The sequence below is a fragment of the Hippichthys cyanospilos genome, chromosome 13, assembly GCF_059441005.1.
Source record: "Hippichthys cyanospilos isolate Australia breed blue-spotted pipefish chromosome 13, RoL_Hcya_1.0, whole genome shotgun sequence".
NCBI lineage: Eukaryota > Metazoa > Chordata > Actinopteri > Syngnathiformes > Syngnathidae > Hippichthys > Hippichthys cyanospilos.
This window is the reverse complement of record NC_142381.1, coordinates 3943624-4009059: the sequence shown is the minus strand read 5'-3', so window position 1 is coordinate 4009059 and position 65436 is coordinate 3943624. Positions and strand designations below refer to the sequence as shown.

Below are 65436 nucleotides of genomic sequence, written 5' to 3'. Positions count from 1 at the left end.
CATTGACCTTTCGCCATTTTGAAAACGATGAAGAGGAAAACAAGAAAACCACTGGTATCCTAAGTAACAGGCATTTAACGAGCAGACCATGGAAGTCAACAGCAAGTTTTGGAGGTCTTATGGAAGTCCAAATTTGCTCACCTGCATTTTGAATTAGATGTACACCTGAGGGGAAAAAACAAAGTGTTGCTCTCTTGTCTCACATTAATGTTTTGATTAATATTAATAATAGTCTACTAATAAGTCTTTATCCAGAGAAATCCAAAGCAATCCCAACTCAGAAATTAAAGTTGTAGATAGACTCTAGATAACTATACTCGGAAACTATGAACAATGAAGACAGCTAACATAGCTTTAAAAGGTTGAAATTGACTGTCGGAAACACTGATTCATCAGCGCATGTGTCAAACCAATAGAGGGAAACCCCATGTCGTTGCGTGTATGCTACGAGAAAAATCGTATGACCCATACAGCCGCTGTATCACAGAATCAATAGCTGGAACTTAGGCTCTGAACTTTATGAGGAAATTCATCTTTCTCTGGGTTGTGTTCTGCTTAAAGGGACAGTGCTTAAGATTTAGACCGTTTTTTATTAAAAGGAATACATGAAATGATTGTAAATTTAAAAAACTTGCAAATAAATGTGTTCGTAATGACCAACAGTTTGTTTTAAATACTATTGTAGGTCATAGTTATCATTAAATTATATTACATGGGGGGTGGCACTTCTCCGGCGTCGGCCATGTTTGTTATAGCTATGGACAATGGTAAATGCAGCACCTGCAGCACCTCCTGCTGTCCGTAAAGAAAAATGGTCCAAATCTTACACACTACCCCTTTAATGAATTACAAATCCTTTCAGTTCTTCCCTTCAAGTCAGTGTGAAAGGGAGCCCAAATAAAGTAGAAAGGATTCCAACTAATCTGCAAACAAAACACTTGTTTTCCTCATTGGCAAAGACGTTTTGCTTGGTTAGTTTCACTTCTTTGTGCCTTCAGAAGTGTGCATGTGGCTCCTCGCAGATACAGCAAATCTTAGCTGACTTTTTGTAACACGATGAATAATTAATAATTCTATAAAACAGAAAAGAAATCACAATTATAAATTGCATGCAAAACATAAAGTCGTTTATGAATTTAAACCAATTTTGGCTGTAACACAGTAATTAATTCCATGCCATCTCTACTTCTGTGTCAATAAGGTCATATATTAAAACACTATTTTGATTGAATCGGGTCATTGTGAGGTCAGGAAGATTCCCTCCTTTTCGGCATAAAGAAGATTACGAAGGACATGATAAAATTGTGTCGTTGAAACGATAAAATATAAAGCGCCGTTTCGACACACGCCATGCGACATTTTCTTCCAAATATCCAGTGGGTGACAGCAGGAAGATGGCGCGTCAAGCAGCAACTCCGTGTATGGACCTGGCAAAGCGACGGGAATTCAACTAGCTTTGCTGGTTCTTTAGCAATAATGAGGAAGGAAAAGCCATTCCCTGAAGAGGTGTGTACCAAAACATTCATTATTGATGTAGTCAAGGAACCTTTAAGAGATCAAATTAATCACAGAATAAAAAGGCAGCAAGAACTCATCATCAAGATGGTAAACAAAGTGGAGGAAGCACGATTAAGGAACATGAAAGCAGCGGCATACTTTGCCCTGGCTCTGGAGGAGTCAACAGATGTAAGTCATTTATCTCAATTCAGTGCGATTGCAAGGTATGTTGCCTGCGAAACACCGCATCAGTAAAGGTTTTCTGTTTTCTGAAGAAGAGAGGATTTATTCACTGAAGCAGTCTCAAAGAGGGGTCCGTGAAATAATCTGGGAATTTCACACTCACATGTACTTGCAACAAGAGATTTCTTGTTGATTATGCATTGGGATCTTCACTTAGTTGCATTCAAATGAAATGGAATAAATGCACCTCTTTCATTCAGAAAGCACTTCATTAATCATCTGATGTTCACTGTGTCCACTGAAGCGACACACTCCGCTCCATCCAGGCAATCCAGGCATCCATTGCAATGATTTCTAAGTCCACAAAATGTCACTAATTATCGAGACACCAACACGCGCCGACACAACTGGGGAATGTGCCGCACGCTTCACGAGGCATCCTTTACCCATCGCTAGTTCTGACAGTGTGTCACAGCGTACTCAGAGCTTAGATACAGTCAGACATCCGACCCATATGGCACAATAAATTAAACTAAAGTACCAACGCAACGACATAGAAACACATACATCAAGGACTAAAGCAGGCATGAACAGTAAATACAGAAATCTCTATGACAATGGTGATAAACAGATTAAAATGACAAAAGGACAAATGAATGACAATTATATCAAAAGCTTCCAATTTCAAACACAACACCATAACACCCAACCATTCCCCACACAACAAATATTATATTTATTGTCATATGCATAGAAATACCACACAATTAAATTCTTATTCTGTTCGCTTCCCCGAGCAGACTACAATCCATAATCGAGCAAATAATAAGGTAGGCAATAAAACAGAAACCAATGAAAATAATAATCTTGTGAATAAAATTCTTACATTTTTCCAATGGGGGTAGTGACCTTAAAACACACACACACACACAAGTGTGTACAATAATCAAGTTGAGGGGTCAAATCTCTGATTTTCATGGGTTTGCCTGGCCGCACCTGCTGCAGAAAAAGGCCAATTTTTCCCAATTTTTTTGTAAGCCATATGTATGCTTCAGCTGACCTTAACTTTTCTTGAATTTCAGGGCTATACAAATAAACTTGACTTGACTTACTGTACTGCCAGGAATCATTTTCCTCTCTTTTGATAGGAAGCCTACCGTATCATATACCAAAATCATAATTTGGGTCAGTAACATTTGAGGGTTTCTATTTTGTTTTGTCCCCTTTTTTTTGTCCTTTTTTTAAGATAAACATACTGTTCTTCATACACATACATTTTTACAAGATATGGAGGCTATATTGTTTTAAATATACAATTAAATGTCACTCGGAGAGCACACCGATTTACGATTTACAACATATTTATTTAAAAATTTGCACATTTTGGTGCTCATGTGCATTTTCTCTGTGTACCATGGCTTCTTCTTGCTTAAAAAAAAAAAAAACATGGAATGACATTCCTCACATGTTCTAGTTTTTATTACAGCTCGAGGACAAAATGTCACATATTTTTTTTTAAACAACTGCAATAACTTGACCGTGTCTTGTATTATAAAATGAATCACCCCAGTAAAGTGATTTGGATTAATGGGCCAGAATTCACAGAGTAAAGATCCCTTTGAGTGTCCTATAAGACAAAACAGAATCTTTGAAACTAAGTCGTTCACATTTAATTTACTTAATATTGTGTTGTGTCAAAGTACATTAACTGGCACATCTGTCCTTTTTCCCCTCAGTTGACATCATCCAACATCATTAACTTTTTTAAATATAAGCATCAACTACAGTTGATTGCGCAGCACTATAGCATATCAAATGAGTCTTACCTGCTTTTTCATTACTTCACAAATTTCTGCAGGTCAAAGCACAGATCGATAGTAAATTAATTCTAAGGGAAATTAGGACTGAGTTGAAGTGGGAGTTTTACACTCAGTTGAACTTAACCAGTCCAGTCAGTGGAAAATGTGCTGTTCTTTATGAAATATAATATTAAAAATTGATTATTAATATTTTGATTGCAGAGTGAGATTTGTTAATTATATTGACTTTATTTTCCAAGATTCAGCAACTTCATCAAACCTCATCCAGTGTTTTTACTTTAATAGCACTATAGCCTTGTCATTTTATTAAATCCGTTAATACACATGATGTTCTTGAGGAAAGAAAATGGTACCTATAAGAATAATGTGCTGCAACCAACTATGTACTCTAGGTGAAGTTATTACATCCTGGAGAGAAAGATATTATATTCAGAAAGGAAAGGTTGCTCATTCTTGCATGATCATGTTCTCCCAGGTCTCGAGGCGCATCTGAATGATTGATTATCCCTATGCAAATTGGTCTGCGCTGATGGATAACTCGCTGTAAATAAAATGCATAAAATTATGTAAAATGAGTCCAGAAATAAAAATTTATTGTAACATTTAGGCTGGTGCAACAACATAACTTTACTGCACCCATTAAGTGGAATAAAAGAGAAATTACCATTTATATATGTTAAAAAAAACACACACACACATAAATAAATCCGCATGCTTTTAAAATGCCCTTCTTCGCACTACTCCAAATGTCCTGAAGTGACCACTCGTTGACCGGGCTGGTAAACAGTTTAAGGATCGGTGTACCCTGGTGAGAATAAACTGTTCAAACTGTCAAACGAATGGAAAGATTACAACTTCTACTCCGCACGATTTGATGAAACAGCGGCCCCTGCTGCCTCAAAATGTACCAACAAGGGTCATGCTGTTTACACCTGAACAGCCTCTAATTATCTCTCAGTGTTCAGAAACGGGAAGATTAAAGTTTATAATTGGTTAGATGTGAGCGATTTACCCTACTTGAATTTCACACTTGTATCAGATAAGCGATAAGTGGATGGTACATTTGGAGTTTTTAACAACTTCATCGTTGGCTGGAATCTGATATATGGGTGTTGAAAACGAGGGGAAAAAAACTCTAAATATGATATATATTGCTCGGCTCTTCGTGAGTAAAGGTTTGAGCTAAGTCTTTCTGAAAAGAAATACCTTGCGCACAAAGAAATGGGTTAATGCGTCAGACAATTTGCATCTTGCTCAGAGATGTGGGAGTAAGTAAGGAAATGTTCATTTGTTGAGGCGTTCATCCATTCATTATCTTACATGCATACAACCGCCTTGACCGTAACACGTGACTTCCATTATCCAATAATTGTGAGTTTAGATCAAACTCACCAAGCTAGTTTACACATTAAAGTAGCAACTTTAGTGCCTTAATTACTGAATTGCACTGCAGTGTTACGCTAATAGTTGCCGGCTAGACTGGTGTGTACGGTCGTCTAAAGCTTCAGCTTCTCATTGGGCTTTTCATCAATTGCTGAGTACATTAAGTGGTGCATACAAATGGAGGTAGAAGTCACTGTGGAAAAGACGGAAAGATAATATATGTAAATGCGCGTATGTGTGGGTGGAAGATACTCTGCGTCAAGTCCGGACTTTGCTGCAGGAAAAATCCCTCGACGGTTATTACGGGCCAAGCTGATCTCTTTTGACTTGTCCCCTCATGCAGACACGTTCAACAGGAAGGGCTGTTGCTCCTGGTCGACAAACTCCTACAAACCTTCACCTTTGGCTTCACATTAAGTCCACACAAGAAAAAGCCAATAAAAATGTAGGTTGCATAGTAAATTCCATTTATTGCTGAATGCCTTGCTCAATTAGCACACGAACATAAACGGAACATCACAAACATATGTCAATATTTAATTCTAAACAAACATTTTACATTGTGACAACCGTAAATATTTCTTGTGGCATTTAACCCCTTTCAAAAAGAATGACAGAAATGTTAGTTATGGCAGCCAATGCCGTTATTCCCCTTCCCAGTCGCAGGATCTCCTCCAAGCATGACATGGTAACATATTCCCCGTTCTCGTCGCTTCCATTCTATAGGATGAATGAGTTGCTCTGGACAATAATTCCACCTGACACTCGGCTCATCTGAATTTCAAGCAGATGGGAAGCAAAAGGGACATGACTTTCTCTGGCTGGAGGCAGGTAGAGGAGAGATGGTGAAACAAAGGGTCGGAAACTTGATTTTATATCATTTGGCGGTCAAAGACAAGGTAAAGCAGATGCATGGATACTAAACATGTCATCAAATTGTCCCTTTTTCCTGTTAGCTTCTACGGTTATGGATGATTAGATGACCTGAGGCTGTGGGGGATCCCAGGGGAGCCACCGGGCCAGTTGATGGATTCACACTTCAGAAACTTGATAAGAGCAGACTGGAGCAGTGAGAGTCCAGGATGAACACAGCACTCATTTTGATTAGATGTGAATGCTGAAACTCTTGCCTCCTCCATCACATGTGAGTTGAATGGGAACCTGTGGAGCATTAGCATGAACGGAAAAAGCAGAGTTGGGGGAACAACTTGCTTCTTTATCCATGAAGTCTTTTATTTTTTTTAATGAGGCAGTAAATGAACACATTTTAACCGTGGACTGTTATGACATTTGTCAGGATTCAGAGGACTTATTAACATTCTGATTACCTCCAGCTCAAAGTTAGTAAGCTCATGCTTCAATTTTGAATAAAGGTCTGAATGAGTAGACTGCAAAGTATCAAATGGAGAGCATTATGTTCTCATTATAAACAGATAAAAGTAGTGTAAAAAGGAGCAGAAGTCGAGGTGAGATAAGTGCTTTTTGGTATCGTAATGAAAGAGGAGTGCAAACTGTCCCAGGAAGCTCTCTCTCCACTAGAGTTTATCTTTCTACTTCCACACTGCATCGAACTGCTGCTCACAGGTCCCAAAGGCCAGCTTCTGTGCTTACAGAATTTCATCATGTACCATTGCCCATGGAAAGATCCCAACACACAATACAGACAGATTTACAGATAGAGTGTCACATCCAATTGCGGCTGAACTTTTAAATCCGAAGCGGTTGGCTCAAAGTCAAAGAAGCAGTCCCACACCTGAGCTCAGGGAAGAGAAAAATAGAATTTCAGTTATAAGAAGAAAACTTTTCCATTGACTTGAATTTGAGACAATTACAACAGGAAAGCTTCTCTGGTTGTTCTAATAACAGAAGCGCTCAACCATGTAGCCAGACATTTTGGAGTTGCGCAACACTTTATTGTGAGGTGGCCTCCCTCATTTTCAAAGCCCATAATGGGGCGGGTTGACTTATACTCACATAACTCAAAACCAAACCAATTTTCTCCACATATCTGTTTTTGAATAGCAGTAATTCAAATGTGAAATAATATCATGTCATTTACACGTTTTTACAGAAGAAAATACCTTCAGCCAGAATCCAGAGTCCAGACCCTCATTGGAAGACTGTAAATATTGATGTCATTTTTATGTGGGGGTGCCCGGATGTATGCATTTTATGCATTTAACATATTGACCCTTGTTATCAAGATACAATTTTCTGCATTTTTTTGAGATTGGTTCCAAGCAAAGATCCAAGAACATGTTATTATCTTTGAAAGGTGACATTATCCTCATAAAATCTAAATAACAGGAGCAATGACTCACTCAAACTCAGCAATCTTTAATCGCACTGGCAACAATTTTATTAAAATGAGTGGCACTGAAGATTCATGTTTCTTTACAAGCCATATTTCTGACAAAAGTGACTTTCAGTAGATCAGGTATAACTAAAGGGGCGCCTGAGCTAAATAACTGGATTGAGCATTTATGTGGTTAGCCAGGGTGATTTGGGGACACAAAAATTGGAGCACCAGCTATTTAACAAACTTTATAATTTGCTCCCTTAATTGGGATCTTCGGAGGTACTCTTTAATGCTGTGATTCATCTATTATTTTCTCCAAAATGTAGTGACGATTGATAAAGTTTGATTATTGCTAAATATTTTGGTAAGGTTGCTGTCACCACTTTGTAGGATATCTTTGCGAAACATTGGTATAAGATTTTCATCACAACGTTAAAGGGGAAATGTTTATATGATTACACTAATGCAAGTGAGCAGATTTAGAGTGGACACATGCTGGAGGGGAGGAGATGAGATCAGAAGTCCAGGAGGAGCTTTGTTCTCAGGGTTAAGAGGAGCTGTGGGGTGTACCGAGATTAAGTACGGTGTGAGGATGAGAGTGAGAGCGGTCGATCGGGTTAAAAGACACACACTTATTTTGTTCTTAAGCTTCATGCTCATTTCAAAGTGGAGGTGAGCATTGCAGGAGTGAGAGGGATGCAGTGGGAAAGAAAGAGGGAGGGGAAATGAGAGAGGAGGGGTTCTAAACCACAGCTCTGTTGGGAGATGACGAGAGCAGTGCAGAGATGCAGGGAGATGCACATACAGTCAAACAAGCAACATTACCAGCACAATAGGACCAAATTTGTGCTTCATTGATGGATTAACACTTGGATGTAACCATAACTAAGAGATTGAGAAGACTAATCTCGTTTACTGGCCAAAAACTGGAAGAGGAAACAAAGAAACGAGGGCTAAAGAAGAACAGGTGGACAAAGAAATCCAGAAGATTTGTTGGTGCTCTATGGAAACAGGTAAAAAAAAAAAGACAAAGGGAAAACAATCGTTAGAAAAATAACGAAAAACCTTTGTTTTAGTGCAAAAAAATTCAAAAGAGAAAGGAAATAACAATAATTAAAACCTCTTGCTCTAGTCAAAAAAATGTCATATAAAATGAATATACTCCATTGGCTGTTAAATGCATTTGGATAAGTATAAAAAAAAACATCTAATCCAACATAAATAAAGACAAAGATAGAAAGATCAACAAAAGAAATAAAAAACAGTAAATATGGAGGAAAATATGGGGATGAGTGCAGTGAAACAAATTCCATCTAAACTCTCATCACAGCCATTAGTAAGGGAAATCATTGTTGAGATAAACAGTTTTAGAACGGCACCACTGCGTGAATAATACATGCAGTCGATGGAACAGCTTTGGCTTCTCTAACAAATTAGTGCATCAAGGCCATGTATTGAAAAATTGCAGAAAACAAGAAAAAGATGCAGATGTTATTATGAGTTAGAGCGAGTTAAGTTAATTATTGACAGGAAGAAGATTTGGGGGACCCGGATACGAGGGCGTAACATAATGGCGCATCCTTGATGGGTTAGCTATAGAATGAGTTATCGGACTACCTTTGTGAATAAACCATGAGTCCCCAGCCCCATAAATCAGCAGGTGACACCTTCCATGTCACTTGAAACTTGCATACAGGAAAACCTGCTTTATGTGCTAATCAGATATACGAGGACTTGTTATGGAGCAGGGGGTGATCGATAAAAGTTCCCCACGTGTTACAAAGACGGAGCAAAAATGCAGAGTTGTCACATCAAATGATTACATTGGCTGATGCATAACATCACTTTCAAAAATCCATTTCAAATCCAATACACGTGTCACTTTTTTTAGGGCTCTGGTATTATTGACATTTTACAGATAATCCTAACTTTCCTGAAAATGGGGATTGTAGAAAATTCCCTCTTAATCATCCATCCATCCATTATCTATATGAATATATGACAAAAAAATGTTCATTTGATCTTTTTAAGGCTATCAGTGACACCACTGCTACACTCCAGAGGTGCTGCCTGCTTAATTTATCTATCAATCGGCACCTGTGCCAGAAACCAGTGTACAGGTATGGCATACTATTCTAAGTTAATATGCATAATCATTTATGGACAATAAGCATCACTTCACATTTTTTTCTGCTTAGCTGCTGATCCAAAATGTTTGTCCAGCTGCCTGCGCCTCTCATCATGTGCCTGACTTTCACGCTTGGGTGAGAAACCTCAGCTCCACAATTTGTGCCATGGAGAGTGCTGAAATTGATTTTTCTGTCTGTGGTCCCAAGCGGTTGCATGTTCCCCGGCCACCACTTTGGGGACTGGAATGACTCCCAGCTTTTGCCCACCATCCAGAAGCTGATGAAAGGATACAACCGCTACCTAAGACCTAATTTCAATGGTAAAACCAGACTCGATCACAAAGTGGTATCAACGCGTTGTTTGCCAAAGCTTCTTGTGTCTCTGTGACAGAAGGTCCTGTGGAAATTGGGATGAGTCTTGACATTGCAAGCATCGATGCCATCTCTGAAATCAATATGGTACAATTATCTTTGAGTGGGAAATAACGTGTGATTGAGGCAATAAAGAAGCAGTTGCTGATTTAATACATCAAGACGTCTCTTTTCAGGACTACACTGCAACAATCTTCCTGCGCCAGCGGTGGCGCGATTCCAGGCTGGTTTTCCCTGGGAACGAGAGTGTCAGTGTAGATGGACGCCTGGTGTCTCTTCTTTGGATCCCCGACACTTTCATTCCCGACTCAAAGCGTTCCTTCCTGCATGATGTGACGGTGGAAAACCGCCTCATACGCATCTTCAGCAACGGGACAGTTCTCTACGCGCTTCGGTACATTGCTCTAATTTGCTTTACACCCCAAACACAAATGGAGCTCTTGTACAACATTTGACAAATCACGTTGAAGAACTCAGGATAAGATCTGACGTCTGAGGTTTCATTGGAATCACTGTTGTCATGAAACTGCAATGGCCTGCTACACCTGTGCCACCTAAACTAAAAAATGATCATCAACCGCCACACTTTTGTCTGTTAGTGCTTAGATCAAGGGTCACCAACTCTAGTTCTCGAGTCTATCCGGCGTGTTTTAAATTCCAACCTCCAACGCACCTGATTTCTATGATTAGGAAGCTCTGCAGAAGTCTAGAAATGATTCTAATTGTTTGAATCATGTGCATCGGAGTAGAATTCCACCACCAAGGTGCACGCAAGGGCCAGAGTTTATGTACCCTATCTTAGAACCTCCCCCTATCAATTGGAGTATCCTGAAAGAAAATCCACCGAGAGTTGCGGCCTTTGTTGTGGCGACTTTGTTGTATATTGGACACTCTAAATTGCCCTTAACCCTTTACTGGACACAGTGTCCAATCCAGGGGTAAGGAACTTCCGTTCCTCGAGAGCCATGTCCTGCCTGTTTTTGATGTCTCACAATCAACACGCCTGATTGAAATGATCAGGATCAGGATTCCATTGTGCTTGCTGATGAGCTGATTATTTGAACCAGGTGTGAAAGGCGAGGGAGACATCAAAATTAGGCAGGAACTCTCGAGGAACCGGAGTTCCCAACCCCTGGAACTCTAGTCTTTCAGCCGCTGTGCCCAGTAGAGGGTTAAGTGCGTTTGTGTACTTTTGACCAAAACCAGGCTTATGTCGCGGAGGTTAGTTTTGAGTGAATACGAATTTCTACGAAAACAACCTCTTCAAAGTTTCGACTTTCATTTCCACGCAGGCAAAAGACTGAAATTGTAATCAAAGTGTATGAAAATTAATGATTGTCGGTGCACATCGAAAGACAAAGCATACATACATTTTTTAGCTCCCTTCACTTGTTGCATATGATTTTAAAGGAAATCAAGCGTAGAATGAGACTATATCAATATTTGTGTCCATTCTCTGAGATATAAAACTGATTTTACGAAAAAGCATCCCATATACAGTTTATAAATAATACATATGTGTGTGTATAAAATCGTTGTGTGTGCGTGAGTGCTTGTTTGGGGAAACAAAAAGAACAAGCTCATAAATCGAAATATGTTGTCTTAACAGAATCACAGCTACCATCGCCTGCAACATGGACCTGACCAAATACCCCATGGACAGACAGGTGTGCACCCTGCAGCTAGAAAGCTGTGAGTAACTGAACTCCAACTCACTCACACCCACCATACCCTACTGAGTAGAAGGCCACTATCATCACCATCTTCCTCAATATCATCATCATCATTTTAATCATCATTCTACTAAGTAAGTATGATACTGACTACCAAGGCTTGGATTTGGCTAAGGGTACAGAACCTCAATAAAGACAAGAGTGCTGTGCTTTGTGTGTAACTAGGGGGCTACAACCTGCAGGATGTAGTGTTCTACTGGACCAGAGGGAATGATTCAGTGAGGGGTCTGGACACGCTGCGGCTGGCTCAGTATAGCGTGGAGAGCTACTACACATCTGTGTCAGAGGCTGTGTACGAAACGGGTATGCCTGCCACAAACACTTGGGAATTGTCGATTTTAAAAAGGCTAATGGGAGCGTGTTTTTGTGTCTTTCTTCACAGGGCAGTACCCTAAGTTGGTGCTGCATTTTGCTCTGCGCAGAAACGTGTTGTTCTTTATCTTGGAAACATATGTTCCCTCCACTCTCTTGGTGGTTCTCTCCTGGGTCTCATTCTGGATTAGCCAGTCCTCTGTTCCAGCCAGGACCTGCATTGGTTAGTAAAAGATTAATCACAGTCACATAGAGGGTTTTTTTTTTTGTTTGTTTTTTTACAAACCGGTTCTCAGTTATTTGATTCCTGGGAGTTGTTAGCTTGCAAGCCCGATGATTCTGCTTGTCAATACTTTTAAGTTGCAAATGAATCATGGCGACCCACACAAGTAATATGATTTTGACTCTGAACTTTTCAGAGATGTTGTTAGTATCATAGTGCAATATAAAGACGTCAACAGTATGATAAATCCTCTTTTGTTTATACTGTTAAATTGATCTGTGCGATTTTGTATTGTCTCTGTAGCAACGTTATTACAGGAAGCAAGACGAGTTGCGTTTTTCTTACTGCACCCTTGTGCATCACTCTTCAGGCATGACCAATAAACCCACACTTAATACAACCGTTACATTAGTGTAGCAGTTGGATTTACCGCAAATCAATTACTGAAGCCTGGAGAGTGGGAGGCGGGGGATGCTAGCTTGAGCTGTATAAAAGTGCATTAGCATGTTAAACCGGCATATTACATGCACTCCAAAATCGTTTACGCGGCAGTTTGTGACATTTGATGCACACACCTCAGTTGCTACGTTATGCAATGAAAGCAAATTAATATAATTTGAACAATGTGACTACCTTACCCACAAATATGTGATATATACAGTGTACATACATACATACAGGTTCCAGCTCCTCCGCAACCCTAACAAGGGCGAGTATTTTAAGAAATGGACAGATGGAGTTGGGAAAGTCTGAAACAAAGGCTGTGGTCTTCTCCTAGGAGTTACTACAGTGCTGACAATGACTACTCTGATGATGGGCGCTCGCACCTCACTACCAAATGCCAACTGCTTCATTAAGGCCATCGACGTCTACCTGGGCATTTGCTTTACCTTCATCTTTGGTGCTTTGTTGGAGTACGCATGTGCTCATTTCTATACCATGCAACACCAGACCATAGAGGACTTGCACAGGGTGGGCCAAGCACTCAAATTTCCTCAACATATCAGTGATGATAGTCACATACTGAGAACGACCATCTTTTTTTTTCTAGGATCTAGCAAGAGAGTTTAACGAGTCCAGTGGAAACGGCTCCATCCCCATCGCCAGCTCCACCCAACAAAAGAACTTTGTCAAAGTGAGCTCCCCCACTGAGGAATCTCCAGAACAGTCGGCCAATAGTGACACAAAGGCCACCAGTGAACCCAAGGAAGAAAAACCAGATCAAGGCTGCAGCCTATCATCAGTAAAGGATGCTTCTAGAAGGGTGGCGTCCATCTTCATTGTGGAAAATCCACACAACATTGATCGCCATGCCCGCACTGTTTTCCCTACGGCATTCTTCTTCGTCAATATTCTCTACTGGCTTTATTATCTCTTTCTCTGAGAGCTGCTGGCAAGCTGCCACTGAGTTAATTTCACCACCCTGCATCTGCTCTGCATTCCCAATGGAGATGCCAGGCCAGTCGCTTGGATCCTAAGGCGTCATACATGCTTTTGGTTGAGAAGTGATATGTAAAAAAAACAACTTTCAACCATATGATGAGGCTGCGAATGAATAAAAAGCAGCTGCCACTCCTAAAAAAAACAAACAAACAAAAACATCTTCACATCACACATGATCATCACGTGATTTTAACAATCCTGTAATTTGTCCATTGACTGGTAAACCAAACAAGAATGAGTCAGCAAGCAGTAAAATAGAAATGTCTGTTTCAGCTGGATCACGCTTGAAAGTGTTCCATCTGACTGCTATTTCTTTGTTGTTTTTAAGACAATGTTTGCACAAGACCATGTTCTGTAATTACTTTCACAGCATGTATCATTAGAATAATAAAACAATGATGTGGGGCAAGCCAGTGTGCTGTTTTATTTCGGATAATTGAAGCTATTGTAATTTCAGGATGAGCAAATGCGAGCTGCAAAACAACATCTCTCCTACTGCTGCATTCAAGGCAAAAGCGGGCAGGACTATACAGTGGGAAAGATGGAAAAAGAACACTACTTTAACGAAGAAAAATTGCTTTTAATAATCAAATAACTTTGTAAGTGGGGTCACAACATTGCTATGTTATTTGAAATATATGTTATGGCTATAAATAGCACAAACGGATTTAATGACTTTAAGGGTCTGTTGTTACCCAGGTCAGAGAATCTTAAAGTGCAAAGGTCAACCACATGATTTGCAGGTAAATGGCAAAGTAAAAAATATTGCCACTGACAGATTGAGATGGATCCACTTCGACGTAAAATGTGTTAAGAACCTAAACTAATGGCACATCGATTCCAAACTGTCCTTTTGAAAAGTAGAATCATACTATCAGAAGATTTCAGGAGAACAATCTTAAAAAGAAAAAAAAAACAACAACAGTAATTGAGCTCACATTCTGACTTTATCTATTTTCACTCTTCACAACATCACATTTATAAGACTGTCTTCTCCCATCCAAAACCCATAACCACTTGCCAGTACATATTTTACATTTACATACGTTCACACTGCACAACCCTTTGCACCATAACATTACCTACGTACATACTGTTTATCGTGTGCTTACGACGTTGAGTTCTGCATTATTTAATGCTGAAATCTTTAATGACAGTCATTTGGATTTTGAAACGTCGTCCTCTGAGGCACTTAAAAAAATACAAGCGCATTAAAGAAGATGTACCTCCACCTAGTGGCATTTTTGTTTATTACAACATTGATTTGTTGGACGTTTCCGCTTCTGAATACTGGTGAGAATTCATCCTCGGCTGGCAGGTCCCAAATGTTGCTTCATGTAATCACTTCCATTTACTTTAAGTACAAGTGAAAATTCTGCATTTACGTTGTTTTCTTTGACTCCCATTCCTGCAAATTTGAAGGAAAATTGTATATATTGCATCATTTGCTCACAGTATGCAAGTACACAGGAAGTAAAATAAAGCGTAACCTTTGCTTTCTGCATGACAGTTCCTGAAGATGAAGCATAAACAGAGGGAGGTCTCCTACGCATCTCAGAAGCACAGTTTACTGGTAAGCTGTCACTGTAGATATTATGAGTCTTCTTTCTGGACCCCTATAGAGAAGGAACAAATTGTATGTGAAGGCAAGGGCGGGTAAAAATAAGCAATTCTCCATGAAAAATACCTTGACAGGAGGAACAGATTCCACGGGTGCACCCAGGGCTCCACCTGCCAAGCTTTTCTTGAGGTTTTCTTTAACTTGGGACAGTCGCAGCTCCAGGTCGACTCGTGCCGCTTCCCTGGATCGACAAGCGTCCTCCAGCTGGGACACACGCTGGTTCAAAAGGACACATCTTTTCTCTGTGCACACACATACGCTTGACTTGAGTGTCAGAAGATTGCATGACCACTTTTTTTCTAGCCTATTGCAGCAGTAGATATTTCAAACACATTTTTTCCGACAGAGTAGACCCATTTGACATACAAGCTTTTGCAGGATTTCAAGATACAATTTACCAAAATCAAAACTTTAGTTTTTTTTCTTTTAATCTTTACCAGAAGCTGTTTGCAGCTGTTCCTTCACTTCTCGCTTCTCTCTTCGGAGGTCCGAGAGTGTATTCCGAATCCCTTCCTTCTCTTTTTCCAGCTCTTCTTTTTCTTTCATGTAGCGCTTAGCATCCTCCTCCGCTCGCGTTTTTCCATACCTTCCATACTGGTTTGAGTCTGAAAAAAGATATCAGGTGAGCGGTAAAACAACATTTATTTATCTTTTTTTTTTTTGCTGAATCATGAAAAAAATACTCTAATGTGTTCTATTTCGCCTCAATGATGAGATGACAACATAATGCGACACACGCTGGTGCAGAAGTTAACGTCATGAGGCGAGACGGCAAACCTAATGTGTCTAATAAATCTCATGTTACATCCCAAAGCTGACAGCCTCAAAGCGTGCTCACGTCTTCTTTGATGTAAGCGCAAAAGCGAGAAATGAAGAAAGGACAACGCCAATATCATGTTGCTAAAGCCAGAATGTCCATCTTCTCTATTTATGGGAGAGCAGCCAAGAGACACAATGGCGCACATGGGAGCGTCAAGTGGGATTCTGGATGGAGAACGAGGCAGGAGAAGGAAAGTTTGAAGCAGATAGCAGATTTTATTACAAAGAGAGGATTGCTAAACTCCAGAGTAGCATCTGGTATTTTTGGGTCACGTATGATTAAGCTGTAGCATCTGTAAAACATCTTTAAGGCCTGCAAGACTTGTCAAAATGATGAAGTGAGGAACTTTACTGTACATGTTCATGCTAACTGATAAAAAAAAAAGCTTCACATGAAAAAGTCAGAGTCAAGTTGCAAATTCGCCTTGGGGGAGGGGGTGGGGTGGTTGCAACTGCAAATTGCACACCTCCTTATAAAAAACTTTGTGAATTTCCCCTAAAAAGGTAGCTGCCAATTATTCAGTCAAAAACATAATAAATAAAATGAAATAAAATGAACATAAATATATATTTTTGATTGATAACCCAATGTTCTGTCCTTCCAAGACGTTGCAATGACTTTTCTCTAGGTAGTCAATGCACTATCAATACCGGCCAGAGATGGCGCTAAAATACAAAGATTAACCCAAACTAGGCACAAATCTGTAACTGTCAAAACTAAATCAAAACTAAACTGTCAAACTAAATCAGTTCCAAAACACCCAAATTAGTTTATTTGGAAATCACTTACTTGAACCTGTTCGTTTCAGGGCGTTTAACGGTTTGGTTTTGTCAGAATCGCTGCTGGAGAAACTCGAGCGCCGCTTGCCTTGATTCCCACGCTGCTGGCGGCAGCTCTCCATCAACTGGAGTGTAAGAGCACAGGGAGGGGAGGGCTGCAAACAAAAATTTCAAATACTAAGCCGTGCAGTGAAAGCACTTTTGGATTTATTGACTTGTGACAACAGAGGTGTGTGAGTGGTGTGTGTGTTTAAATGCATGTCAGTGGACTGGTTTAAGAGGTTTACAATCTGTTAAACTACTGTGACCTCGTGCCTGCTTGTTACCACCGTAATGGCTGTTGTTTCTCATTCCCATACACTTGCTTCTCAAACACATTTTGGAAAGACAAAACCTTTCTGCACCCCCCATTTGCCGCACCAACTATAAATAAGCTCGTTATACATAACCATTCTACAAGTACACCCAAAACTGTACAGTATATACACACACACACACACGCACGTATTCATGGAACCAACCTTCAAATCGTCATTCGGAACATCATCATACGTTCTGGAGTCCGTGTTACTTGAGGACGACGTGACCCAACTACATAAGTATCAGAGCGTGGAGTAGAAATGATGCCTCCGTTAGATCAAAGGATCTCAAATTTGAGCAGCTGAAATTCTCAACTCAGCAACGGTCTCACTCACAGAAAAGAATGGCGAGCAGCATTGCGGATATTCGCAATGGTCTCCACGTCTACAGAGTCGTAATGCAGAGACTCTGGGTCTGCTGCGGAGCCAGTTTCTGCCAAGAGAACGCCGAGCCATCTGCCAAGATCCTCGGAGTTGGCTGCCTGAAAATAAGGAGGCCATACTAAATCAGTTCTTTTAAACGTAAAGCGCTTTGTGGAGGTCGAGCCACCAAAGTAACCAAGCAGCAGTCAGACAAAAAATTTCCCACCTCCAGAGCAGCCACGGCAGAGCTTGCTCGTAAGATTCTGAAGGCGATGGGATGTTTGGGTCCCAGGCCCGGCACCACTTCACAGCCGTGCAGCGGAAGGGAAGGCAAGGAGGTCTGATGGTCACCTCTGTCATGGTAGAAGTGCAGGAAGCCTCTGCACACACAGCACCAGTGCTCCTGCCATTCTTGGTTGACGAGCACCGACAGATAACCTGAAGGTACAGAAATACAGACGTGAACTCTGAGGCAAACCCAACAGGAGCGGGCAAGCGGCCGGAGACCTTGTCGAGGGTCGTTGTAGGCTGTTCGAGAAGTCTTCTTCTTCGAGAAGCTGATGATGCGCGTGATCTTTCGACCAGCAGCAAAGGCTCCGCGCTTCACTTTACCTGCCATGAAAATCCAATTATTAAAGATGTTTGTGCCGCCTTATTGGAAACTTTTGAAGAATAGAACACCGATTCAACATTAACTCATTAAATCCCGATGTAAATAGTTATGACATGCTAATACGTCTTTCGAATCCTGACGTTCAAACCCAGGTACTTATTTACAGTATTGCAAGGTACTGTGAGGTGTATGTGATAACCACTGCGCCACCGAGCCGCTCAATATTTAGACTTAGAATTTATCTACAAATTGCATGCCGAAGCGCTGAATGAAACTTGGAATGATTTTAAACGATATGGAAGGATATTGAAGAAAATGTCATTTATGCAACGATGTGATGTGATAATGTAAAAAATGTTTTTTAAAATGTGTCATTAGGAATAAATACGTTTTTTTTGTGTGTGGAACTGCGTGGAACTTTTAGCATGTTGAAAATAATTTCCGAAACGAATTAAATGAGCTGAACAATTTGTAGTGGGAATGACGTAAGTCTGTTTTGCAGAAAGTGCCTTTGGGAATGAATACGGCTTTTTTCGTGGGAACTATGTTTGGGAAAATGTTTTTTGTAAATCAGAGTAGTTCTAACAGAACTATTTTCACAATTGGCTAACAATTTTGTTTGTTCACAGAAAAATTGAACCACCGAGAAAAAAAAAAAAACATTTAACTGCGCTTTGAAGTTCTGATGATGTTTGATATGATCAAATGGGAAATTACTTTATTGCTATTTGGACAGAAATAGCTCCATTCATGCCCCATTCTCACCATTTTCCCGGATGTTCTCCGCTGTTGTTACGCCAATACCATCTGAATCTGAATTGTTCTTCTCTGCAGATAACCTCTGAGGAAGAGAGTACATGCATACAGATGAATGGATGTACTGTATATATATATATATATATATATATATATATATATATATATATATATATATATATATATATCTCCGTTGTTTTTTAGGATTGCGAGTCCCGGGGACCCAACACTTTTCAGAGGTAAAATGAGCACTGAATAGAGCGTTTTGGTAACAGCAAAGTCCAATACCTGCAACACTTGTCCTGTCTTCACACATCTACTGTATGTCTGGAATCCCTCACTTTCATTCTTTGGTTTACTCACATGCAGTGAACAGCACAAACACATAGTATTAGAAGATAAACATACCTATTTTCTTTATCGTTTCCTCCCTTCCTTGACTTTAAATTATACTTGTATCGGTAAACTTTGAAGAGTTAATACCTCAGTCCAATAATAGGGCTTGAGGTGAGGCAAGCGTTGACGTCTTAACAATCACTTAGATAACACATCTTGCCTTTGTTCTCTCAATCAAACACAGATGTCGGCTGTGGTTTGACATACAGTACAATTGATTCGGAAAATTGATGGTGTCAACACAAATGCTGTTTGCTGCTGACTTTTTACTCATCCCCAACTATGAAAAAAAATGATAATATACATGGAAATGAATGATAATATAATAGCTGATAATAGCTCAAAGCACAGTGTTTTCACCTTTTGACTTACCTTGTCAAGTTCAATTTTCCTTAGAATTACAGGGGACGCCGACACCTCCGGCCCACATTGACCCTTCACCTCTCTGATAACCTGTAAGGATTATTCAATCAAGTCAAGCCATCTCTGCTTGCTTTTCCAGGAGCTATCAATAAGTTTAATAGCCATATTTCTGCAAAAATTGTGCATCTATATTCTTAATGACCGAGTATTAGGTAAACCCATTTAATACAGTCCAACAGATGCAGTGAAAAAAAATCTGCCTTTACAAAGAATAATTAACAATCCTTCATTCTTTTATTCTGGGAATATATTCTGCGTTTTAATATTTGAATCACACGAGGTTAGCATGAAATCCTTTTTTGTGCAACACAACATTAACCACAAAAAGCTAATATCATGACCAAAATGAGCCAATGACCCCAATGAGCTAATCAGCTCATGGATGGATGGCTGGATTTTTTATAACGCTTAATAAAGTATATATTGTTCCTACAATAGGGCGAATAGCAATAGAACGGACGATCAAAGTCACCCTGAGCCATTTCTCTGCTTGCTCTTTACTCTGCACAGCCAGCACCAGAGCATCCCCATTGGGTAAGGTGAACCGAAGTTCATGGTGCTTCCGTTTGCTGTCCTTAGGGGCGTAGACCACAGTGCATTGTGGCAGCAGCAAGTCCACATTGGGGCATGTATCCTTGGAACTTTTATAACACTGCACAATGACACATAGCAACAGATAACGAAAATTAATGTAAACGTCGGAACCTCACCAATCACATGATAAGGTGCAGACGTAATAAGGTTTACCGCGAGGTAATAATTCTACAGTATTGTCATTATAATGGTAGTTGTACACCAATGTAGATTACAATCACAATTATTAATATTGTTAATACAGCCACAAAAAAAAGAAAACAATTCAAAACTGCCACAAGATTGAAAATAACTGTGCTAGTAGTCACAGTGTTTCATCTAATAACTTTTATGCACATTCGTTTTCCATTTACTCACCTGTAAGCGATTCTCTCTTATAACCGTGAGCTGCTTGGACCACTGGCCAAAGCGTTTCTTGCGTAGCAGGAAGGCACAGATGCGACAGTCCCTGGTAGGGGGCATGGAACTCTCATCTGAGGGCCACTGATGTGTTAGTCGCACCCCGGGGCTCCTTTCCTCCTCGTCTTCCTCATATGACTCATAGGAGCTACTCAGAGCGTCAGAATCATTATCTGAGACATCAAGACACAGGCTATGTCAAAGGATTTCATTTGAATAGGATTTGGATCGTTATTAGGGATTATTAACGTACAGGAGTTTTTACGATGAGAGTTGACGCGAGACGTTGGGTAGTTGTTATCTGCATCTTCATATCCATCTTCTATGGAGGTGGCGGGGCTAGGTTTAACTGTAAAATAAATAATATACAGCACAGTGGCAGGATTTATAGAATATGAAATACGTATTTGATTTTCTTCACATTTGTCACATTTTTTGGAATCTGGAGCTGTTGTTCCACACGGACGGACTTTTGGATGATGTTTACCTCTTGTGATGATGTATTCGGGCATCTTGCCCGGACTGAGTGGCACTGCCTCCTCATAATATTCCTCAGGGGGCGGTGTTGTAGGCAGAGGTGGAGGAGAGTCTGCTGAATGCACAACCGAGGGGTCGCCACAGTTCTGAGAGGTGAGATAGAAATATACATTGTGTCTCAAATGACCGATTTACACATTCGCAGCCCAAGGGGCTATTTCATCAAAGAGTTGCAGAGAATAAATGATTCCTTAGGTGGAGCCCTAAATCTTCATTTACAGTGTGATGAGCATGTGGGAAACCCTGCAACACGGAATACATAGTCTATGATTCCCAGAGGCCTCTTCAATCTTTTACACATTGCAATCTTTGCTCGCAAAGTTAGTTTTGGAAAAGAAAAGCCGAAAAGCCTAGCATGGATTTGAAATGATGCGGAGATTCTCATATCACACCCTACATGAAGAAAACAAAGCCAGTTCCAATTTGAAACTCACATTTGGCTGCCGGTAAAGAAATTAGGCCACTGACCTGTTTTGAAGTCTCGCTTTGTGCGTCTTTTTCTTGCTTCAACTCATCGTTAACATCTTTTAGATCTCCAAGCTCACAGTCTGGAAATGAAAACAAGCAATGTTTACAGACAAAAGTAGCCCCTATAACTATAAATATAATGAACTCTAACGCACCAAATGTCTCGAAGAGAGACTCTACAAAGCTGGTGCCGTTTCTGTACACTGCAGAGTTGACATAGATGTAGTCGTTTCCTAAAACCGGATTGAAGAATGCTCAGCAAAATGCGTACTGGTATGCGTTTTTATCAATAACTCTCTTACAGACCTGATGGCTGTATCTGCTGCAGAAGGTTACAAACGGAGGTCTTCTTCTCCTGGGTGGAAGAGCTCAGCGTCTCCTGATCAAGCAACTTTAGGAGTGCACTCAGCTCGTTCACCAACTGCTCCATTGCTGCATCGGGATGAAATGTCAGCGAGTGTATTAGCAGAGAGCAAAGATCAGGAAAAGATTCGTAAACACGCATCACATTCATGTAAGCTGTTACTTTTTACTTTGTGGTATATTTTGCTTTTTCAACACCTTTAACTTTCAGTCGGTGAACATCACTCGCCTCCTCTGATAAGAGTCCAGACTAAACAACAAGAATCAAGTAGCAATAGGACAGATGTAAGCAATTTCTCATTAAAACAGAGAAAACTACAACTGAATAGAGTAAAACAAGCAGTTTTTTTTTTCATCCAAACCTAAAAGGAGCCAGATTATCATTAAGCAGCATCATGGAAACATGGCTGGCTCAGACAAAGCCAAACCCTCAAATTTGTATCAAATGCTGATGACGCAAAATTAAAAGCTTTGGCAGTATCTTTAGATTTTAGATTGTGGCAAGAATAACAGATTACAGAGCATGTTTATGATACAACGGCCAAACCTTTCATTGTAGAAGAGATGAAGACCAAGAACAAGGGTGGGTCACTGGCTGACCATGGGACACTCCCCCCTAGCCCCCCTTAGGAAAGAGAAACATTTTTGTGCATCCCCCGACACGCTGACTATAAATAAGATTATTATCTATAAAAATGGTATAAGTATACCTAAACCTGGATTCTTTTTAACCTTAACGAAACAGCCTTTATACGGGTTACACCTTAGTCTAAAAAAGAAAAAAAACAATTGCATCAAAGCGCCTGAAACAAAAAAAATGTGTTCCCTGGGGTCATCCGCCCCCTCATCACCTTATTTGAGAAGCACTGAGCTATGATGCTCTGCTCCCTGCTTTCGGAAAACAGAGGCACATTTGAACCTACCTCTATATTGAATCATCCAAATTCCATTGTACTTGTGTCTCCTGAGTGTGGCTGGTTGTCATAGTGACAACGCAACACATAAAACGTTCAGTCCAGTGAATAAAATCTAATAAAAAGAATACAGATGTTGTTTGCACAAGATTTTGGGTGGTAATGATACAGGTGAAGATTCCTCCCCACTTATCAAGTCTCCACATCATTCCAATCTGATATAGCAACAATGCCTTAGATCACTCAAAACCTCAAGCAGACATAAATAAACCTTTCAGCTTTATTTAATGCTATGCTTATACAGATGCTAAATACTCAAACAGAGACCTCAGTTCAGGCTAAACTGTTAACAAAAGTTTTTTGAAAAATTTAATAAATCAGACGGAATTTAAAAAAATTCCACAGGTGCGTCTAATGTTGTGGCCATACCAACTGCACAACCTGCAGCGACAGCCATTTTGTTTGAATTCCTGCGTTATCTGAGTTGATGCTAGACACAAGCAAGAGCAACCAAAGCCAAAGCTGCCATTCACCCAAACCACACAGCCGTCCACAAGGCTGGGTGTGAAGTGTGCAAATTTATCTCCACATCTTCTAAACAATTGTTTGAATCACTGCCATCGCTCCAACATTCCCCCCAACTCAACTACCCTCTACATGCTTCATTTTTACAGTCCAGACACATTAGAGCTGCTGAACCTTACACCTAGTTGGGGTCAGCCATCAGACAGTCGCTCAGCCGGAAAAACTCTTTGTTTGGAACACAAACATATGTCAATTGTTCAAACATCCACGTTACTCTTCCATGAGTAGTTATCTTCGGATGCCTTCAATTTGTTTGAAATTGAGGTCTTCATAGATGATTTGCTGATCATCTTTCTTGGGATGTTCTTTACCCAAGTGACAACTCTTGTGAGATTAAAGCGTGAAAGCTTGCCCTTCGCTGTTTATCTTCCCCAACATGTCAACATCCATGTAATCTTGTTCAAGCACTCATCTAAAGGCTGAAGGAGACAAGTCAAGCCGTTTTTTCCTTTTCATATTGCATCAAAGTCAGCCGACAAAATTATCCTTGCAGCCTAGCAGTTGACAACAAAGAGGCAATTAGGTGATGCTTGACGAAAGTGCATTTTTTGCAATGTTCTGTGCAAACGCTCTAAAATGAATGCATCTATATATTAAGCCTTGTAAAGGACATAAGACTTATTTCGCATTTGAATCAATGTTATTCAAACACAAACATGTGGAAAAAATTGGTTGGTTTTGAGTTATGCGGTTATAAGTCGACCCCCCCTAATAAGGGGGGTGAAAATGAGGGGAAAAAAAACGACTTGTACTCTGAGGAATACGGTACTTTCCTGAGGTAGGTCTTCCTATGGGCGGAACAATGGTCAGTCAATGTTCCAGTCCTCAGTAAATGCAAATAGAACTGAAGCTCGTAGTGTGAGTTTTACTGCTCCTTTCAAAGTATTTCCTTCTATTGTACAAAAGCTACACTTGCACTCCCTGTAAAATTGGCATGAAGAAGTGATTCATGCATGCATCAGCCACTTTGACCCTGTTCGTTATGACGTGATTCACTGCGCAAGGGGGATTGGGAGGCTCATGAGTCGGATCACTTGGCTTGAGCGAAAGCTGTCTCTTTGCCAAATGTTCCAGCTGCTTAGATTGTCACTCTGGATTGAAACTGTGCTTCCCCTAACCTTGGAAAAAAAATCTATACGCAGTGCGATTCATTCACAGCACATTTAGACCACTCAGCACAAAATCCACCGTAGTAAACTGATCAAGGTGGTACCTTAACGCAAAACTCAAATACCAAATCACAAAGACTAGAGCTCTATTAAGCAGATTATCTGATTTGACGTGTTGACCTATGCTACCTGTGCCAAAATGAGAAATTAAAAGCTCTCTTGCCACGTGATGCCCACAAAAATATGACCGAATCCAAATACATGTCTCCATAATCACGACAGCTCAGTCCAAATCGAAAACGTCCCATTTATTAAACGTTGAAACCTCTAAGAGGCGTTGTGTATTTGTCTTTCAAAGCACCTCAGTGAAACCTGAGTAAGCGGTAAATCACATTTTAATGAAAGGTAGACAACGTTTCATCTTCTTTTACCACCCTGAAACTGTTGACACTTCAAATATTTACAGGATATTTTATACCTAAAATTTGGAGCGCGGCAGAGCGGGGTGGGGGGCAGTGCTTCCTTTGCTTTCCCAGCAGGAATGATGGAAGCTATTCAAAAGCTTCGGCCTCTGTCAAACATTGACTTCCTCTCACTTGTATGACAATTGCTTGTAAACACCACACGCATTCCTCACCTTTTTAACAGTGCAAGCCCCTACAAAATGCAGCTTCTGAATAGAGATGCATGCGTGGACTTTTTGTTGAAAGTAACTCTACAAGGATGAGGGGAGGAGCAGTCGGGGAGGACGAGGGTGCTGATTTGGGAACTGAATCCTGTCAGCAAACAGCGCACCTGTGCTAACATAGCCAACAAACCCTGATATGAAAAAAAAACCTGACCTCAGCTGAGTGTGTTTTCCCCTTGATAAGATTTGCTGAGTGTGCCGCACTTATACACATGTACACAAAGACACACACATAAATGACTCTTGTCCGAGGTGACAGTTCAGTCATTCAGCAACCGCTCAGTTTCACAATATTCTTGCACATATTCCAGCTAATTACAGAGGAATCTGGTGACACCCAGACTCTCCCGAGTTTCTCAATTAGCGGAGCTGAGGCGCCAAACAGTCGCTTTCACAATAGTGAAGCGTTACCAAAGCTCAAGTTACACTAAGCAGTACAATTTCGTTCATTTGCATAAAGCACTTGTGTGAAGCTCCGGCCTTGTGTTTTCCAAGTTCCTCTCCACAGAACACCCGATTCAAATGATTAGCTCATCAGCAAGCTCTGCAGGAGCTTGAAAATTATCTTAATCGTTTGAGCCGGGTGTGTTTGGGAGAGACGCATCGAAAACGTGCAGGCTACTCTGAGCATCTTCTCAAGATTTGCTGAAGACAAGCAACCCCACAGCATGATGCTGTCACCACCATGTTTCATAGTGTGGATATTGTGTTTAGAGTGATGAGCAGTTTGTACACATTGCACTTTGTATATTCATCCCAACTAGCCATTCGCAGGGCAGCGAAATTTGCACAGTGTATTCTGGCCCAAAAAAAAATCCACTTTAGACTCGTCTGAACAAACCAGTTTGTAAAGGCTCAAAATATTCGATGATGTCGATATCTTCTGTTGGAATTTACTTTCCAGTTGTCATCAGAAGTCAATAGCTATTTAATAAAGTATTTGATGATGTGAAACTCTGAAAGATATACGTGCCGGAACTTTGTGTGTCGCTAACCAAACAGTGATATGAATAAGCATTGATGCGAAAAAGGAGCTAATAATTTATGATATTGGTGGTGAGCTGTATCAACCACCCATCAAAGGTTATTCGGTTATCAAAGGCCACAAGGTCACGGGTCCCATTGATTTTCCTTTTGTTTTTATGCCTCACTTCTAGTTAGTAAAACTAAGGTTTTGTGACTGGACAAATTTGTTTAGACTTTGTTACATCCGTCCAAAAAAAAAAATTGTGGCTTGTCAACTCACATTTAGGAAACTTACAATGTTGTCGGTTTCAAGTTATTTCATTGACCATTGTGGGCTAGAGCTACTTAAAACATACTTAAAACAACTAGCACAATCTTGCCGACATAACCTGTGGTTTAAAAAAAGACAGATGATGGTACTATAGCAAATAAGACTAAATTGTGTTGAAACATAAAAAGTTTCGGCATTACGACAAGAAACACAAAGCTCATAGCGCTTATCAAATCTGCAAAATTATGTAAGGAGCACAAGGCAAAGCTTACCCTCTACAGCAGTGGCTGAGAGTCCGACCATGGTCCTAGAATACAGAAAGTTTCATTCATGCAACAGGCTGATCGAGTGAGAAATATTCCAGAGTCAAGGCCTGGCGGGGGTGTGCTCCAGCCTGCCTGCTGCTGAAATCACAGTCCCTCCTCTCCCTTCCTCCTCTGATCTGTTATCTCTACACTCCCTCCCTCCATCTGCCCACTTCTCTTTTCTTTTGGGGGGCAGGAGCTTTGTGCTGTTGTTGTTGCTGCTGTGTGTGCGTGTGTGTCCTTATTAGATTCCTGTCTGGTCTAATCCAAAAGGATTGGGCAGCACCTGGGAAAGACTCTCACTCCCAACACACCCCACTGAGGAACTTTTACTTGTTATATTATTATTTGCAATATTTCCGCAGTCAGTATTGTTAAATAAAAGTATAGTCGCTTGATAGAATCTGCTCTTTTACGGAAGAACTGATGTACATTGGATTTTGGAGATAAAATTCTGTTTCAAGCGTTGATTTTGAATTGAGTTGTTTTCAATTGTAAAAGTGAGGTAAAGAAAAGGAGAAAAGGAGTCATCTTGAGGGGCAGGCAAGTTGGAACTTTTTGAAGTTACTTCTTGCCTTCAGGCGGACGCACAAGCTCTGGCATGATGAAACACGCCTTCCCAAACATCGGCACTAACCCGACAGTCATAAACCTTCCAGCGAAAAAACAAAATACTGCACTGCCAAACTTCAACGACCCCATTTTACCAGCTTTTTTTTTTGTCATTTCTGATCAAAACAATAAACCCAACATTTATTCAAAGGTGGTTCATAGTAAAAACAGTTTTTAAATCATGTGCAAAATCCTCAAACAATAATGTATACTGATCATCAACACTTCCTACGTGATGACACATGCTGCTTATAACTTTTCATACAACCCTCGTGTGTGTGTATGAATAAATAAATTAATAAATTCGACCAATCACACCAAAGGACGATTTGGAGTGTCCAATTCACCCACCATGCATGTTTTTTGCAGCGGCTCTTTTGAGTTTCAGTGTTCGTTCAAGGCCATCAGAAGTCACCACAAAGTCACGACCTTGTGATGACCTCTTGCAACCTTGAACAAACCCTGGAGGAGATCAAAAGAGCAGCTACCTTCGGGGATACTCGCCAGCGTTCGCCCCTCAGTGGGATACCAACTTTACTGACCTGTCAAATCTTTTCTATTGGGCAGTAAATTTCTGGAATTATTTTAGTCTGAGAATATTATGTTTGGTCCCAGTCGAAACAGAGTAAAGTTTACAGTTGGATTCACGCTGGTTATTTTACTCTGTTCCAAGTGTGGATTCTACTTTGAAATTTTAATTTGACTTACTTGCCAAATAGTCTTGTTAGAGTAAAATGTTGCCTACAGTTGGAGATTTACGATGAGGAAAAGACTACTGATGAAATAAAGAGATACTGTCAATGTATTCTATTCTATACTGGATCTAATGTACTTTTGACTCATTGTTTCTACAGTGTAGGAGCGGTTTCAGCCTCAGAAGACCTTCAGTGACCTTTGGTCTTGTTTTGGCAGACTGAGAGAGGTAGGCAGCCAGATTTCACAAAGAATTAAAAAGTGGAAAAATACAATAACAACTTAGTGCGGAGGGGAATTTCTCATGTATGCAGTATAAAGTTTCTACCTGTTTACAACTTTTTTTCTCCAAATCACCCTAAATTGTTCTGACCGTGACAAATACCAGACACGCCCTGTTAAGCTGGGTTATGGTATTTCAAAACCCCTCCGCACTGTGACTAAACGTGACCTCTGAACCCCCAAGTAAATCTGTGAACTCAGAAGATGACGGATGCCAGAGGAGGGGCAGCAAAAGCAAACTAGACTATAAACCACATTTTACCTTGAAGGGCCACTGGGGCACGACGCGGGTTGTCATGTTTTTGAGTCAAACTCGGCAATCCAGGACTTTAGCCCACAATACCAAAAGCAGGTCTGACAGTCCAGAGGAATCTCCCTGGGAGAGCTGTTTCTTATGAAAACTGCAGGGCTTTTCTTGGAAGTTCCCGCTTGTCCTTATTGTCTTTGGACATACTGGATAAACAAACATTCTCAAACCTGATCAGACATGAAAGAGTGTTCAAAACTTTGCTGCTGGGGTCTGCAGGAACAACCACCTAGAATCGCTTTCATGAAAGGCTCCATGCGGTCAGATATCATGTGAATCAGAGCAGGAGTGAAGTTTTTATCTTGATGAACAATCCAAGCTGGAGAAAGGAAAGTGTCCCAAATAACCCATCTTATATATAATGCATCTTTAAGGTGTGTGGCCCACATGCCAGCAATGGTATGGGGGGGGGGGCAGACGACCAGATGTTCTTGAGGTATTTAAAACAGCTGTGTGAGCTGTGCCAACAATGCTTTGTCTCACCAGCTTGTGCCATCAGTCCACTCCCACTCTGCTCTTCAGATTCCAGGCATTTCCCAACAGTGACAGCTCTCATCTCCTGGCTAGACGACATGTCTGGGCATTCTTGGACTGCTGATACAGTATGTCTTTTGAAATTTTTCATTCTCTCTGCCACTACAGCGCAAGTCAGGGCTCACCAACCGGTCGTGCATAAGAACCGCATGAGGCACTTACCGACCTGCTCCAAAAATAGCTCAGTGATGGGACATTATGTTTTCCTGCGACTGAAAAGTTCATCAGAAAATGTAATATGACGCAGTTGTCCGTTTCCCTGCACTGACTGAAAGAGGCTGCTGCGCTGATGTGTTTTTACATGCTTGTTTTAAACGCTGATGTGGCAGAGATGCTTTTTCTGCCGAAGACAAATATCCCTTCGACAATAAGGTTCATCTTATCTTTAGAACTGTACTTTAATCATAACTGATTGACACTTGTGTCTCACTTCCCTTATGAAACCTGAAATGAACCGCTGGCTTTTTACATTCCACAGTAGATTACTGGTGCTCTGTTATTATAGTTGTTATTTTGCAAGAAGAAGAATTAGTGGGTTGGGTTTACTTTGTATGCTAATGCAGTATTTGGAGATGCAATTGCTTGGTTGTGAGTATATGCATAAATACATGATATAAAAAGTCATTTTCCCTGTCCAATTTAAAGAAAAAAAATATTCCCTGTCACCTTTCTAGGATGATGTCGCCAGATGTCAGCTTGGCTAAGCTCTAGCATTTCACAGCTTTAGAATGCATAAATCGGTATTTAAAATTCCAGGTTGTCCCTAACCCTATGTAATCATTTGAAAATATCGTCCTAATCTAATAATAATTCAATTGAATACCGTATTTCCTCAAGTAAAAATCTTAACGGCACTTTCAGAAACACATCAATTTAAATCTTCATGCTGGCAACAATATGCGAAACAATTGGATGCACCTGATGGTAGTTGAAGGGCCCCTGTGTTCTTCCTCCCTCTGTTGATGACATCACATATCACCTCCGGCCTTCTGTTTCCTCTTCCGGTCAGCTGACGTGCATCCACTTTTACTGCGCTGTCCCTAGTGACCCTCGATCATTTTCGACATCGGACTGAATGCGCACTTCTACTGCCGTAATTCAATAAAGTGACAAAACAATAGAATAAGCCATCAATGCAAAGACTTTTTTTTTTCCCTGAAAATAAATTCTCATCCATGAGTAAACTACGGTATCTCTCAAGACATTTTCCTGTGTGCTAGCTTTATGAATAAGCGGTAAACTGTAACTCTTACAACTTTTTCAACCCATTGCCTTCCAAGCAGAAGGTTAGCAGCTTGAGATGTGAACATGTGTAACATGTTTGGAGAAGGATGTACAAATTAATGAGGGAAGGGGAAAAGCATGTTCTTCCCACTGTTTTTATCAAACGCAGGAAGATGCTTCGGGTTATCATAAAAGTACAGGAATGATCTCACGCTGATTTGAGTTGGAGCAAGAGAATATTTGGAGCTATTTAGAATGTTTTCATCCGAAATGATTGACAAGCGCGCCTCGTTGTTTCATCTTAAGAGCGCAAATGAGCCTCTGGCATTAACATTCCACAGTATATTACAACCAGCCTGCTATCAAAGTTTTTAGAACAGTTGAATGGGATTAGTTTCAGCAGGTATTTGATGTAAAATTTTCGTAAGGTTGAGATGCTAACCACCTACCACCAATATTTCATATATTTTGCATATTTTATATACTGTATACAAAGTATTATTAAATGTGAGCAAGTTGTCAAGTTTGGTTGAATAAAAGAGTAGATGGACGACGATGAATATTTTGATGTCAAAAAAATGATGCATCCGAGGGATGCACATTGATTTGAAAGTATGAGTCAAACTTCAAAACACTTCAAAAACTCTGCGTCTCCCGCTTCTACCCTGTCTATCTGCCTCTGTAATCTATTACTTACACCATGTCCTGCCAAACGCATAATGTTAATAGATAACTTACATTAAACATTACGTACACTCGGAATGAACTTGACGGGGAAATTCCAGACTATACCAAATGCTTTTTGGATGCACCAGCCACTGAAATATTGAAATTAGACAAAAAGGCTTTGGCTTGTCAAGGGATGGTTGAAGGTCAAAGGTCACTGACTTGGATGGGATGTGTCTGTAAAAGCTACTCTCCCAATCTCATTGTTCAAATCTTTCTATGTGATTAATTCATGCCCAAGATGACACTGAGGGCCTGACTAAGCCTGCTGCCACACAAAGACCCTACAGTGCACAGCTATGAGATCACCACAACGCTATGTCTGCCTCACACTAAAGGATTCACTGAGAAAAATGCAACTGGATTCACTATATTGCCAAAGTTTAACTGATGTTGCAAACGGACACACTGGACAAAGTTAGAAAAAGAGAGACTCATGGGAAAGGAATAACCACGCTTTGCACCAACAGTTCAAACAGTAAAAGTAAGAAAATTAAAACTGACTTTAGCTACGTCTAACATTGTACATATTCACATAAAAACACATACTTCGGCTTTTTGGGAAAAAAAACCCAAAAACATTGAACAAATGCTTGTTAACTACCGTGCTGTCACATTTGACTGCACGTTAGCAAGAGGGCTGAACAACATAACACAAGAAGTGTTTTTTATGACCTTATGTGAACTCACTTGCACAAAATTATACCAAAATAAATATCATTGCTCCTGTGGAATTGTAAGTGATCCCTAGATCACTGGAAATGTCATATCAAAATCGACCTGCTCGGCACGCACCATTGGTACACTAGTGTCATCTAGAGGCAAGTAAATGAACTGCATTCATATTATGAACTGCTGCAATCCACATCGACAATTTGACAGTTTTGAGAATGCACACATAAACATTACATCACCCTTAACGTAAGATAATCAAGCTACACTTGAGTTTCAGATTATTTGAATTCAATTGTTTTTTGTTTTTTTTAGCATTTTGGACACTGTATTTTTGTTTTACATTGAAAATTTGAGTATTGACAACATGACGGCAACTTCCGGTTTCGAAGGCCTCCGGAGGACTACTATTTTGGTGGTGACTTTTTTTTCTTGCACGAAAGCCAAATAGTCATCCATCTCATCCTGATTTCGTTCCTCCCATCTTTGTCTAGATTTCATCCATTTTCATCTTCATGGACGGGGACGATGTGAGAGCACAGAATAAGCAAATATTGCTTTGAAATGCATAGACGAAGGAAAATAACACGTGTTGGTACTTTTGGGGTTAGTATCAACATTGGAACATGGTTCCAAACTCCAAAAAATCGAGTTTTCATGTGGAGGCCCCATTTAACCAAATTGAGCTTTGCAGTGAGTAACTGTGACCGTTTGATGGCAGCATTGCTCCTGCTGGTTAGAAAGATGTGACCAGCCGAACAAGGGTAGTTAACGGAGAACCATGCGGGTTTTACACACATGCTTGCGCACATACTTTCCTCTTCTTGGTGGTTTTTCTTGGTTAAGATCGCCAAAATCAATTTTGAATAACTTATTTGAATGAATATGTAATGGCACGATGCATGCATAAAAATACTATTGCATTGACCACAAGTATATAGATATACAGTATAGAGAGAGAGAGGGGGAGAATGGGTGGAAGCAGCGCCAGCAGAAAAAGATTTCATTCAAGGTAAATTGGGAGACTTTATTAAAGTTGTCGTGTCATTTCCGCACTTTCCGATCACGTCTTGGTTTGAAGAGCAGGGTAACCAATCAGGTGTTGGGACCCGCCCATCAAGATTTGACGGGAGAGTTTGACAGATAAAATAAACGTTACTCCGGAAAACATACCGTTAAATATACATACACAATATTGTTGATTCAATATTGACTTTTAATAAAACATTTGATTCATGAAACAATTAAGTAATACAATGATTGTAACATGTAATGGTACAGTACTTTCATTTATATTTGGCACTTCCCGTCTTCCATAGTGTGGGGATGAGCAACTAATAAAAGCGTCACGTGACCCTGAGTCATGGCTCCACTCTTCTGCTCCGCCTGTTTTGGCATCTTTGCCACTTTTTTTTTTATCCGTTCGCATTATACGTTATTCGCTATAAGTTTTGGAAACAATATCACATGAGTATTTAATACGTAAAAATAAACTGCGCCTGACTGACGTATAAAGTAGCTCAGAAGGATGAAAAGCTTTGTCCCAATGTTTGAGCAAAGGAAAGCTCATAAAGACTCATAAATACATAAAACAGCTAATCGTCATCGTAGGTTGACGTATTGAGTTAATAAAGTAGTTGGTTTAGAAATTCTGACTGGATTTCCGACGGTTTTATTCTGGCCACGACGAGCTGTGCCATGTTTGCTCACTCCCCGTCCCACCAACACTGGTAACTTTCCACTGTTAAAATTCCTGTTCATTTTAATGCTTCTATTAATGACGTTTGTTCCAGTAATCCGACTAAAAATAGAAAGCAATTTCCCACTGTAATCATTACAGTAAAACCGACTACTGTATTTGTCTCAAACTAGTGTTGAACTTGTATATTTGTGCGGCAAAAATTTGTTTGCGAGGCCGCCTTGATAATGCCGAATAATTTATGACAGATCGTGCAAAAATTTGGCACATTCAACCTTTGATGAGCTGGCTGTTAAGATATTTTTGTTTCGATGACAAAGGCGTATCACTGCAGTAAAGGAGAAGTAGATCCGACCACATTCTGGATTCATCCAGCTTTGGAGTCTAGAAACTTCAAATATATTACTCCGCGCGACCGTTGGCCGTGACGTCAGCTGTTGTGGTTCAATATAGGTTTTAAAGGCCGGAGTCACCCTCTTCACAAAATACGAGTTCCTAAAACATTAAATTTAGACGCAATTAAATTAAATGCACACGCTTGTCAACATGTTGGGGCAAAATGAGGGTTCCGTTAAAGAACTACTTTTGTGTCGGATGAGTACGTCGCCCTACCCGTGACCGAATCACTCAAAACCTATAAAAAGACGCCATTTTCTTGCTGCGTCACATTGCTTCGAATCTCCATCAGCTCACTCATGATTCTCAGGTGAAACCGTTCTTTTCTGTCGTTAGCTATTTCGACAAACGTTTTTAGTATGCGGGAAGTACTTTGAATTATGCCGATTGTTGTTTGGACTCTGATTTGTCTTGTTCAGCCGGGAAATGATAGTTAGCGGTCTTGAACGGTTCTTTTGTTAAGATTTTTTTTTGTTCGGCTTTGTTTGCTGGCCGTTCCATCACACTTTAGGGCAACTTATTTCAGTTTTTGTACCTATTTCATAGTATGTTTTTTTCTACCTAAGAAAGCTTATATTGGTTTACACAGACCTTTTGTGTAAAGTTCCGCTCGTTTTACTATTGTAACCTTGGCTACCCCAACACTTGATATTTACTAAAATTGTACAATTTCTCGTTAAATTCGTAACTATGGTCATTTTTTGCTTGGCAAATGTAGCGTCACATTTTTGTAACCTCTTTTACGCAAAATGGCCGCCGTGACGCAAGTCCCTCGATCACTTGTCATTTGTTGATTCGAACTACGCCACCGTCCAGTTACGTCACAATATCTAAAGGCGGGCACAGATTTTTCCCCCTTCAGAATTATCTGAGGATAATTGATCGGAAATTTTAAACGATACTTTATGGTGTGGTCAATCACAGGGATTTTAATGCAGTAAAACTAGTTTCTGCTATTGTTAGCAACTATATGTCAAATGTTGTGGTAGCCATTTTAAAAGCAAATGCCATAGCAGCCATTTAAAGGCAAAATGCCCCAACAGCCATTTTAAAAGCAAATACCATAGCAGCCATTTCAAAAGGAAAAACGCTTCAGCAGCCATTTCAAAAGGCAAAACGCTTTAGCAGCCATTTCAAAAGGCAAAACGCTTTAGCAGCCATTTTCTAAAGGCAAAACGCTTTAGCAGCCATTTTCTAAAGGCAATACGCCCTAGCAGCCATTTTCTAAAGGCAATACGCCCTAGCAGCCATTTTCTTAAAGCAAAACGCCCTAGCAGCCATTTTCTTAAAGCAAAACGCCCTAGCAGCCGTTTTCTAAAGGCAAAACGCCCTAGCAGCCGTTTTCTAAAGGCAAAACGCCCTAGCAGCCGTTTTCTAAAGGCAAAACGCCCTAGCAGCCATTTTCTTAAAGCAAAACGCCCTAGCAGCCGTTTTCTAAAGGCAAAACGCCCTAGCAGCCGTTTTCTAAAGGCAAAACGCCCTAGCAGCCGTTTTCTAAAGGCAAAACGCCCTAGCAGCCGTTTTCTAAAGGCAAAACGCCCTAGCAGCCGTTTTCTAAAGGCAAAACGCCCTAGCAGCCGTTTTCTAAAGGCAAAACGCCCTAGCAGCCGTTTTCTAAAGGCAAAACGCCCTAGCAGCCGTTTTCTAAAGGCAAAACGCCCTAGCAGCCGTTTTCTAAAGGCAAAACGCCCTAGCAGCCGTTTTCTAAAGGCAAAACGCCCTAGCAGCCGTTTTCTAAAGGCAAAACGCCCTAGCAGCCGTTTTCTAAAGGCAAAACGCCCTAGCAGCCGTTTTCTAAAGGCAAAACGCCCCGGCGGCCGTTTTCTGAGGGCAACAAGCCCCGGCGGCCGTTTTCTGAGGGCAACAAGCCCCGGCGGCCGTTTTCTGAGGGCAACCACGCCCCGGCGGCCGTTTTCTGAGGGCAACCACGCCCCGGCGGCCGTTTTCTGAGGGCAACCACGCCCCGGCGGCCGTTTTCTGAGGGCAACCACGCCCCGGCGGCCGTTTTCTGAGGGCAACCACGCCCCGGCGGCCGTTTTCTGAGGGCAACCACGCCCCGGCGGCCGTTTTCTGAGGGCAACCACGCCCCGGCGGCCGTTTTCTGAGGGCAACCACGCCCCGGCGGCCGTTTTCTGAGGGCAACCACGCCCCGGCGGCCGTTTTCTGAGGGCAACCACGCCCCGGCGGCCGTTTTCTGAGGGCAACCACGCCCCGGCGGCCGTTTTCTGAGGGCAACCACGCCCCGGCGGCCGTTTTCTGAGGGCAACCACGCCCCGGCGGCCGTTTTCTGAGGGCAACCACGCCCCGGCGGCCGTTTTCTGAGGGCAAAGACGCCCCGGCGGCCGTTTTCTGAGGGCAAAGACGCCCCGGCGGCCGTTTTCTAAAGGCAAAGACGCCCCGGCGGCCATTTTCTAAAGGCAAAGACGCCCCAGCGGCCATTTTCTAAAGGCTAAACTTAAAAAAAAAAAAAAAAAAAAAAAAACTGTCATTAGCAACTAGAAGTCTAACTCATGGTTACTTTTTTGTCATTTTCACTCAACTGCAAAGCTTTTTTAATCCCGAAAAGGCATTTTTGTTTTTGACTTATTGCTACAGAAGTTGAATTGTCGACTAAAGTGGTCTATCAAGGAAGATTTTTTTTTTTACTACAAATATTCAATTGCAAACGTCAATCATTTTTTACTACAGAAATGAAGTTGGAAGTTGCTTGTCAGTTCGCTTTTTTTTTTTTTCCACAACAGAAGTTACGTGTTAAGTGCAGTCGTTCAATATATAAATATATATTTTTTTTTGTACTTTTCAATTTTTACTTTTTTTTTTTCAATTGCCCTATGGGCTATGGACTGAGTTTACCGGGAGAAAGAATGGACTTAGTTGTTGAAAGGAAGCGTGGACTTAGTTCTTAGAAGATCGCGGGATCAGTGACGTGAAGCCGACGCGGGGATGACGGAAACGCGGTGGGACCAGAGGGTGAACCAGGCAGGACGAGACCAGAGGGTGAACCAGGCAGGACGAGACCAAAGGGTGAACCAGGCAGGACGAGACCAGAGGCGCGACCAGGCAGGAAGAGACCAGAGGCGAGACCAGGCAGGACAGGACCAGAGCATGGTGCGACCAGAGGGTTCCAGGGGCGATCAGAGGGGGTCCAAAAGCGCAGACGGCAGCGGCCACCAGATGGCGCGGAGAGCGATCAGGCGGGTCCAAAAGAGCAGACACCAGAAGGCGCCAGAGGCAGGCAAAGCGCGGCTAACGCCCATCGTTGAAGCGGCTCAGCCGATCCAGAGCAAGCCAGCCAAGAGGGTCGAACAGGGCGCGAGTGTCATCATGCTTCAAGTTACCGCAAAGGCGCTGGTTTGTATAACGGTAGAGGTATCCGTAACAGGCCCTATTTATTAAAACTTAATACCAAAATTTATTTGTAGGACCATATTCTCGCACAGATTTCTCTTCCCTCTTCCAGGGTATCTATAAAGCGTTTCGTACCTTGATCACCATTCCTGTTGGGTTCTGACTCGCGTGGCGGTGTCCACTGGGACCAAGTCCTTGGTAGTGTGGCGGCGACAGCGACGCCTTAGCGGAATTCTCTCCCCCCTCCCTGCGATCACAAGTAGCTCCCAGCCGGCAGGAGAGGCCATCATTTGTTCGCTAGTCCCACTTGAAGAAGTTTGTCTACGGTTGGGTTTCATATAACATCTTGGGGGGAAATGGGGGTGGGGGGGGGGGTCTTAACCAGTCTCTTCCTAGACTCCACAGCTCAAGTTTCCCTTGGCTTGAATAGGAATCATCTCAGCGTCCCAAACGTCAAGTCAAGTGGACAATTTTCCTCGCAGCTTCTAAAGTAGTCAAGCTGGTGTAGCCAGAGCACATGTGGAAAGTGGTAAAGTCTTTTTATTAAAGTCTATTTTGTACAGGCATGTTGCTGTGGGTTGGGGATGGGGGCGATGTCTTTGTTACTCTTGCAGATTTTTAAGTCATAGCAGCCCTTCAGTAAGCTACGTCCAAGCCTACATCTCCGCATCAATGCATAAGGTGGAAATCCTTCGCGTTCATACCTGCGGTATTCGATTCCTGTTGGAAAATCACTCGGTAGCATGTAAGACTATGGTTTGCTCTGCTGTATATTGGGTGGGGTCCTACGGGGGGAGAGGCTTTTTCCTTTGCATTTTTTCAGTGTGCCCTGCGTGTCCTGTGCGCTTTTCCAATTCCCGAGACGGCCTGGAAGTCTCCCTAACTCATTGTATGTACACGGTCCTTGCGCTTCCGAGCATCACGTAAGCTCATTAAATGTATTCATTATTTTTAACACTCATTGTTTGGTTAAAAATCCTTCCATTGCAATTCCTTTGCAATTAGTTAGCATCCCTTGTATTGCTAATACAATGAGTCAACTACTTGTAAAGGATTTTTTTTCCTGCATAATAAATGCATAGCTTGTTGTGATGAAATACAGTACTGGTATGCATTTGTTCTTTGGGGTGGGCGGAGCTCTTCTTGTGCTTTTCAGGTATTTAAGCTTGGAGCTTGTGATGTGACCAGGGCTTGAATGCTCCCCCTTTCAAAGTGGAAATTGAAGGCAGATAAGTGGAATCCATCAAATCTCGATAGTCGGACAAGCAGCTAAATATGTTTTGGAAACCCCCCGATTTGATGGGTTGTAACGTTGACCGGGGCTCAGCTGCCCACATCTCAAAAGCAACTTGCTATACGCGTGACGTGATGCATAGCATTGCTTTGTCCTCTTGTGCTGAGATGCAGACGCATTTGATGGGCCGCGATTGTCATATCTGCAGTAAAGCATTCGGGTAAGGATAACTAGTCAGTTCTATATTTTACCGGGGGGGGGGGGGGGGGGGTGGGACTGTTGATCTGTCTGATTTTACAGAGCAGTCTACAAAGGAGGATTGTGTTACCCGTCGAGAATCGACTGTCTCAATGTCAGGTTAAGCTAGCAGCATTTGTAGTCCCCAGCTACGTGGCCCTCGCGCAACTGTGCGAGTGGCAGCCTTTAAAGTGTATGTCCACAATCACGCAACTGTGTGAAGTTCTTAAATTGGTAGCTGGGGAAAGCTGCGCATTGTGCAGCTTAGTCAGATTTGAACCGCAACGCAAATGCGCTGCGTTCAAGTAGCGCCCTAGATATGGTTTGTTGGTGTTCCCTGCACTTCTCTTTACAGAGCTCAGGATTGACGTCATCTAACGAAACTAGTAAGACTTCTGTATCTCAAGTTGTAGACAGACATTTCGCCAACTGGCTTTAACCTCAAAATCAAGTAAGATTTCATTTGTCAAGTTGTAGATAATTTTTTTTGGAACTGGCTGTGTTAACCTCAAATCAGCAACAATGCTTTACTTGAATTCCTCTTTGTCCAACGGGCGCCCTTGCTTGGCATCTTAAAACTTAAGATGAGTAGAAATTTTGAGTTGTGTGTGCTGGGTGTTGTGTAGATCACTCTGTTTCAGATTGTTTCCGTCTGTCCACTCCGACCTCGCCCGCCTCTTGAATGCAAAAGCCGTCTGTGGAAGCTGCCGACGAATTTCATGTGTCGCGCTCCCCGAATGACGTATCGACCCAACCCCCGTCTTTGTGCGCTTGAGCTTAAAGCCGACGTCCTTGGCAGAAGCCCCGCCTCTTTCTTTCTCTCTCCGTGTGTTGTGCTTTTCCATTTGGTTTCCCAGGTCAAATTTTCCCCAAATTTTCTGGATGGGCTAACCTGTGACGGAACGGCGAATCCAGTCACTTAGATCAACAGCTGCAAGTTTGTTTGCTCCCTAACGCATCACTTTGTGGGTTGGAAGTTAAGTAATTTCAGTTCCCTTGATCACGCCATGGCTTTAAAAGTGTAACTCCTTTTTGCTGCATGTACATCAGCTGTGCATAACCTGTTTGTACTTTTGTGCAATGCCAAGCTTTTTGGGGACTTTGTGGGGGTGGGGGCGCAACAATCTTTGTCTTTTCAGAATTTTTCAGCCTAAATCACTCATCACTTAACATCAGCGCCAGGTCGTTGGATGCTGTGATTCTGCGCACCTAAGTTAAATTTCTTCACTCAGGAAGAGTAGCTGCTGATTTAATACGGTTTCATCTGTTGGCGGTAAAACTGCAATCAGTTAACAATGGATAAGAATTGGTTTATTTTGGGGTTCGCGGGAGGGGGTGGGGGGAGGGGCCTTAAATTGTCTTTGTTTTTCCTCCCTTTAACAGCTTGACAGTTGACCCGGGTTTCCAGTTCGGTATCATCAGTGAGAGGGGGAAAATGGATTTGCGTACAACTCTGAATGCTGGTATCAATGACGAGGATACTTTGGAGATCGTCCGACAAAATATTTTGTAGTTGCGGGGAATGTGGGGGTCCGGGGGCAAACAAGTTTTGTCTTCTAGTTTCAGCCTCGTGTCCAGACTTAAACCGTGCGGTGACCCCACCACATAGCGGCCGGCAAGGGTTTTCTTTTCCTGGGGGAACAAGCCTTCTGGCTTTGTTCCTCCAGGTTTTGCTTTTTGCCCGCAGTAACAGTACAAACAAAAAAGCAAAAGACTCCGGTGGTGGCACTCCTGACTTGGTCGGGACGGGGTTCAATTCCCTGCGGTGTCTTGCTTTCATTGCTGTGCTGTTGGCTGGTTTCAGCTTTTAATTAAAACAGTTTAAAATTACCGTGTAAAGTGCTTTACATACATTGGTCGTAAGTTAACTGAAATGTTTATTTTTCAAAAAGTGATTCATGCAAAGTTGTTCAGTTTACATTGTTTGCACATTTTTACAAGTTTTAAATAAAGATGTCAAGTTTTATTTTTCAAAAAATGATTCATGCAAAGTTGTCAGTTGACATTGTTTGCACATTTTTACAGAGTATAATTGTCTTCTTTGCCATGGATGTGTTTTGAGGAGTTGCACCTAAGTGGAGAAAAGCAAGTGATGATTCTACGAAGCCGCTCATTTAATCAGCCTAAGTGACATTTTGACGTTTGTACTTCATTCCCGGATTTGTATGCAGACTTTGGGGTGTTTTGCAGTCATAATAGCCTTATAGTTTTCGTTTTGAGTAGTCATGTAAATATGGTATCAATGTATTTTCTATTTTACGGTTGTATAAACCTTTATTGGTTTACTACTAATTTTGTTGCAGTTAACGTGGCAAAGAATAACATTTGTCAAAGAAATGAGACGTTTGCCGGAAGTCCGCCCTCTACCGGAACAAGACGAGAGACGACGGAAGCAGCAAGACGTATCCCGGAATTCCCCCTCCTCGGGAACAACATTTCAAGACGAGTCCACAAGAGTGGACCCTACGGTTCTCTTGTCGATCGATCTCTTATTAAAATAATAGTTTCAAGTGACAACATAACTGAAGCACAGGGAAGTTGGAGGAATCGTCCATTGCCTCGGTAAGCAAATAGCGACACGAGTTAATTGCTAAACTATGCTAGCTAATAAAACAACGCTAATGTCTGAAAATTATATGACGAGTGAAATTGCTCTTAAAAAGACCTATGCGTGTTTATATATTACCTGTTACGTCTAATGATTATTACTCAACCAATTGTTGCACTATGTTGACGGACCCCCCCCCCCCCCCCCCCCCCCCCACACACACACACACACACACACTTATACTGTAGCGATTTTAATTTGATGGTTAGCTAGCTTAAAGTTTGAGATGTACTTTGAGATTTTTCCACATATAAAGCCCCTTTCTAGACTGGTGAGTCAGGGCTATACAAATAAACTTGACTTAATGTATTTTAGATTTCAAAATGTAACCAGCGTTAGTGCTTAGACGTGAATAACATACAATGTAGGGTGAAAATATAAAGTTTATAAGCTCACACAAAAAACAATGTACACATTCACAATTACCCATCAATTTCAATAAAACGTAAAAACTTTAAACTTAAGAAATTTAAATGTGTGCGCCCCTGCACCGCCATTTACATGCAGGAATGAGCCCAACCGTTTATGTCCAGCGGCTGTGTTGTAAAGTTTATAAGGACAAAAAAGTTGAAGGATTATCCTAAAAAAAAAAAAAAAAAATTGTCAATCGTCACTGTGCGTCCTCTTCATCTTGAGCATCACTGCCATCTTCATCTTCACTCTCGCTGTACTGGTAAGTACAACGATTGGTATTAACAAACAAATCGTCCTCGTCGTCTGATTGGCTGGTGCTGGCTTCCACTTGGGCTTTCTCTGTGTTGTCATCTTTCTGTTGATTGGTCTTGTTTTCACTCATAAACCCTTCAGGCCTGGATGGAGACAATTGAGACAATTTCACTAAGCCAAATATAGCTGCAAAAAAAAAAAAAAAAAAAAAAAACATGCCACCCACCACAGATTTTGTTCTTGCAGGTACACAATGTGATCTTTATAGAGAATGGAGCTAATTTCCGCCTTCACCTTCTCCCCCTCCTCGATCGGATCCACGATCACAAAATCACCTGGATGTAAAGAAACAAAACGACTCCTCTTAATTTACCATTTGGAAGGGGGTCCCACATGGGTGGACCACAAACCGCAAATCCTGCTACTCACCTCTCTTGATCCAAATGTTCTTGCGGAACTTTGTGGGCATGCTCACCAGGAACATATCGCCCTGTGCTGTGACAGTTTCATGGAGGTTGTTACCACGGCTACCAGTTACCTACATGAGACAAAAGCGGGACATTTGAGGAAGAAAATGACTTTCTGATGCTAGCCACATCATGCAAACCTTCACAATCTGCTGGTTCTCCGTTGGAACGACGAAGTCTCCAAGAACCTCCTTAACCACGTGTTTGCGTTTAGTGGCCTGTGACATTATCAGTAATGATCTTCTCAGCCAGCTGATGAAAAAATGAACAGCGGTATTTACTGTAAAGGTATGTAAAGAAATGCAGATGAAGCGGTGGACATTTTCTTTCTTTTTATTGACATTATAAAAATGTCACATTAACCCTTGTGGCATATTACAAATTATGAAAATTCTTAAGATTTTTTTTTGTAATTATAAAAACCAATGGGGGAAAAACACTAGGGAACATTCAATTCCATTTGCAACATTCCGTCAAAATGTCAGCAAAATGAAAATTCTTTGTTGACTTGTTACACCTCAGGACAGTAGGTGGAAGTAAAGACCAGTTAATGGCTGCAAACACCATAAACCACTTATTTTTAGTGGGTATAAATAAATTAATCCTACATATGTATGCATGGAACTGATGCTACTGAACAATTTGAGTGGCTGAAGGAAAAAATGTTGATAAATAACTAATTACAACGACTTTAAAAGAATTTACAAAATTAAGGGGAAATGCAGTATGTATAGTTTACAAAGTGTGTCAACAAGGGTTAAGATAAGTAAATATATAGAGCTGTCCTAATTAAAATCGGACTGAAAAAGCGATCTCGATCGATAAACAATTAGAATTATATGCTCAGTAATCTTCATGTTTGTCAGATCGCAGTTTAGCTAACGTTAGCCGTCTCAATCAGCACGACAAAGTACGACAAAGACCGAGTACGCGATGAAGTTATGAAAATACCTTGAAATAAAGAGAGTCTTTCCCGTTGCAAATATGTCTCTAAATATCTCCAAAAATCCCAAATGTAACTAAAATAAAAGTCTACAAGCTGTAGTTAAATGGAACCACATGCGATACTTCCGGATCAGCGTGCGACACATTCTTCTTCGTCAGCGTGGTATTCTTCTTCGATCCATTTTTACGTTTGGTAACTGCCGTCAAGACAGATGACCGCCCTCCATCCTGTTGGGGTTTTTAATGCAGTTACGTTTTGACTACTTTTTACTCCCTACGCTTGTACAGCAAGTGTGTACTCTCTTCAGAAATAATCTCATTATCTTTTTCTTAACCTTCACAGATGATAATGCCAATTAAACAAACTGGTTTAGTTGATTAAGAGGTAAATCGATATTAGCATATTTTTTAAAGTCCGGACATTCAATCGCATGTAGAGTGCAGTATTTTATTTTTCAAAATATTACTATTTTTCAAGAGTCCACATGGCTGCAGACCTCCTGCTGTCCGTAATGAAAAACGGCCTAAATCTTACACACTATCCCTTTAAAGTAAAATTAAATACTTCATTGCCTAAAGTAATTGATATGTATTACTCAGTTACTTTAGTACCAGCATTACTTTAGCCAAACCGTTTTTTTAAATGTCTTTGGGAGTGAAGGAGTTAAAAAAAACGGTTCATTCCTTTTTCATTCGTTTTATTTTCACTTTCATTTATTTCTTATGTTCCCAACAAATAAAGCAAACAACTTTGTTCAAAACTATTGTTCACTCAACCAATAACAACAAAACAGGGTGAAATTCACATCACAAATGATTTAACTAACAATTGCCTCAAAGAGAAATTTGTCTGACAAAATGACTTAAAATCAATGCTTGACATATAAGAAATTAAAAATGCATATAAAATCTACCCCCAAAAAATTCAAATTTCAATCGATTATTCTGAAGTTAGTCACAGCTCTGTCATGCATCTAAAGGAACACTAATCTGGTTTAACAATAAGAGGAGGATGTGAATGTGGGAACTAGGAATGCTGTGCAGTCTTGATCAAATGTGTGCCATCACATTATGACAATCTGTATGCAAGGTAGACCAAAAAAAAAACGTAGTAGTTCTTTTCAGTTAGTTGACAACAGCAGATGAAGCCATTCTGTTGATCCCACACGCATTGGAGCCTCGGTATAAGTAATAGTAACCCTTTGAGAGAGAAAAGCATTATCGATATAAGAGATCAAGTTGTCATTTTGGCATCTATAAAGTAAAAAAAAAAAAAAACGTCTTGGGTTTGTTTTACCTGCTCCCCATAATCTTCCCCCCAACTGTTTTTGATGGCCCAGAATGGAATTCCCTTGCCTGAAAAGATTTGGGATTAAATCATTTTATTGTTACCATATGATTTGATCCATAAAATTTCAAATAAAAAGTGATAAAAAAATATAACTTACGGTCACCATATCCCACCAGAAGCACTGCATGGTCAATCATCCAGGGGTTACAGAAGATCTTAAAAGGGTGGGACACACCCTTCCTGTAAAACTGCACAAGAACGTAAGTCAAATTCGACTTCCCCATCACTCCTCATAAAAAAATAATATAAAAAACATTGATAGTTTACTTTACCTGCATGGCAAATGCATTCAGAGCAACAGAGACGGGGCCATTCTCAGCCAACCAAGCTGCGATTTCTGAGAGAAAATAAAATAAAAAAAGCCTTAGAAGTGTTTTAAGGCTTGGAACGAATTAGGCTAATTCCATGCAAAAACCGCCTCTACTTTAGTTAATTTCGTAAGTCGAGGTACCACTTTATATTATTCTAAAGAAAAAATAATGAATGGACTTTAAGACTTTTTTGTCATTGTTTATGCACTTTTCTGATGTGACCTCACCATTCTCATCTTTGGACAACTCCACAGAGCTGTTGATGTAGGCGGCCACCTTCCTGCCGATGAAGTCGCATTTCTGCTTGTGGCCAGTATAGGAATAATCGCTCTCCAGTTCCAGACCGCCTTCGCAAGATGACCACAGTCAGATACACTGGGAACATGATGCATTATACCAGCACAAAGGTCACGGCTTTAATTTACCAAGATTCTCAATTGCTTCGTAAGCATTTGATGGCAACCCGCCTCTGCACGCCTCGTCCAGACCATCGCAGTCAACCAGCTCTAAAACCCAGGAAAGTCATAGAAAAAAAAAAAAAAGAAATCAACCCATGCTCATATTTTAGATAATGTAACAATCTTTAAGTGGTGCAACATTACCTTGTTCAGACAATGACTGCAAAGTTCCATTTTTTAGAAACCACTGCCCTTCAATGTTACCTGTGACAGAAAATGCCCAGCAAGATCCACACATACCCTTAAAAAAAAACAAAAAAAAAACAATTATAGTGTAATATTACAGTAACAAAATATTATAGTAAGTCTTACTAATATATAGTATATAATGTGGTGGTACCTGGTTCTTAACAGGACTAACGGCGCCGTGATCCCTCCAATCCCAGCTGGCGGGGGCGGGACTTTGGGCAGAGGAGGCCAATTTCATTGGTCGCTGTAGAGTCCACTGGCTCAGCAACGGGTTCAGGTAAGTGGAGCGAAACTCCTCCTCTGCGAGCAACGAGAAGGAAAGCAGTTCACCGATGACTTGATTTGAAATACAGTAACTTCCGTTGACAGCGGTATGAATCGAAATCTATTTTAACTGGGCTGGCAATCAAAAACTAGATTAACAACCAAAACCCCAAATTATTTTGCGTCTGAAAGCAATGTGTTAGTGCCTACTGACAAAACGTTTGTATACGCACCAGTTAGGTCACTGAATTTAGTGATGCCGTACTCTGCAGATCCCTGATCCAAAGACTGGATCCTTGCTGCCGTCTTTACGTTCTCGTGGAAGATCTGCAAGCGGCGGTCAGCCTCTACACAGAGCAATAAATAATTCAAAAATGTTGAATACATAGTGTATATTTTCAGAAATTGGAATTTTTTTACTAATCTGCCTTTATTATCACCCAACTTGGGCTTAGTACCCAACTAAAACGTTTGGTACAAAATGAATCAAGTATGAAAGTAATGGATTGCTTCAGATAAAAAAGTACTCAAGTATTTATTATTTTTTTTAAGTCCAAAATTATTGAAGGTACAAAAGTAGGAACATAATTTCACTCTTTAGGCATAAGAATGTACAATATATACAGTACATACCCTCCTGGGTGCTGTAGACTTTGTTGTATTTAACCATGAAGTCTTTGAAAAGGCCCAGCAGCTCCATAGACTCCTGCTAAGTAAAGAAAAAATATGTAAACACGCAATCTCAACAAGGCAAATCTTATCTTTAGGTTCAACTTGACTGGGACTATTTGCTTATCAACCACGCAGTACAACTGTCTACTGATATAAGCATGACTTTTTTTTTTTTTCACCGTCAGAGGCTGGTCAGGGGAAGCATCCTCAACTTTGTTCGTATCTTCTGGTAAAGCTGATGAGAAAAAAGTTTGAGTAAGTAATTGTGAATTTGTTTTCTAGACAGCCGATTCCTTTGTGTCCACTGAAGTGGACATTGGACTTTGGTCTGTATCAGGAGTGTCAAACTCATTTTATCGTAACTTCTGTATTTTAGCCAGAAACTTGAAGTCAAATCAGTATTTCGCGGGCCACATAAAACGACGTGGCGGGCCGGATCTGGCCCCCGGGCCTTGAGTTTGACACCCGTGATTTAACGCTTTACATCAATACAAAATGGAAGCTGCAGCAAAACACAAATGCCGAGAAAACGCGACCATATTTTCCCCAATATAAGGCACCTAAAAGCCTTCAATTTCCTGAAGTGCACTTTATAATCTTTATAATTCTTCAGCAGCGCATAAACCGCAAGCATTTTTGGGGTACGAATAAGTATAATAACTTAATCGCCATGTATATTCTTCAATTTTTGGAGCAAATTGAATTTATTTTATGAAATCGCACTTTCTTTGACAAAAACTCAGTTTTTGAGCCTTGCCCCATATAAATTGCTACAAAATTGGAGCATATATTAGCAGGTTTATTGCAATGAACGCAACGTAGAAACATTATTGCACTTATTAAGAATTAAGAATTAAGAATTAATAATTAAGAATTACAGTGGAACACCAAATTACACCATAAAATAATCTTTGTGAAAAAAGCTGTGTATTTGTATTGAAAAGAAACAACATGCTAAAGATTAGACTCACCCTTTGGTTGGCATTTCTGTTTGAGCAAATTCGATGTCGCCTGCCAGGGGATGTCCCAGATTTCAAACACACAAACCTCGGTCTAGGAAAAAAAAAAAAAAAAATCAGTGTAATGTCAACATTTACATGTGGCAACTTTCTCCTTATGGAGAAGCGAAAACAATGAGACCGAAAATAAACTAGCTGAGTGAGCGTGTCTGTGGTGAATATAAACAACTCGACTTTTTTTTTTTTTAACTAAAATAAGACAGTCTACCTTCAGTTGTTGCAACTCGGGATAGAAGTCACAAGTCCGGAGCATGGTAGATTTTTTACACTGAGTGTTACTCATTTCCACTGTGATCGTGTAGCGGATACCCCTAACCAGCTGGAAAACAAACACAAATGTTATTTTTGATAGAACAAAGAATATCAAACACTGAATTATTTATACAGATATTGTTCAGACACATGCCTACATACAAAAGAATTTTAGGGTCACGCAGTTGAGCCGAGTAAGAACGGATCTTTAACGTCTACAGTCGTCATTGGCACTGAATGAGTTGACTCTTGCGTTATTATGAGTATAAAATAAATATTTTCCCCCAGAATGTTGTAAAAGATTAATTGTAGAATAAATTACATTGTTTTCCTAAAAAGTACAACTCCATTGTATAACTTTGCCTGATCAAGATACTTTATTAGAAGATATACTTTTTTCATCTCATTTGTATTTGATTTGACCTATTTCAAAAAATGTATTTTAATTAATTCCGACTTTAATGAAATATACAACTGTATTCTAGTAAAACCTGTGGCTTTTATTTCGAAAATATGCGATTTTTATTTTAACCTCCTGGTGTACATTTTTCTATATTTCGGATTGGCCCTACTTCCCTTTGAATTTTTGTGTTGGAATGCTGTAGCTCGAGGCCTTTTTCTTTGATTTGTTGTTGAACTTGTTCCACTGCATGTGATCGCGGCATGACAGATGCAATCGTCCAGAAACTGTTAAGTTGTATAATGTTAGTTGAGTTAATTTCCGGTTCCGCAAAACAAGAAATACCAAATCGGTAACGCTTCCGATTTTATGAATCCGATCGAGTACATTTATTTTGAATGTTTTTTTCGTTTGTTTGTTTTTTTAAGTTCAGACGGTGATCGATGTGTTCAAAACAATCTATTTGCGTCGTGTTTTTACTAAGTGCATCCGTCGTATTTTTCATCGCTACCTGCTTTGTGGCGGAGATAAGTCTGCTGACTTTGCGGAGGTGCATCGCGTTGGAGCCCAAGTTGTAGCGCTCCTGGGCGAACTGCAGAGCCTTCTTCAAGCCGGGGTCGTTCTCCGTCACTCGGATGGCGGAGCCCGGTGGACCGAGCAGAGGCCGGTCCGTATCCTCACCGAGTCCGAACGCGGCGCCGAGTACGGCGGCCAAGGCCACACAGACGAAGGTTTGACCCATCGCCATGTCGTTCTTAGAAGAAAGAGGAGGTGCTTGCAGTTGGTTCAGCTATAAGGGCGTCAGGTTGTCTTCCTGCCAGAACAAACAATTTTTTTTTTTTTTGCAAAAGAGAAGCTGTTGTTGCCAAACAAATCCTGGAACCACTCTGTGGGAGGAGTCTATGTTATCAGCTGAGGGGTGCGTTCAAGTGCATCACGCTCGATACTTTTGTGACGCAGACTTATTTTGCAAGGCCGCGCTTGTTGGACCAGCGTTTTTTTTTTTTTTTGGTTAAAATCCCCAGAAACTGTAGTTTTTTTATTTTGGCATTGTCCATCTGTAAGTTTATTGTGGTAGAAATAATGTGAATGTGCTTACAATTTTTGAAAAGGATTTCACGATAGCCTGGAAGAATGTTTTGTTTGGCTTTGTTGAAAATAATCGAGAAAAAGTTAATCTATGTATTTATAAAATGCATGAATGTTTTTGGCAAAATATCACATTCATTGCTCCAAATATATTAGAAGAAAACAATGTTTAATGTGGTCTATAGCGAGATTAAACGTTACATTCTTTCAATGAGATGTGAGATAAGGTTTAAAAAAAACAATAGAATTGTAATACGTTAAACGCATGTATTTACGTTCCATTATTTCTACATTTTTTAAGTTTATTCTTTTAGATTAATTGTCTCTTATTATTTTTTGTACGTTTTATTGTTGTTTGCTTGTTGTTCAAAGTTGTCCATCCATTTCTTATTCTGTATTGGAATTATTGCAAGATGGACCAGCGATGACTAAATTATCAAAATTATGCTGTGTATAGTATTAAAAATATAAATAAATAAATGTCTGGATGAGGAGTGCCCACCAGAGGACGACACAACTGTGAATTGAGTTTTATTTTGAAAGTAGTGGTCGAATGACGTTACTGTACGTAAAGAAAATGACACGATGCTGAAACAATTTTTATGTAATATTGACTTAAGTCACTGCCGTATAATTTTCCCATGTTTTTCCCATGTTTTTTTTTTTGGGCATGTAATGTATAGTTTATCGGATTTTTTTGTCGGTAATATCCTTTTATTTTGTAGAATTTGACCCGGAAGTGATTCGACTAAGGTTATTGCAGTGAATAATCATTAGCATTGCTAACAGAACCGAATTTCTGGCTAACTCTTGGAACTTGCACTTTCATAAGAAGGTTTTAGTCCAAATTTCGTCACATCATAAAGCAAATGATACATTTTGCAGTGTCCCGCTTGCCGCGTACCCTAGAATGACACGTTAAGCGCTCTGAACGTGATGACCGATTTATTTTTAGAGAGAAGGATCTGGTTGTTGTTTTTATAGCGGCGTACTTTCCAGTTCAGATTTGATTTGACAAAAATGGAGGCTCCGGTTATTGACGATATGATCGACTTCCACCGGTAAGTCTTTAAACGAGTATCGATCTCATGTAACGCTAACTGCCCTAATATTTGAAATTAGCCGTAGTGTCGATAATTACCCTTACGGTGATATCGTATGTGATCGATCGAATTCAGATCCGTTTGCAAGATCCGATTTCACGCTTGTTCAAAGGTTTGGTTAGCAAAACACGTCATGCTACTAATCGAAAATAAACAACAATTGATTGAAATAATTTGTCACCTCGTTTCCTAGTACACGTTCTCTGAGTACGATATAGGAAAAAAAACGCAAGCTTTCTGTTAATTTTAAATCTTGTGCAGTATTTTGACCTACTTTGGGTATGTTTTTCCCAGCATCATTCATGCCGTATTTTAGTAGTAATAACCATGGTGAAAATGGACATGCTGTCATCATCTGGGTGAAATTTCAGCTCCCCAGTGTCTTCAATGCTTTCCCTTTGATGTTAAGATTAAAACATTGTACAAAATACCACACAAGGGTTGAGTTTTCCTCATGGTTGTTTTTTTTATTTAAAAAATGTGATTTGATTATTTCCTATTTTATTTTTTGCGCAGGTTACCTAAAGACACACTTGTCTTCCTGCTGTTGGTGATTTATTTTCCAGTCGGAGTTTGTTTGATGTTATTAAGGATTTTCATTGGCGTGCATGTTTTCCTCGTCAGCTGTGCACTACCTGAAAGTTTTCTAAGAAGGTATGTCAATTTAAATCTACGTTTTCTATGTTGTACTTTACCATACAGCAAACTTGACTTACCTCGTTTGAAACATTGATATGTTATACATGCTCCAATTTTGAAGCAGTTTATATGGAGACAAGGTGCAAACATCGCAGGTTTATGAAAAAAAAGTGCTATTTATTTGTTTTAAATTTGCAAAACAATAATTGTTAAGATTATTGGTTGCAATTTGATAAAAAAAAAAATAATACTGCATTTCATTGAATCAATGATATTCTTTGAAACTCGCTTTAAATGATTGTCTGTTGGTTTTATTTTCTTCCCTTTATATTAGTTTAAGACTGAAATCTTCTAGAATGATGGAAGAAAATCAAAATTTTATTTTTTGGTCATATCGTCTAGCCTTACTATAGCTTATTTGTATGTAATTTGCTGTCAAGCCAAACAGACAAAATGTATGTTTCTTGTATGTATGTATCTTTTTCTGCCCTAACAGATTTATCGTGAGGGTTATGTGCTCCGTGTTGGGAATGCATGTGAGGCAGCAAAATCCTCAATCCCGGGACAAAAATACCAAACTCTACATATGCAATCATGTGACGGAGTTCGATCACAACATAATCAACCTCCTGACCCCTTGCTGCACCGTGAGTCGTTTTTTTTTTTTTTTTTTTGCACGTACCCATAAACAAACGACCCCCTTTACTTTGTTTATGCGTGAATAGTGAAAAATTGTGTTTACTAAATGTGTTTTTGTTCATTAGCCCCAGTTTGAGGGCTCCACAGGTTTCGTGTGTTGGGCCAGAGGCTTCATGGAAGTGAACCCCACGCTCGGCAGGGGGGCGATCGGAGAGTCGCTTCAGAGGTACTGCTCCACCGAAGGTGCCTTCCCATTGCTGCTTCTCCCCGAAGAAGACACCACCAATGGACGTGCCGGCCTGCTCAAGTTCAGGTCAGTGCCGTCACTTGAAGTCAAAACAACATGCATAGCCGTGGATGTCAAAACTGCTGGCAACAAAAGCAGATGCGCTTCCAAGTGATGTCCAAAAAGGGCCTGTTTTCACTTTCTGGTGTCATGTAATTAATCTTTCAATCCCAAAGACGCGTTTTTACATTTTTTCTCAAAAAAGGGCCGGACCAGGAGCAGATGGATAAAGTGTTTTGATAATTCCCCTCATAAGAGAAAAACATGTAGGATATTGAGAAAACATGTGCTTTAATTTCAATATAAAATTAACTTTACAAGCTGACACTTGGAATAAAGTGCAAGTTCTGTTGTACCATTAAAATACATTATGAAATATTTACAAAAAATGTGACAACACTCATACTATTCCGACATGTATTTTCTAACTGATATTCTCGCTTTTTCTTTGTCAGTTCATGGCCCTTTTCGCTGACAGACTCCATCCAGCCTGTGGCCTTGAGGGTAGCGAGACCTCTCATAGCCTTGGTAATATAATTTGGGGATTTTCATAGGCAAAAGCGTGCAGACATATTCATTCTGTCGACTTCTTTAAATTATGGTCTTGGTCGTTTTGTTCATTCTTTTTTTTCTTCAGAAAACATGACAAACCAAACCAAATACAGAAAAACCCATTGTTGAGAAAAGACCTCAAAGATTCATTTGAATTGGATGGCTATGTACATGAAAATCATAACTGAGTCGGCAGGTTATGAGTAAATATATTTATTAATAATTTTCGTATTAGGATCCCAAACAATATCGACGACATTTAAAGTTAACATTCAGAGATTTAAAGGAAAAGTTCGAAACACATTTATGTCACTTTTATGTGACACAGCTCAGCGAATGTCACATGACTGATAGGTGAGCACTGATTGGTCCTTACCTGAGCCTTAGGTTTAGGTGATGTCATTTCCGCAGGGTTTTTTATTTTTAACACGGTATTAATTGTACATGAAAAGTTATTAGCAAGTAGACAAAGTATTAACTATTAACTGCTGAAAAATGCTAAATAAGTGGACCATCCCTTTAAATCTCACCATGATGATATTAAATCTCATCATGCCAACTTTAAAATCTCATTTAAGACCCTGATATCCATCTTCATTTGTTTTTAAGGCAAAAAATATGACTAAGACTATTATTTTAAGAAGGTGATGATTTAGGAATGATACTTTTGTTGTTAGTCAACTCCTGTTAAATTATATTATATTTCAACAAATAGATGTTTGTTTTTTCTTGTCTGCAGAGCACACCTGAGAGCAGTTGGCTGACAGAGCTGTTATGGACATTTTTTTCGCCATTTACAGTGTATCATGTAAGGTACTAAATATTTTTGTATCATTATCTCGACTTGGTTAAATCATCAAAACATGTACGTATTTGTTTTTCTTGTAAATTGACTTCATTTGTGTAGTGCTTCTCTACTTTCTTTGTACCCGTGAATATATTCACTGACCGCTCAGTCATTGAATGTCACTCACTGGACTTTTGATTTATTTATTTGACCTATTTACCGACAGCCTTGTTAAAATGTATCTTTGACGCCAATCGTCGTCATCGGCGGTTTGTGCGCCTAATTATTATCAAGGTATCGGAACTTTTTCTTTCTTGCAATCAGGTGGTTACCACCAGTTTCGCGAGAGGATGGCGAGTCCTCGCAGGAATTTGCCAACAAAGTCCAGGAGGTAAAATAAAGCCACTTTGACGAGGATTGTGCTAACTCTGCATTGTCGCGTTTTGTTTTGTTTTGGCTAGCTATCGTGTTTGTAAGTGCATAAAAGGAATCACTTGCAGCCCTGTGGTCGCTTGCCAAATCATCTGCTACGTTTTTGGGATTTCACCCTTGCAGTTGCTGGCCTGCGAACTTGGCTTGGTCTCAACGAAGATCACTAAAGCCGACAAAGCCGAGCACATCAAAAGAAAACGACGCGCCCTTCCGCAAACGTCTACAGGTAAGCGAATCAATCAAGCGGATCTGGCAAAGTTCACCGCGACGCCTTTGCACATCGATCGATGTATTTCGCGCTTCAGGCATAAGACCCGGTTCTATTGGCCTGGGTTTCGTGATGCCGGGTTTGGGAACGGATGAGCGCAGGATAGCTCAAATGGCCCAGCAGGTGAAAGATGTCCTTCCTGACGTCCCCCTCAATGTCATCGCAAAGGACTTGGGTAGGACACAGTCCGCACACTTGACTTCCCACATCTAGCATAAATTAGCCACTAGCTAGCAGCGCTTGAGTGCTCCATACGGGCTGGCATGAGAGATTTAAAAAAAATACTTCGAGCCTGGCAAAGTTGCCGTTCCTACTGATCACTTTTTAAATCACGCTGACTCATAATGTGCTGTTTCAGCCGGAAAATTAAATTTAGAATCTCCAAGAATGATGTAAATCAAGTGTAGAACGCCATGACCTGTGTTTCCTCATCTGGCCTTTTTTTTTTTCTTAGCAAAAACCAATTGCGTTAACGTCACCATAGCGAACCTGCTGGAAAATAAGGAGGATTCTTCAACGGATGATGCTGAGTCATCACCGTTTGGGGCTTCGATGAACAGCATTTATTCTTCCAGTTCTGCTCACACTATAAAGGTACATTTTTTTTTAAACAAATTAATCTATCGGAATCTAATTCGATTTTGTCTTCTCCGCAGCCTGCTGCCAAAACGTTTGGGAAATCACCCGCTGACAGGCATTTGTCCCTACAGGAGAGGAAAGAAGCGCTGTATAGTTTTGCAAGAAGGTTTGATTTCCTTGACCTCAGCAATATTGGGCCATAAACATGCGAGAATATTAGTAAATACACAAATCACAAAAGTATGCTTCAAACTCAGTAAGATACTGATGATGCAACAAATAAAACAACAAAAAGTCAGCTGTTCATAATTAATTAGATGTGACAAAAACGTATTTACATTTCCTTGGAAAAAGTTTTTTATTTTATGAAAATGAGTACTAAAGTGATCAATGACTTTTAGTAAACGTATCACTTACTTTAATAGTGTCCACATTTGTGGACACATAGTGTCCGCAGTTGTGTACTTTATAATTCGATCATCTGAAGTAGCTCTTGGAAAAACAGCATCCAAGTATGATTAGTAGTACTAGATACCGTGAAACGGCTGAACATAAGTACATGAGTAACCACGTTAACTCCTATTAAAATGTTTTATTTTTTCCTTCCCAGACGTTACATTGAAAAATACGGATTGGATCACGAAGACAGTCTCTGAACACGCCGGGTCATGTCAGAACCCCCCAACAAGAAAGAATCGTTTGATGAATCCGTCTAGTCTGAAAGATGATTTTATACTCAATCAGCTGGTGGTGGTGATGGAAAAGCGACTTGCTCGACAGGTTCCGGAGTGTTCTCACCATATACAGTATAAGTTGGTGGAAATGGTGAATAATGCATGTGTTCAATTCTTCATGCTTGCTGATGCATAATTTTGATAACACTTTGTATTATGATCCACTGACTGTGAATCATCTATTTATTTTTATAATGTCCAGAGTCGTCAATTACAAATAAAGTTCAGTTTGACCTTGCCTTTGGTGGAATTATTTCACGATTGTTTTTATTCTTGTTTCTATTATTATGATAACATGATTGTCCTATACTTTATTTCTATATTTCTATTACTATTGTTCACAGTGGTACAATGCAGATTATTTAAATTTGAGACAACAGCCAACATTAAATTTGCTGTTATTAGTAAACGAAAAACGTGTCAATATTAATTTCGTACCGGTACAAAACTGCACAGTCAGTAGTGTATTAAATTCCTGCACATACAAATCATTTAATACCAAACGTAAATTTGATTTTATATTGTGACAGAATGCTAGTTCAGTGTTCATGTCATGTACAAATAAGTTACTTAATAGGACAGAATGATATATTTAATAACTTTTCAAATTCATGTATGTGGACAAATAATTAAATCGATAAATGCTGCAACTTGTTGCAGATCAAACGTATGTTTTTTCTACTGTGACAAAATATCCGATTGAACTCAAACGCATCTTTTGTCCAAACCGGAAATTGCGTAGTTTCCGTTCCTTTCCCAAGCATTGTGATTGACAAGCTAGCAAGTTAGCAATGTCGGGAATTGAGGATATTGCCAACGATTCTGTGAGATTTAGAGACGATAACGAGTTTGACGTAGAGGCAGGAGACCACGTGGACGACGACTTCGGCATTCATCGATATATATTTTACAGGTAATGTTCGATTTCACAAACGGACTTGTGTCGATCTAGCTAGCTCCCTATTTAAACCATTGAGTCTACTTTTCAGTGAATGCAAAGACATGCCACGATGTTTTTGTTTTGATTTTTTTCAGACCAGTCACCGAGCATTCTTGCTCGCAAATTTAGTATTTTGTGTCATTACGGTCAATTCCTTATTTTTTTTAAATTTGTGCCACTGGCATCATGTACATGTCCAAGCCCCATCTATATTTTTCTTTATGTCAAATGTCAAAGTTCGTGTTGTGCTTTTCAGAGACAGGAAAGAGTGGGCTGACTTGGAGCCTGTTCCTCAAGATGATGGTCCCAATCCTGTTGTCAAGATTGCTTATTCAGAAAAGTGTAAGTTTGCTGCAAATGGCTCTCCCAGTAGCTCACTTTTGTTTTTTGTTTTTGGCGAATCAAGCCAATTTAAAATTATAGTCCACTATTTTTTAATCATTTACAGTAGTAAAAAGTTACTGAAAAAAAACATACTTTTCCCACTTAATTTTGCCTGCAAATGACATCGCATATGCACCAGGCTCAAGCAACAACCAATCACCTGTTTGTATTTCACACGCTGAGTAGTGATTGGTTGTTACCTGAGCCTTCAGTACATGTCATTTCTAGTCGACGAGAATTGACAAAATCTGTTTTTTAAAAGAACTGTTCATGAACAATAATTTAGTTATCATATAAATTATAGGCACAATAATGAAATGGATTCACTGCCAGCCCAGTTAGAATAGAACATAAAAGAACAGACTAGATATTGCCAATTTATAGCAGGTATACAAAAAACTTGAGTGCTGTTCTGATTGGTGCATATTAATTAAATATTATAAAATAAAAAGGAGTGAAATTGTTTTCAGTGTTTGTCAGGCTTTTTTTAGCCCTTTAATGTTGCTCAGAAGCTTTTATGATCATCAATGGCTGTTAATAAGTTACTTTTTTTTTTTACTGCTGAAAAAGGCTAAATAAGTACATTATCCCTTTTAATATCTCACAGACAACTCAAATGTAAAACACAGTTTGGATATGACTACTTTATTAAATAAAAAAACAATTCAAACCTTTTCTATTGGTGTCTAACATTTTCAACTATTTGTTTTTTCTCAACAGTCTCTGATGTCTTCGATTATTTCCGCGCACTGCTGAAGAATGACGAAAAGAGTGAACGCGCCTTCGCCTTGACAGCAGATGCTATTGAACTGAATGCTGCAAATTACACAGTGTGGTGAGATTGCCGCGATTGTGTTCTATTAAAAAAAAACAATGCACTAGATGTGTATTAAATATATATATATTGAAATCCTCGGATTTAAATAACTTTGTTTTTGGCTCCATATTTGGCTCCATTGTTTTCTAAAGAGTTTTGCATTCATTTTTGTGGGAACATTCAGGCACTACAGGCGAGTGTTACTCCAAGCGTTGTCAAAGGACCTGAGAGAAGAAATGAGGTACATAACAGCCATCATTGAAGACCAACCTAAAAACTACCAAGTCTGGTGAGTGCATGTCAAGTTTTATGGACCTAAGCAAGTTTGATAACATATTGCTTTCTCCAAGGGAGAGAAATATAGTAGTTGTAATACGATTTTGTTATAATAGTGGCATTATTTTCCCATGTCTTCCAGGCATCATAGACGTATAGTGGTGGAGTGGTTGAATGATCCCTCAGAGGAGCTGGAGTTCATTGCCGACATCCTCAGCCAAGATGCAAAGAACTATCATGCCTGGCAGCACAGACAGTGGGTCATCCAGGTTGGTGGTGCCAGGGATAAGGAAAATGAAGCCTCATGAAGCAATTTGGATGTCTTTGAATCGCAAAAATGTTTTCTCCTTCGCCAAACTATCAGGAGTACAAATTGTGGGACAAGGAGCTGGAGTTTGTGGAGAACCTCCTGGATGAAGATGTGAGGAATAACTCCGCCTGGAACCAGAGGCATTTCGTTATTTCGCACACCACGGGCTTCTCGGATCAAGCCGTACTTGAGAGAGAGATGGAGTAAGCGGGACGCTTTTGGGCTCACGTGTTTGCTATTGACTGAAATGCCAACAATCGTCCAGCTGATTTGAAGTTTCTCTTATTTCACGTAAGATACTGTCTGACCCAGATCAGAAAGGCGCCCCACAATGAAAGCGTATGGAACTATTTGAAAGGGTAAGACATTCTGATATGGTTACTGTTGCTACTGATCACTTTGGACTGTGTCAGTTGTATTATTTGGTCTGTTTATAATCGTTAAATATATATAAAAATATTACCCTCATGCAGTATGCTTCAAGACAGAGGATTGTCTTCGCAACCCGGCCTGCTGGACAAAGTCCTGGAGCTAAAGGAGACACATTGTTCCCCTTACCTTCTGGCCTTTCTCTTTGACTGTTACGAAGACGCTTTGGAGAACGGCGCTCAACAAGGAAAGTCGGAGCAAGACCGAGCAGAAACTTTAAAACGAGCACTCGAAGTAAGTGATTCCGCAGTCTTGGGATTACTTTGCAAAAAGATGGAATTTCCTTTTGTTTAAAGGAGTTCAGTGGTCAGAGGGCAACCTAGGAAAAGCGGCGTAAAAGTTTAAAAACAAACATCACACATTTGGGTTTCGATGTCGTTTAGAGGGAAGGTTTTGTCTGTTCATTGTTTTTCCTCTTTGAAGATTTGTAACCACCTAGCCGAGGAGAAGGATACCATCCGGAAGGAATATTGGCTGTTTCTGGGACGTTCTTTGAAGAACAAATACGGATCGAGTGAGCCGGTGGACGTCGAGCTTCCGTCACCGCCGACTGAGCTGCAGGACATGAACTAAAATCCGCAAGTCTCATGCCACTCCCACACGTCTTTTTATTTTTTATTTTTTTCTTACTGTTCTTCGCTAATATAAATAACTTCTACAGACTGTCATGGAGAGAAAACAATTACAAATATGAATGAGACAAATTATTTTCATCAGCCCTTTAAAGGCTGGGTGATAATCAGACGTGGGACACTTAACATGTTTTTGCTGGTCTGACATTTGTCAGAGCCCCGCCCCCTTGCCGTCATCCTCAGTCCGTCAATTTTTCAAGCCAGACGAAATTGCAATCGTCAGTCCATCGGTGTATTTTTGCCCAACCTTCCGCCACTACTGGAAGGCGACATTTGACTTCTGGTCCGTCATTCATCAGGCGCAATTAAATATAATATCCACTGGATGGCATTATCATGCTTTACATGACATTTATAACCGCCTGCCCTACAACTATACAAGACAGTTTCCTTAAAGGGCCAATGTGTAAGATTTAGACAGTTTTTCATTAAAAATGGATAAATTAAATGATTATAAATTGCAAAAACTTGCAAATAAATGTGTTTTTAACGACCAACAGTATGTTTCAAATATAATCGTTGGTCTGGTTATCATTAAATTACATTACATGGGGGACGGCACTGATTCGGAGGCTGCCATGACTGTTTTAGCTACGGGCAACGGTAAACGCAGCACTTCCTGCTGTCCGTAATGAAAAACGGTCTAAATCTTACACATTGTCCGTTTAACGTTTGTCTAAATGTGTCTAAATTTCATTTGTCACGTACACTACAAGTAAAACACTTTGTCCTGCTTGTTGTGCTCCTGCGGCAAAAAAACAACCCTCGCTAACACACGCATTAGAACTCAGCAACAAACTGGCACACCGGGGGATCATAAATCCATCGCCATAGTTTGGTCCAGCTGTTAGCTTCATTACGAGGTGCGCTCCCCGCTGCTCTCCAAGCAAATAGCAAACAGACGGCGTGCTAGCTAGCGCTAGAACAGCACCCCTGCTTCTTGGCCTTTTTTCTACAGCATTTGCGGAAAATTAACACGCGGTATATGCTGACAGGCCTGCAATATTTTCCTCAAACAGGAGTACTACTGTTTCGTTCTTAAAAGTATTTGCTGGAAAAAAAGGCAGCCAGAAATGAAAGCATCCGTGTTGGCAAAATGCTTACAGTGCTCCCTGCTGGTTGAATGTTGTAAGGGCGCTGCGGAATCGAAACGCTCCACAAATAAATCTCACTCCAACAGCTAATCAGAAACAAAATGGGTTTCTTTTCTTTTCTAATTAAGAGCAAATTAATTGGAACATGAATGGTCTTATTTCTGAATGGTGATATATTGACTCCTATGTCTTCATTTTTAGTTTTACAAACATTTTATCATTAGAGACACAATTTTCAGCAAGTATGCATACCTTACACAACTCATACTATCCCAAAGATGTGTTTCTACGTCTTTACAGTCCAGACATTCTATACCTGCCTTTCCATACAAATAAAGAAAAAAAAATAAAGGGCCTGGTATCCATTGTCTTAGCCTCTTGAAAGATACTTAAAAATACGTCTTTGGGATTGAATGAGTGAAATGCCAAAATTGTAAAGACGTTTTATAATCCAGCTCATTTTGAAATCCTCAATTTCTCCATTTCAGAAGTTAGCTCATTTTCAAATCCTCCGTTGTTAAAACGGCAAATTTAATCAAATTATTTTGTTCGATTGCCGGGCCCTAATTAAGATTGTGATGTAACTAGTCATTGAATAATTAAATTATTCGGCCGGTATCGATTTTTTTTCTGCTTTGTTCCGACTCAAAGTAATCATTTAATGAGTCTGGCCTTTTCTTGTTGTCAATAAGTGACTCACTGCTGGGGAATGAACTTCGCGCGCTCTACTAGTGCTGTCAACAAATTACAAAAAATTAGATTAATTCAGATTTGTAATGAACTGATCAGATCGACCTCTTTTTAATGTCACCTACAAATTCCTGAGGATTACCGTTTTTCTTATTTGTTCGGCAGATCTCAAGATTGCTCCACAACAAGAACAAAAAGTGGCTTTCGTCATTTATTTTCTTTAACGCATGCGGTTGTAGCCTATTTGAGACGAGTCCCAAGTGCTACCTGCAACCTTTAGTTTCAACAATCGGGAAGAACGCTGGTGCATTATCTTGTCAATCGGCGAATAATTAGAAAGTAACAAAATAATACGTCCCTGTTCAAAGGCGGGATGTTCTCGAGTTTAGTCCATGGCTCGCTACATTATTGTCTTCGGTGCTATTGTCAGATGTGGCTGGATGCTTTGCATTGATGTGGTAAGCTAAACTTTAGCTGAAATATGTGCATGTATAAAATATCACCATTTGCTGAGGGGCTGGTCAAAAGTTGATGTTGATTATGTAAAGTAGCGGCACACTTTGTTGCCCCAAAGGTCAACAAAGGTCAACAAATGAAGGTCCCTGACTAGTTCCTGAAGGCAAATTCCAGAGTCAACAGATTTTAAAGCATCCTTGGCACAGAAACAAAAAAAAACCAGACATGTTCATTAATGTACACCTTCTGATAAAATAAATACTATAATACTGTAACGCATGATTTTTTTCCCTCAAAAAATAAAGGCCAAAACTTTGACTGTCATAAAATGTTAAAGATAAGATTTATTTATTTTTATCGTGCGAGGATGATTGATCCGCCAGCTACATAAACCGGGTTTTAACACAAATGTTGCCGCTAACAGCGGTTCGTGTTAGCCGAGGTTGATATGACATTCAAAAAAAGAAGCAAGCAGACTGAACCAATGTCCGAGTAACTTTACCCGCAACAAATATAATGTATAACTTACAGATATGAACACAAGGAAATCTGAAGATGAGATTTATTCCGTTTTGCTCTAGTTTTGACATCAGGAATTTGATCCTAAAATCAAGGGTGCATCCTATACACAGGCGCCTCCTATATTTGGAGAATTACGGTAATAATGAATTGATTAATTTCGTTCTAGACAATTACACTTTTTTCCTTGTCCGCAAAGTGTAGCTAACGTAACCCGGATGCTCAGAAACGACCTTGATCGAAGTTCACCCGAAGGTTGTAAAGCGTCGCTAACGGCGCTAGCGACGTTCCTCGTCACGGCCCGTCGGAGCTTTGTGACCCGCGCAGGACGACGGTCCGCCTCACCGGTGTGAAGGGACCTCAAACTACTTTACAAGACATACGCTATGCTGTACCCATCCAATTTATCGCATGATCGAATATAGTCGTTTTACTGAAGTTAAAATAATCGCTCTGCGCCGTTCTTGTACTGAAGCTTTTTTTCAGAGCCCTGTAAGCCAAGTTTATTTGAAGAGTTCTTAATTATGCTTACACGGAAAAACAAAGTCCAGAAATCTGGTTTTTAAACATTGAAATATTTTTTTTAATCCGCCTACAGAAATCTGCAATACGTTGCAACATCACTTCAAAGACTCCCTTCAAGATGCATGTCGTTCTGTCACTGTATGAAAACAGTTCCCAATAAAATGAAATGATATTCTCCCGTCACAAAGACATTCCTTTACTTTTTTGGGGGGTTGTGGGGGCTTTTTATCCATTAATCCCACCAAAACACATTTTTACATTTATTTTTTCTGTCCACTCAATCAGAGGTGTCCAAACTCCGGCCTGGGGACCATCAGCCAACCACAAAAAAAAAAAAAAATAGAGTAAGGTGTTTAATAAAAATAACCATGTTTAGTAAGTTGTTTGGAAAAAAAAAGACCAGAAGGTTTTTTTTTTTCGCCCAAAAAAAAACAACAACCATGCTTAGTAAGGACTTTTTTTTCTCCAAAAATATGACCATGTATAGTAAGGTTTTTTTAAATGACCATTTATCGTAACTTTTTTTTTTTTTTTTTTCAAATAGACCATGTATAGCCAGGTGTTTTGTTGTTGTTGTTGGTTGCTTTTTGTTTTCAGAAAAACGACCCTGTATAGTAAGGCGTTTTTTTTTCTCACAAAAAAAGACCATGTAAGGCATTGCTCTCTCAAAAACAAAAAAAAAAAACTTTTGTAAACAAAACAGCGTTTTTTTCCTTCAAAAAAAGTGCATGTATAGTAAGACTTTTTTTCCAAAAAACAACAACCATGTCTATAAAAAACGTAAAAAAGAACATGTAAAAGGCGTTTTTTCCGCAAAAAAAACGGACCGAAAATGAACGTGAAGTGAATGTTTCTTTATTTTATAAAATGACATTTGATTGAAAGTTAATTTTCGTAAATGTATAGCCTATGTATAGTAAGCCTTTTTTCTAGCAAAAAAAAGACCATGTACAGAGTAGGGCGAGTTTTTTTTCCTCAACAAAAATGACCACGTGTAGTAAGACATTGTATTGATCACAAAAATAAAGACTAAGTGTAAAAAGTATGAACGGCTTTCAGAAAACGCCGAGAAAGATGCATTTTCCCGAACGTAACCCCCGCGAGAAACGAGGGAACACTGTAAATGAACGACGCGGGGGAACATCGCGGACCTGCCTCTTCTACTGTACACACCCCCTCAGCCTGCAAACGACTCTCCGACGCGGAAGCAAACGGCACCCAACTTTGCGGGGCTACGCGTGATCAATGCTCGCCAATGGATTATCGACGGGGCGCTAAGTGCAAAGCGGGCCATGCCTTCCTGGCATGAACGAACATTCGCAGCGTTCCCGTAAAGCTTCGGCAATGCGCAGAGACGCCAGAGCGGCGCGGAGCACCGCCGCCGCCGTCGCCGCATCCCAACCGGCCGAGGGGGAAAAGCGGTCGCCGATGAGCGCCGGCCACCGGGGCGCTCCCGCACCAGACGGAGGATGAAGACGGCACCCGAGGCGGACTACGATGAAGCCGAGCGGCAAAGGACTGTGCGCGATCGTGTCCAGCAGCCTCCTGTTCGCGTGCGCCCTCAGCGAACTGGTGCTCGGCTTGAGATGCGTCTCGCTGGGCTCCAGCGTCCGCGAACACTTCCACCTGGGCGCCGCCGCCGGGGCTTTCTACTCCGGGCTGCTCCTGGGAAGCGGCCAGGTCCTGCTGGGCGTCGCGCTGCTCTGCTGCGGCGGGAAGCCGCGCGCGCGCAACCTGGTCCTCCTCGGCGTGCTGGTGTTCCTCCTGGGGGTCCTCACCGCCTTCTCCGGGGCCGTGGTGGACGGGGACACCGCGTCGCTGGTGGACAGGAAGTACTCGCACTACTGCGTCCACTCGGCGCGGATGAGCCGCGCCTGCGAGGATCTCGCGGAGTACCGCCGGAGTTTGCTCATCTCCGCGGTGCTCAGCACGCTCGAGTGCCTCCTGGGGCTCGTCAACCTGGTGCTCATCCAAAGGTACAAAGCGGCGCAGTTCTCCAGGAACAGGCAGGTCCGCGGGCAAGGCTCCGGGCCCATCATCTTCGGCGAGGAGCGCGACTGCTCCTCGGCGGACTTCCAGCCGGTGTCCTACATCAACTTGGCGGTCGTCGGCGTGGCGGACGAGCGCGGCGCCGAAGCCCGGCGCGGGGGGCACCCGTCCGTCGAGCTGCCGGGATACTCCCCCGCGGACCCGGAGCTCGACCGGTGCTTCCCCTTCTCCTACCCGCTCCCCAGTGAACTGCCGCCGGCTTACGAGGACATCTTCCCCGCGGAGGCGCGCCACGCGTAGCCGATCGCCCAAAGCGACTTTATCCGTTGCTCCATTCCGGCTGCCTTGCTTCACTTGGCCGCGCTATGAGGAGCAACAGGCCGCTGAAAGCGGCCGAATTGCGCTCGCGCTGCACTAGAAGGCCGGCTGCGTGCAGTAACATTTGTGTTGGGATATTTGCTGTCCGGATTTCTACTTGTGAATAAAAAGTATATTTAACCTCACGTCTTGCACAGTCAACTTTCCCCAGAACGTTCTTGGGATTTTTGTCGCGGTGTTTTAATGTGTAAAAACGGGTAAATTGGGAAGTGGGTGGCAGCAGGACATAGAGAATGGTTGGTTTGGTTGTAACTAAACGAATTGTCTGTGATTAGAATGTCCGAGCGTGTTTGAACGAATCAACTCTCCCGTTAGCAGCTAAATTAAGAAGTGGGTAACAGCAGGGCGTTAATTTAATACATACATTTATAATAGGTAATTATAAATTAATTCTTTCTGAGCTTAAAATGTCCGAGCGCGTTTGAACGCATCTCAAGTTTGGCGCAGACCGTTAGCAGCTAGCATTGCCAGGTAAATTAGGAAGTGGGTGACTGCAGGTATTAATATTTATTTTCTAGAATAAGTAATAATTAATAAATGCAATATGTCTGATTTTTAAATGCCCGAACGCGTTTGAATGCACCTCGCGTTTGGCGTGTA

At 40.7% G+C, this 65436-nt stretch overlaps 7 protein-coding genes and 1 long non-coding RNA gene across 12 annotated transcripts; 5 read left to right on the top strand and 3 right to left on the bottom strand.

Moving 5' to 3' along the window:
* Positions 1-7955: 7955 nt before the first annotated feature.
* On the top strand, positions 7956-13803 carry gabrp (gamma-aminobutyric acid type A receptor subunit pi). Its single transcript, XM_088430797.1, has 11 exons — positions 7956-8195; positions 9214-9302; positions 9381-9446; positions 9519-9631; positions 9703-9770; positions 9860-10077; positions 11293-11375; positions 11582-11719; positions 11799-11951; positions 12730-12923; positions 13003-13803. The coding sequence occupies exons 3-11, from the start codon at positions 9394-9396 to the stop codon at positions 13333-13335; spliced, it is 1353 nt and encodes a 450-aa protein (XP_088286923.1). The 5' UTR covers positions 7956-8195; positions 9214-9302; positions 9381-9393; the 3' UTR covers positions 13336-13803.
* A 150-nt stretch (positions 13804-13953) lies between these two features.
* On the bottom strand, positions 13954-26853 carry afap1l1a (actin filament associated protein 1 like 1a). Of its 3 annotated transcripts, none has more exons than XM_088430776.1 (20): positions 26691-26853; positions 21829-21954; positions 21678-21755; positions 21523-21602; positions 21005-21140; positions 20771-20866; positions 20476-20690; positions 19997-20176; positions 19462-19554; positions 18994-19053; positions 18715-18790; positions 17844-17948; positions 17563-17774; positions 17310-17455; positions 17136-17205; positions 16625-16769; positions 15453-15620; positions 15082-15257; positions 14885-15010; positions 13954-14802 (listed from the first exon to the last, which is right to left on the bottom strand). In XM_088430776.1, the coding sequence occupies exons 1-20, from the start codon at positions 26719-26721 to the stop codon at positions 14776-14778; spliced, it is 2346 nt and encodes a 781-aa protein (XP_088286902.1). In that variant the 5' UTR covers positions 26722-26853; the 3' UTR covers positions 13954-14775. The 3 variants fall into 3 exon arrangements, with proteins under 3 accessions (XP_088286902.1, XP_088286903.1, XP_088286904.1); XM_088430777.1 differs by having other exon boundaries at positions 19474-19554; XM_088430778.1 differs by lacking the exon at positions 18994-19053 and having other exon boundaries at positions 19474-19554; positions 26691-26852.
* A 6595-nt stretch (positions 26854-33448) lies between these two features.
* On the top strand, positions 33449-42733 carry LOC148413516 (uncharacterized). Its single transcript, XR_015867555.1, has 2 exons — positions 33449-41249; positions 42208-42733. It is a non-coding gene; the product is annotated as an uncharacterized LOC148413516 (long non-coding RNA).
* On the bottom strand, positions 41661-43522 carry eif1ad (eukaryotic translation initiation factor 1A domain containing). Of its 2 annotated transcripts, none has more exons than XM_088430815.1 (5): positions 43380-43522; positions 42569-42680; positions 42391-42499; positions 42188-42296; positions 41661-42104 (listed from the first exon to the last, which is right to left on the bottom strand). In XM_088430815.1, exons 2-5 carry the CDS (start codon positions 42653-42655, stop codon positions 41906-41908), a joined length of 504 nt encoding a protein of 167 aa, XP_088286941.1. In that variant the 5' UTR covers positions 42656-42680; positions 43380-43522; the 3' UTR covers positions 41661-41905. The 2 variants fall into 2 exon arrangements, with proteins under 2 accessions (XP_088286941.1, XP_088286942.1); XM_088430816.1 differs by having other exon boundaries at positions 42569-42708; positions 43380-43506.
* Positions 43523-44054: 532 nt separating this feature from the next.
* ctsf (cathepsin F) lies at positions 44055-49194 on the bottom strand. 2 transcript variants are annotated; one of them, XM_088430792.1, is made up of 14 exons: positions 48801-49194; positions 47846-47956; positions 47590-47671; positions 46798-46853; positions 46580-46655; positions 46180-46293; positions 45834-45982; positions 45638-45734; positions 45461-45541; positions 45263-45382; positions 44997-45061; positions 44822-44912; positions 44671-44729; positions 44055-44573 (listed from the first exon to the last, which is right to left on the bottom strand). In XM_088430792.1, the coding sequence occupies exons 1-14, from the start codon at positions 49035-49037 to the stop codon at positions 44499-44501; spliced, it is 1413 nt and encodes a 470-aa protein (XP_088286918.1). In that variant the 5' UTR covers positions 49038-49194; the 3' UTR covers positions 44055-44498. The 2 variants fall into 2 exon arrangements, with proteins under 2 accessions (XP_088286918.1, XP_088286919.1); XM_088430793.1 differs by having other exon boundaries at positions 46580-46652.
* Positions 49195-50113: 919 nt separating this feature from the next.
* aup1 (AUP1 lipid droplet regulating VLDL assembly factor) lies at positions 50114-55635 on the top strand. Its single transcript, XM_088430798.1, has 12 exons — positions 50114-50439; positions 50998-51135; positions 51617-51767; positions 51885-52072; positions 52501-52573; positions 53337-53410; positions 53709-53775; positions 53940-54042; positions 54122-54259; positions 54539-54678; positions 54741-54829; positions 55274-55635. The coding sequence occupies exons 1-12, from the start codon at positions 50399-50401 to the stop codon at positions 55317-55319; spliced, it is 1248 nt and encodes a 415-aa protein (XP_088286924.1). The 5' UTR covers positions 50114-50398; the 3' UTR covers positions 55320-55635.
* Positions 55636-56139: 504 nt separating this feature from the next.
* fnta (farnesyltransferase, CAAX box, subunit alpha) lies at positions 56140-62656 on the top strand. The gene is made up of 9 exons (XM_088430810.1): positions 56140-56310; positions 56594-56679; positions 57442-57556; positions 57723-57827; positions 57957-58083; positions 58179-58327; positions 58421-58483; positions 58598-58787; positions 58977-62656. Exons 1-9 carry the CDS (start codon positions 56189-56191, stop codon positions 59124-59126), a joined length of 1107 nt encoding a protein of 368 aa, XP_088286936.1. The 5' UTR covers positions 56140-56188; the 3' UTR covers positions 59127-62656.
* A 593-nt stretch (positions 62657-63249) lies between these two features.
* tmem271 (transmembrane protein 271) lies at positions 63250-64961 on the top strand. Its single transcript, XM_088430813.1, has one exon. It carries the CDS (start codon positions 63967-63969, stop codon positions 64756-64758), a length of 792 nt encoding a protein of 263 aa, XP_088286939.1. The 5' UTR covers positions 63250-63966; the 3' UTR covers positions 64759-64961.
* The last annotated feature ends 475 nt before the right edge of the window (positions 64962-65436 follow it).

What these genes read in the sequence shown, in the direction of transcription:
- aup1 (XM_088430798.1), top strand. Translation starts at nt 50,399, where the DNA reads ATGGAGGCTCCGGTTATTGACGATATGATCGACTTCCACCG. An exon ending in CCTGAAAGTTTTCTAAGAAG is followed by an intron (nt 51,136 to 51,616) that starts GTATGTCAATTT and finishes CTGCCCTAACAG; the next exon opens with ATTTATCGTGAGGGTTATGT. An exon ending in GCCGGCCTGCTCAAGTTCAG is followed by an intron (nt 52,073 to 52,500) that starts GTCAGTGCCGTC and finishes TTTCTTTGTCAG; the next exon opens with TTCATGGCCCTTTTCGCTGA.
- ctsf (XM_088430792.1), bottom strand. Translation starts at nt 49,037, where the DNA reads ATGGCGATGGGTCAAACCTTCGTCTGTGTGGCCTTGGCCGCCGTACTC. An exon ending in AGTCTACAGCACCCAGGAGG is followed by an intron (nt 46,294 to 46,579) that starts GTATGTACTGTA and finishes TGCTCTGTGTAG; the next exon opens with AGGCTGACCGCCGCTTGCAG. An exon ending in GTTGTCCAAAGATGAGAATG is followed by an intron (nt 45,062 to 45,262) that starts GTGAGGTCACAT and finishes ATTTTCTCTCAG; the next exon opens with AAATCGCAGCTTGGTTGGCT.
- fnta (XM_088430810.1), top strand. Translation starts at nt 56,189, where the DNA reads ATGTCGGGAATTGAGGATATTGCCAACGATTCTGTGAGATTTAGAGAC. An exon ending in CCTAAAAACTACCAAGTCTG is followed by an intron (nt 57,828 to 57,956) that starts GTGAGTGCATGT and finishes CATGTCTTCCAG; the next exon opens with GCATCATAGACGTATAGTGG. An exon ending in GTATGGAACTATTTGAAAGG is followed by an intron (nt 58,484 to 58,597) that starts GTAAGACATTCT and finishes ACCCTCATGCAG; the next exon opens with TATGCTTCAAGACAGAGGAT.
- eif1ad (XM_088430815.1), bottom strand. Translation starts at nt 42,655, where the DNA reads ATGTCACAGGCCACTAAACGCAAACACGTGGTTAAGGAGGTTCTTGGA. An exon ending in AGAACCAGCAGATTGTGAAG is followed by an intron (nt 42,500 to 42,568) that starts GTTTGCATGATG and finishes TGTCTCATGTAG; the next exon opens with GTAACTGGTAGCCGTGGTAA. An exon ending in GAACATTTGGATCAAGAGAG is followed by an intron (nt 42,297 to 42,390) that starts GTGAGTAGCAGG and finishes CTTTACATCCAG; the next exon opens with GTGATTTTGTGATCGTGGAT.
- gabrp (XM_088430797.1), top strand. Translation starts at nt 9,394, where the DNA reads ATGTTTGTCCAGCTGCCTGCGCCTCTCATCATGTGCCTGACTTTCACG. An exon ending in CACCCTGCAGCTAGAAAGCT is followed by an intron (nt 11,376 to 11,581) that starts GTGAGTAACTGA and finishes GTGTGTAACTAG; the next exon opens with GGGGCTACAACCTGCAGGAT. An exon ending in CCATAGAGGACTTGCACAGG is followed by an intron (nt 12,924 to 13,002) that starts GTGGGCCAAGCA and finishes TTTTTTTTCTAG; the next exon opens with GATCTAGCAAGAGAGTTTAA.
- tmem271 (XM_088430813.1), top strand. Translation starts at nt 63,967, where the DNA reads ATGAAGCCGAGCGGCAAAGGACTGTGCGCGATCGTGTCCAGCAGCCTC.
- afap1l1a (XM_088430776.1), bottom strand. Translation starts at nt 26,721, where the DNA reads ATGGTCGGACTCTCAGCCACTGCTGTAGAGG. An exon ending in CGAATACATCATCACAAGAG is followed by an intron (nt 20,867 to 21,004) that starts GTAAACATCATC and finishes TTTATTTTACAG; the next exon opens with TTAAACCTAGCCCCGCCACC. An exon ending in TTCCGAATGACGATTTGAAG is followed by an intron (nt 16,770 to 17,135) that starts GTTGGTTCCATG and finishes TTTTGTTTGCAG; the next exon opens with CCCTCCCCTCCCTGTGCTCT.